Below are 72,089 nucleotides of genomic sequence, written 5' to 3' on the forward strand. Positions count from 1 at the left end.
AGTAAAGGGCATGTTAGATCTGTAGCCTTCTTCCTGTCAAGCTTCAAGCTCTGGCTCCTGCAATCTAAGTTCTTTAAAAAAAGGAAATACGGAAAGTTGTTAAGCTATTTTCTCCAGTATCTGAAAAGCACCTGTACGTTTTTGCTAGGGAGAGTATGTCCAAATCTAAAGGCTTTCACAGCAGGAGACTGGGTGTCTAACAGAACAAGACTAGTAAGCTAAAAAGCTTATGTACGTACCTGGTTTTTTATTTTCCTTTGGATTAATTTTTTTTTTTGTTTACGTTATTGTGAGAATCTGTACCTTTCACATTTCTGATCTCTCCCTTGCTTGGCTTGGATTGCATTCTGATCCACTTCTGTCTTGGCAATCCCTGCTGTTTCAGGGACTTAGAACCTGACGTTCTAAGCAGCACAGTATTTTCTAGAAGTGGTGTTTACAAGGTATTACCACCAACCTGTTCCACGAATGGCAAAAGTCATTGTCAGACAAACAAAATTCACTCACTAATGACTAACAGTAAATAAATAAAAAAATCAATTTCCACACAGTTTGGAGAAGCACAGGTTTCATTTGCTTTATTTACTAGACAAGAAGCAGCAGATTATTTTATTGAACTCAAATTGTATTAAAAAATGAAATGCATACATTCAAAGCACTTGAGCACATTCATCACTTAAAACAAAAACAAAACATCACTTAAACCAGAGTTGTTCAGGTCAATGAAGCAGAAAAAGGCCAGCAGAGTGTTCAGGACACTGGCAGCAAGTACTTTTCTGCACAGTTCTGTAAGTCACAAAAGTACATCTTCAGGCACAAATTTGGCTTAGGCATTACCTAAATTTTTTTAATGAGAACATTCATTTATTACACAACTGCTGCTGTGAAAGAACCACCACAATTATTAAACCATGTTTTCTAGCACACAAACAAAAACACTGCTTTTAAAAAAAAGTCACTGAAATAAAAAATAAGGATAATGTATAAAAATAGTATAATTTTGTTTTGAAATTGCTCAGTTTTTCCACTATGTTTCTGAAGTTAATTGTAACCATTTGCCTTGTCGAAGGAAAAGATGGGAGGCAGAAATAGCAAAGCAAATAGCATATCTGTGAATCTGCTTTCTTAGATCTTATTTTATGAAACTGCAACAAAGCATTACCTAGCCTCTCCTTTCTTCCATCAACTAAAAGGTATCACTGAATAGAGGATGACAACCCACTACTGACTTTTTTCCTAGCCGCTGTCTGATTGAGCTCAACAGTAAAGCTGTTCCAAGTTTAAAACATACTCAAAATCTAACTTCAGTCATCTTATACATTATCATCTGTCAACATTTACTCCATTCTTTTATGCTTGTAACCATTTTTGAAGATATTATAACCTCTGGAAGTTCAAAAGTGATACACTCTTCCTTGTGAGCACCCAACCTTCAAGGTCCATCCAGGTTGTTACTGCTTTGGCAGGATGACCGAACACTGCACTGTTGTCTGAAATACAAAGTCAAAGAGGATGAACACTTCCTCTGCCAATGCAGAGCAGAATTACTTTTCAACGTAAAGGCAGACTACATAGCTGCCATTTGGATTGCAAACATGTGTAGCTCTTTCCGTGTGCATAGTATCTCCAACTCCCTCCAACATCACAAAAGTTAAAAGAATTACAGGGAGGGCATACCCTACAACAGTTCAAGGACTTGTCATTACAACTTTCTAAACCTATGTAACAGGCTTATTGGTATTGAGAACAACAATCATATTGCTGAAACACTAAATTAAGGACTTCAGACTCACAGGCTACAAATGAAAAATTGCGCAGCTTGATTTTCATTTTTAAGGCTAGCATACTGGCTTACATGCTTCACGTTCATAGAAAGCTCTTTACAAATATAATCAGAATGCTTTGAAAATGAAGTTCCTTACAAAAAGTGATTTCTACATGTTTCTTCATCAATTTTAAGTACAGCTATCAAGAACAGAAACCTTTCTCTAAAGATGCACTGATTGAGAGTGAATGAAATACTCATGTTATGCAGGGACAGGCAACTTTGACATCAGAGACATTCAAGGGTAGGACCTAAGAAACACTTCAGTCTCAGCTTTCTTGAGAGGTCCTTAGCCTGCAAGGACCACGGTATGTAGACAAATGTAACTATAGTTGAAGTGAAGCCTTGATGAATTTTCCCCCTCCACCTTATTCACCTGAGCCAACTCACTCTAGTCACGTAAGTATGTTCACTGATTTCATTGAGATATTTTTTGAAGAAGAAAATCACCGAAGAATATTTACAAGATCAGAGCTCTACATACATAAATCATGAATGTCAGTTTCAGTCAGTAAGACTAGAGAAAATGACTGAAAAATGTTACCCTGTATGCCCTTCAACTTGTTAGCTACCAAACATATTAAAGTCAGTCACTTCATCAACCATATATAGATGTCCTTAATTTTTTTACCTTTTGTAACACTTCTTGTAAAACTGAAGCTAGATCTTTGCAATAAAGCTTGTGAGAGTCTTAATGAATTTGTTTGCCTATCTTGAATGGATTTGGTTTGTTGAAGCATTTATTCTAAGAAGTTATGATTTAAGCAGAAACATCTTGGAACACATAACTATATTATGTGTACCTATGCATACAGTGTCCCCAGTACTTATCAGCCTCATTGTGCACTTACTTTCAGGGTGTGCAGAGTGTCAGTCCATTCCATGGAACCTATCTGAGGTATAGCAGTAAGAAGTATGCTAGTAGCCTTATTTGCGTTCCCTTTCAGCGTCTTCAAAACTTTATCCACTGAAACCTAGAAATACAATAAAACTGAGTGGTGTCTCTCAATTTTGATGGCACACATTTTAAATACCCAAATAAATTCATTTAACTCAAACATCTCTAAATGAAAGGGTGAAGCCTTAAAATGCCACAATCCTTTTAGCCAGTAAAAACTTCTTTCCTCTGTGGGTGTATGTCCGACTGTATTTTACACATACAGGAGAACTAAAGCAGATACATCATTTTGCACAGAGTTGCAAAAGAAAAAACACCAGACCAATTACAGGACGACAAGCTCATACACAGAGCTTACGAGCTTCATACACACAGACCCCCTGATTGACTTAAGAGGAGACAAAAGGTTTGCTAGTAGTGAGGCAAGTTTATGAAAATGAATGAGGTAGCAACAATTTATTTGGTTCTTACTTTCACAAGTTCATCCAGAATAACTCAGTGATACTGATGTAAGTAAGACCAGATTTGGTTCAGTATGTGATCTCTTATCAATACCTACGGGTTCTCATCCAGATCTCTCAGGACAAGACCCAGAGGAAAAGAAGTTTCACTCACTGCTTCTTCATGTTCCTTCCAGCAGTCGTAATCTGTTGCCATGGCAATACTAGCATAACTCATTCCAGCTTCTTTCGCAAGAATCACTTCAGGCACTGTGGTCATGTTGATAACATCAGCTCCCCAGCTGCGAAACATCAAGCTTTCTGCTCGAGAACTGAAACGTGGGCCTTCGATTGTGATCATTGTCCCCTTGGAATGACACTGGAGCCCAAGCTTCTTGGCAGTCTCAATGAGAACCTGCAAAACATGCCAATATCAGGAAAAGGAAAGAATTCCCCTGGTGCACTGCTTTTGCATCCTATCAAAAAACTTACATACAAAAGAAATTAGCTTTATACAAAGCAGTCAAGCCTCACATGGCTAACAGCTGTCCAAAACCAAGGATCAGTTTCATTTTCCTCATCCAGCAAGAGAAATTAATAGTCCTACTAACAGGAATGATCTTGAACTCATCTGATTTTGTTAGTATCAGTTGTATTACTGTTTTCAATGCAGACCAAGAAGACTGGAAAACAGAAATTTTTTTAATGATATTTAGGCTATGCTTACATTGAGAACAGAATGGTGAAAGTGCTCCACTGAGCACTACATTACCACATAGTGGAGTTGAGCTGATGATAACAGTAATAGGAAATTTACTTTTGAAAGTAAAACTTGAGAAGCATATACTTCAAAGAGTACCCTGGGAATCCGTAGAGAAATTATTACCACATTTTCCCATGCCAGTGACTAAGCTGTACACTTTACATATACCATGTACTTCACATTAGTCTTCACAGTTCCAACTAGGACCTTGTATATGGCAGAATCATCATGACTTTCTCTCTTGGTAAACGGCCTGGGTAACACCAGCTGATACAGTAGGAATAAGAGTGTACCAGCATGTGTAAATGAGACTAGGACACCTGTAACAGTCCTGAATAGGAAGGGGAAAGTACTATGATGACATCTGTTTAAAATGACCATCAACAGAAAAGAAAAGTTTGGAAAGAAGTATAAAAGCAGCATGAAAAATTGTTACAGGACAGGAGAGACCTTCATAATACAGCAGCAGTGAAGACCTAGTCTGACACCACTTGAAGCTGCCTTGTCAGCATCATGACCTTCACACAGGCCAGGTGGAGCAGCTTCCCCGGAAAATGCTGTGAGAAGCCTGCACTCCAGCTGGTTGGTCCACCTGCCACACACGGGTGCAACGAGCAGCGGTACCTCGAGTGTGCTGTGTGATCTTGTGGGGTGCCTCCTCGCTGGCATGTGGATCCGTGGATTGTGTGGAGCAGCACAAGCACTGCTCCCACTGCAGATGTGTGTGAACAGGTAAACCTGCACTCCCAGAAGAGGGTGGGTGTGCATGTAACTCACACGGGCCGGGAAGGGTATTTGTGCATGCAACTGCGCGAATATGCATGGAGGGGTAAAGCAGAGCTTCTGGGAATTAGCCACAGAAGGACACTAAGAAATTTGTAGGTGTTTATTAAAATGCTGTAAGTTAATCTAATATGAATCACACCTAATATTGTGTTTTATTGCTGATATTCATTCTGAGTATATGATTTCACGCATTGCCAGTTAATTACACGTTGTTAATAAATCAATAGACAACTTCAATTGTGATTTGATTTAAACCACAGTTGAGCAGTATTTCCCCAAAACTCTTTACAAAGTTCCAACTTTACTCCCTGTAAGATGCTGCAGTGAGTCCCAGTTTCTGAAAGCAGTAATAACCAAGGCACCCTACGTTATTAAAAAGTTTGCAGTTGGAGGAAACATAAACACTTCAGATGCTCATTTAATTTACAGTGCATAAACCAAATAAACCAGAGTATTTTCATGTATTTGCACAAATGCAATTTAATATAAAGTTTTCAGATGTTTTCATGTGAAATTCCTTAATTAATCTATTACATTAATAGTTTTGGCTTTATTATTATTGCATTTATCTATGAAATTCCCCTGAATTAGGATAAACTGATGAAATGATCCCAAAAATTTTCAGGGATAATTCCAGGAGAAAAGTTTAAGTCATTTTGATCTGGTATTTTTCAAATGAAGTGAAAGTATCCCTTTTCAGCATCACTAAGAGCTCAAAACCACATGTTCCTTAAAACATCTGTTAGGCTGATTAGAACACATAGGCTAATGAGATAATGATCACATGTGAGACTGGGAAGTACCTAAATGTTTTTTCTCCGTTTGAAAAGGAGCATTTCTCCGCTGGTTTTTCAAAAAAATATAATACCCAAAGATCATTGTCTCTAGCTACTTAATAATCGAATGAAAACTAGCCTTCGTGTATGTTTCCTGCAGCCTCAGGAAACGGCTTATGCATGTCTACTTACCTTTTTTAAAAAATAAGGAAGAAACACAGTGTGAAGAACTGCCAATCACTTCAGTAATAACACTGTTTTTAATCCATTTCAGAAAGTGTACAGTTAGCTCTCAAACTCCTTGTATCTGTTGTGACATGACATCATGCTCAAAGTCAGCAAGAAACTACATGCCAACTAATCTTTGGTAAGAGCATATGGCTAGGCTCTTGTTGCATGAAAAATGCAAAGTATTTTGCAAAATTTGCTGCTCAATGGAAGAAGGGCAAAAGCATGCATATGTATAATATGCAGTGGTTTGTTTCCTCATGAGATGTAAAATGTCTTTAATTCATTGCAAAACACCTTGATTCCCAGTGCACTGAAGCATTGTTCTACTAACAGTACTGTGGACCTGTCGTGGAAATCCCACCGTGTCTAGCCAATTAACAAAAATAGCCTTTAATGACACTGAAGTGAATTGGTGACAAGAGCCGAATAGCTCAGTATACAAACATTTGTACATGCTCTGGGTACAGGTTGGGCCACCTGCTTCACGGCTCTGTCCTGCTCAGTGTAGTAATTGACTGCACAGAGGGAAAGTCTCTTAGACAGATATGACTGATTCTGTAAGCATTCCTGTGCTCCTAGAGAATGTACCTCCTTGCAGCTTCTGATCAGAGCATTACACAACAGCACAAAATGCATAGGTCAGTCATCACCTTCCCTTTTCCTGAGGTCTAATAATATGTTAAGGTGGCATATTTACTCACAGATACACTCCTCCCAGAAGCTTATAAAGGTGTTAAAAAACAGAGCACTGTTTCAGACTACTTAGTCTAAGCGTTTTTGAAGCCTGGAAATCCTGAAGTGACAAAACTAAGAGCAACAGTTAAGAAAAAAAGGCTACTGTAATTTGGCTTGTTTCTATGTTTAACATCCTTCAAACTAAGCCTTGACTCTCCACGATCACCCACTGCTACAATGCACAGAACCACAAATGCAATATTGCAATTTCTGTGAATGCTAAAGTACTATTTATTTAATTCTTTCTATTAAGTATGCAGAGTGCCTCTACCATAGGTGCAGTTTTATTCAGAACAAAAAGGAACTAATTCCTAATTCTATCTTCCTGCTTTGTCCACTTCGTTGCTCTTTTGGCTTGTTACCTGATAAATAAAGATCTTTTGTCCTGTTATTAAAACCCCGGGGAAATCTAGGTTGCCAAATGACATCTTCTGCATACCTCCCTTAGGAAGACAGCTCCTATAGGCACAAGATCTTTTACTTCCCATGCCTTCCAAATGTTGCATTTTTCCTTAATACCATGACATATCTAAGAAACAGGAATAAAGAAGTGCAGATTGCTTCTGTATTCTAACAATGCATAATTCATAGAATCACAGAATACCAGGTTGGAAGGGACCTCAAGGATCACCTGGCCCAATCTTCCTTGGCAAACACACAATCTAGACAGGATGGCCCAGCACCCTCTCCAGCTGCATCTTAAAGGTGTCCAGTGTTGGGGAATTGGACTACTATATCATTAATAAGTGCCATAAAAATAACATTTCTAAATACTATTACAAAACTTACTAACCTCTCTGGTTTTGGTGCAGAATGGCTCTGCCATTGGAATATGACACACTCCTGAAAGAGCGGAATGCTGCCCATCGTATAAAGTACAATGTCTTTTAGTTGTCCTAGAAAAGCAGAAAACACACTCAGAGAGAGGAACAGGGAGAAAACAGAAGAGAAAGCAAGAAATTTACACAAATCCAAAAACATAGCATTCCTGGCAGGGAACAAAAATATCAGTACGATACTAATGACCACCTGTAATCCTGTTTTGCCTCTGTACAAACCTTTCAGAATTGAGCTAAAGAGTATAAAACTGTTACTCCAGTAGCGCATTGTCAATTAATTAGAGAAAATCTATTGTTAGCAAGGCACTGAAATGCTGATTTGTTCCTGGATGACAGCCACATGATGCTGCGATTCCACCCAAAAGAAATCAGCTAAATTTAATAGTCAGGCAAGTAACCTCTGAAAAAAAGAGCACAGTAAGCTTTCAGGAAGGGAAGGAATCAAGTCTGAATTACCACAAAGCCAGTCAAAATAGAGCTTGTTTCATATTATTGCATTCCTACGTTGAAAGGATGGAAATTTATAAGAACACCTTCCTGAACAAAAGAGGTGTGAATTCAACCAGAAAAACCCTGGAACAGGACGTCTTCGCATTCTCAGAAAGATTACACACGTGCATTAGCAGCTTGCGAGTAGAAGGATCCTTTTTCTCTCTTCTTTCAATTGAGAAACTGTTTCCTTGCATGGAAATGGTCAAACATGCTGCAGAAATTACCATACAGCATGCCATTTTGACAACTACTGGAACTGTTACCTGCTATCACGTTTCCTTCAAATGCACTGCCTCAAGCTAATTTAGCAAACTGGATGGCAAAAACCCTCTGGAACAAAATTCTTTGAGACATTCCCTTCTTCCCCCCAGTATGTCACATATTCTACTTTATAGGAGAAAAGTAAGGCAACAGCCAAATTCAATCCACGGTTAAAATACAAAATTTCTGCTGATAATATTGCTCACAACAGTTCCCCACCCAAGTCACCAGCAAATATGTAAAAGAAGGTTTTAAATAGAAATTACATGTTAGAGTAGATTTAAAAAAAAAAAAAAAGAACCAATAGGGTAGCCTTAAGGATGAGATTATAAAATAGGAAAAGAGACCAGCAAATTAAAAACATATGCAAAATGGGATACAGCTGTTAAAATTGGTTGAAACACTAATATTAATTTTTCCTTTATGGGATACTGAAGAGCTGCAAATAGGATGTATCTGATTTTACACACTTTTTTTCAGTGTCTGCTAATGAATTATTTAGAATTGGAGGAAATGGGAAAACTCATAATCCATTTCCTGCATTATAGTATTTCAGATGTTGTTAGTCAGGCCCTTTCACTCAGAAAAGCCCTGAGGAAAGATCACATATGTACAAATATTAATCTCTGACTTTCAGATATCCTATGATCTTTGGAGAGAACGGCCACATCACTGCATGGTCTAATAAAGAAATCCCACTATGTTTAGCACTGTACCTATAAACTGTATGGGAATTACAATGGTAGGGCCACATATGTTTGCACTCAGAGTGCAATAATTTTTCTTTTGCATGGAAGGCTGCAACTCTGCAAAGGCCACAGCTATTCGATATGGGGCCAGCTGATGTGTCTGTATGTTGCTAGGCTTAGGCTGAGAATAAAGGCAGATTTGAACCAATCTCTGATTCTTGCTATCTATGAAGTAATGGCTGGCATAGAGGAATGCTTTTTAGCCTCTCCTCCTTCCTGTAGCCCTGCTACTCAAGTCTGGAGTTGGCCATCCTGATCTGTCCCACTCACCTGTCTGCAAGGTACAGGGCAGCAGCACATAAGTTTCACTGCTGCAATACTGCTCCTTCTGTAACCCTTGCAGAGATAATGAAGGATCCAGAATCACAGACGCTTTCCTTGCCTTACTCTCATAAAGACCAAGAGCCAGAGAGCAAACAATAGTATCTGCCTAAGGCTCCTTTCATTACAGGAGTTTCAAGACCTTCCTCATGTACCCTGAGTGACTCCTTATGGAGCCAGCAGGAAACAAATAAGGAACTCAACAGCCACTCTTCAAAGACAATCTGCTCCTTAGATTGCATATTTTTAAATGTGGAGAAGTCCGCTGCACTCCATCAGAAGGAGAGCCTGCTTAACAACGGAGCACAACTGAACGTTACACAATTGCCTAACTGTCTACATTAAAACAGCAATAAGTCACCAAGTGCCTGCCTAGAAACTAGCCACACTATTTGTAGTAGAAGCGTACAATACAGATGGATCAAAGATAGCATAAAGGGAAAATACAGAGATGTCCCCAGTGCGGGAAATCAGAAGCAGCACCTGAAAGCACTGATAACTACAAGCAAGCAGCTAAGAACCAGGGCTGCATAGCTCCTGCTGGCCATCTGACCTCTGCAGGGCTCTACAGAGAACCCTCACCAGACCCTCATGCTGCCTCCGTGCCAAACAGGGGACGACGGTACAGGAGAAAAGGGAATTCTTTCCTTGGGAAAGAGGCATGTATGTTCTTATGCGTAACCATGCACGTATCATGTGAAGTGGTTCTCATAGTGCAAGCAAACCCTTGCACTGTTGCGTAGTTTTGCCATGTCTGCCTTGCCCTTACTGCTTTTTCAAATTTAAAGCTGCATGTACTGCAATTTTGAAGGTGTTTGTATTCCCCATCCTGTAGCAATAGCCATATTTCTAATCAGACAGTAGGGTGGCTTTCACTCCTTCATTTTGATTTTATCACAGTTACACAAGATTTTCTGGCAATGCTGACTATGGCTGATGCTAGGAAGCAAAATCCAACCCAAATAAGTGAACAAATCAATCATTTCCACTGTGACAAACAGTCCTCTACCACTTGCATCATCACCTTCCCCTTTCTTCCAGTAGTGTTGAATTATCAACAAGCTATCAGTAATTAAAGAACAAAATGAAAATTCACACTGGCATCTGCTGTTTAAAAAGCAGTCTCAGCATACTCTGCCTCTTCAGGGACACGGAAAGAAAATTCTCCCATGAAAAATTTTACAGAGTGTAACAATACTGTAATAACTGTAGTGGTGTATGTGACACAAAGAATTCAAACAATGAAGTTGGCAGCTGTTACAGGATTTCTTTTATGAAGCTATTTTCTGCACCTTCCCAACTGAGCTGAATCACTTAAGTAAGTAGTTACCTTCTTACTAGTTCTTCTCCTAGCAAACATCAGCAGCAAACAAAACAGAAACAATGAAAAAGCCCCTAATCAGTCTGATCCAGCCAGGTGACTAACAGCGCTGTAATAAACTAACAGGAGCCAAAGGCATAAAAAAATTTCTTCTAGATTTTTAGTCACTTGTTTCAAAGAAAAGAACAACTGTTGTACCCTGTAATAGCACCTGTGGTTACTTTTGGACTTGGAAGTAGGGAGAACACCATGTAAATATTTTGGTACTTGTTTAAAAAAAATGTACCTTTTATTGTTTAAACACACACACTAATAGATAAGCATGAAGAAAGCAGAGACTATATACGAAATCAAACACTTACTAGGAGTGTTAATGATCTGCAGAATTAAGCTCTCAAAAGTTTGGAAATGCTATATAGTTCTAATTACACCTATTCAGTGTTCCCCAGTATAAGTCAAACCTATGCCCTAAACTAGGCAGAAGTCCTACACAACTCCATACACTGAGATCCTGTCATTAATGCCACAGTGTGAATGCCCAAGGGGAGCAAATTACAATTGCTGCCTACAGCTTTCTGCTCAATTCTATGTCTTCTCCCACTCCCATTCACTATTCCTTCTTCTTGTTTCATACCTGAAAGGAGAATCATGATGTGCTCCTTATTGAGAACTAGAGCCCAGATACCAAAAGGTACCTGGGCACCTAGAAGGCACTGATTTTAATGGCAGTTTGAGTAAATCCTTCCCATCTAGGGAAGGCCTCTTTCCTATGTAGTGCCTGGCATGGGTTAATCACTATATAGAAACCAGGATACCTTTCAACAAAAATAACCAGCTGTTTTTGCAGGTTTAACCAGTACTTTCTTTCCAAGACTGCTGACATAGTTTGTTTGCAGGACTCTGATCTTTCATTAGAAGGTTTTTCAGAAAAATTGCATCTTTTCAGACTTTGGTGGACAATTAATCTGTTTTGTCCCATGAAAGTATCTTCCCATCAGCAGCATTGTTTTCTAATGATTTATGGTATATAATGCAATCACTCTTACAGATCATACTACCCTGTGAAAGACAAACATGCAGACCCCACCTCCAAAGAACCAGCAGTCTAACAACCACTGGCAAAGACCATCAGGGAAAAAGACTTATCACAGAAATCAAATTGTCAAATGAAACAGACTATTATGACTTGTCAGTTTTCTGAATTAAAGAGCAAGCTAGTAATGATTTTAAAATTAGTATTATATAATTTTCCACACTGAAACATTCTCACGTGCTTTTCTGAGAAGCTTCTTGGTTTCCTGAAGCCATGAAACAAGTCCCCGTAAGTTCTCATTCTTTCATATCAAAATGAAAACTTACTTGCCCAAATGAAACATTGCTCATATATGGGCTATGCCATTACTAGTGACCACATGAATGAACTCTAAATGAAGACACAGATCACAGAATGGTTGAGGTTAGAAGGGACCTCTGGAGGTCATCTGGTCCAATCCCCTGCTCGCACAGGGCCACCTAGAACTGGTTACCCAGGTGGCTTTTGCATATCTCCAAGCAGGGAGACTCCACACCTCTCTGGGCAACCTGTGCCAGTGCTCAGTCACCCTCACACTGAAAAAGTGTTCCCTAATGTTCAGAGGGAACCTCCTATGTTTCAGTTTGTGCCCATTGTCTCTGGTCCTGCCACTGGGCAGCACTGGAAAGAGCCTGGCTCCATGCTCTTTGCACCCTCCCTTCAGGTATTTATATACATTGATGAGATGCCCCCTAAGCCTTCTGTTCTCCAGGCTGAACAGTCCCAGCTCTCTCAGCCTTTCCTCATAGGAGAGATGCTCCATTCCCTTCAGCATCTTTGTGGCCCTTTGCTGGACTCTCTCCGGTATGTCCATGTCCTTCTTTGCATCGGGGAGCCCAAAACCAGACACAGTGCTCCAGGTGTGGCCTCACCAGTGCTGAGTAGAGGGGAAGAAGGATCATCTCCCTCAGCCTGCTGGCAACACCCCTACTAATGCAGCCCAACATACTATTTGCCTTCTTTGCTGCAATGTAAATGATTCCTGTCCTTTCACTCATCTTCACATAGATAAACATACTGATTTGTTTATAACCTTTTTTTTCCTTCTCGAAAGGGACATGTTCTTAAAACCCAAACTTAACCAAGTTGATTATTTCTTTTCCAGCTCAGAAGTTATGATGCAGACTGGCAAGCGCTTGGAAATTTAAAGCCGTGGGAGGAGATTAGCTAACTTCAAAATGAACTGTTAATTCCGATAATGACATTTTGGATGAAGGATGTCTCTGATTTTGTATCTGGATTCATTTCCTGGCTCTGTTAATGTCTTTCTGCTGACCCCTGCAAGAGGTAGTTTCTCCATACTTCCACCCTCATCCATAGCAGGTAATAACTCTGCAATCATTCCAACTGTTTCTTATTTAAAACTGCAGGCTCTCTGGGCCATGGTACTTCTTACCATGCATACAATTCACAGCTTAGCATGGTCAGGCTCCCCTCACATACCTAGGAGTCTGCTAGATGATAATGCTGTCAAAATAACTGGTGCTCTACTTGCAGTCATCCAAAGCATGTACCCAAGTATGTTCAGTATCTTTCCTACATAAATCAGTATCAATACTAAAATTACTTACTACTGGCAGAATAAGGGTGATCATGATGTAATCTGTATTAAAAAAAGCGATCAGCCTAAATACTTTCAGACTTGCAAAAAAGAAAAAAAAAGACCATTGTCAGCAATACAGCTGCTCTCCATCCATAAATCAACTCTAGTATAATAGCAAGTAGTTTGTATGAGACTTGCTCCTGCAGCGTACTTAGTCATTTAGATATACTGTACTTAAAACATACTCCCTTAGAAGAAAAAGCATTTCAGTTACACACAAAAACATGTCAGTAAGTCAAAACTTGAATAGCACTGCGCTGCAGAGAACAAACCTAGGTATACATGTTCAGTTGGCAATGAAATATTGCCAGCAGCCTCACAAAAACACAATGAAGTTGCATAAACCATTCCAAACACTTAAAATTGTGTAGAATACCGGTAGGACTTCCAGATATAGTACACCTATAAGTACTAACAATAAATTTACCTCTTAAAAAGTGCAACTATATTTTTTAAGTATTTGGTGTAGTTGGTGATCTTTAAATGTAGCTTTTCCATCCCTGGCTGTTTGCTTGAATTTTTCTAAACATCAGATAATCAACGAGGGGAAGACTGACTGGAGTACACAGACTTTGGAAAAATTTTACTTCTTACGATTCTTAGCAAATCAAATATGTGGGCATCTCACCTTGTTTTAAAACAACCTCCTCTCTTTTCCCACTGTGTTGCATTTGATGTCTCTTCTGTAGAGCCTCATTATTACTGCATATATTTTCCTACCTGGCTCCTACTATGTTTTCTTGCACCTCTCCATCTCATTTCAGATTCTTCTTAAAACTTACAACAGCCTGTGCTCTTACCCATGTTTGTCCCCCACATCTGAGAATAGGAGGTCTCTTCTCTTCAGAAGACTCTTCCCAAGGAGCTGTATTTCAGTTCATTCGAGGCCATTCTTCAAAGTCTGGTATTTCTTCTACGTCTGTTAGAGCTGGGCTTCTTGTAATTTCATTCCTGTTTCCTGTCACGACTTCTTGTATGAATCTCACTTTTTTGGTATAAGAACTGAGGCTATCACCTCATTCCACAAAAACTTGATTTAACATTAGCATGTTGTTATATGGTTTAACCCCACTTGCCCCTTTTTTCTCCCCCAAAACTAAGAACGCAATTAAAAACAAATGTTACTCACCTGTCAATGAACTGATCAATTATGACAAGATCACCAGGTTGTATTTCCTCTCGTAATGAACCACACGCAGTAGTCACTAATACATGTGAACAATTTTCTTCTTTTAATGCCCAGATATTGGCACGGTAATTGACGTTCGATGGCATAATTGTATGATGCCTTCCATGCCTGCAAACATACATGTAGCAAGAGAGTAAAATAAATCAGACTGAAATTGCCTTTCTTCTCCCAGATAAAGAGAATTCCAGGAAATGTAATTTCCCTAGCAACGCTGGAAGTGGAACTGATCATTTCAGCTACTTCCAGTGTTGTTTGTTTTCCTAACTGTATTAAGATTTTCTCAGTATTTGGTTTAAGAAATAGTGGTGTAGTTTTCTTTTTAAATGAAAAATTTTTAAATTCAAGACTGTAATGAAAAGAATCATGAAAATACAATCCAAATATACTTTAGCTGCTTCAAGAGTACAAAAAGCATTTTTCTCTGAATTTTGTAAGTCAGTTCTGAAAACCCAGGTGTAGCAAATTAAATCTTCCATACACTAAAACAAATTTGTAAGATTTATATACACCTCTACAAATTTTCTGCTTAGAAGTGCTGTTTGTATTCTCCCACCCAGAAAAGAACAGCACATCACAGGAAATTAAAAACAGAAAGAACATGCTTTTTTTTTTAAAATCTGTCACCTTCCCAAAGAAAACAGTAGAATCACCACATTTTTCTCTTTGCTCTTAAAGTGATCTGACAGCTTTCATAAATTAGAAGAATGACTTCACACTGTTGCAGTATGTTTTTTCACCAAGACAGGAAATACTTAATCTTATAAGCACAAGCTTTTGTGTTACCTCTGTCATCACTACAGAGGTACATCACTCCCATAATGATTAAACACATTTGAAATTTTTTTTCAAGCATGTAAGAGGAAAGGAAGAACTTAATTTCCCCATTGATTCTTTCACAGAGACCAAAAGGTCTTAAGAACTTGATCAGTTGGGAACTGGGAGTTGCACACATGACCAAGCATTGTCAGGCAGGATTCCCATGTTGTCATTAGCATTTCTGATAAGCTATAGGCATGTAGATTTATTGTTTAATGTTGCAATTGTTGTCATAATCCTTTTCTAGAATATACATGCCCTTTTTTTTTAATCTGGCAATCATGAGCAACTCTGTCATTTTTCCCAAAACACAAAGTGAAGTTGCAGGTACCTTAGCTCCAAAAGTAAACTCACGGGGGTTATATGTAAATGGTCATAAATCCCAATAAGGATGTAAACCACAGCCAAGTTGTTCAGCCATCTGTAGCCCAAGGCCTACTTTGATATAGCACAACTATGAGACCTTGGCTTAGCATTTCATTTGAGAAAATGAGAAAAGTGTTGTCCAGGTGTAATAAAATACACGAGCAAAGTCCATGCAAGATAAGAAAAGTAAAACCACAGACAGAAGTGTAGCTGCTGAGATGGTAACAGTCAGCAGCTTAACGGAAAAATACTGGCATGAAAAGAATCGGAGCCCTGAGTGCACCACTGGGTCATAATTGCCCTGGCCGGCCTCAGCCTGGACCTCCACCCAAACACCCGGTGCCTGTGGGCCTAGGTGCTCCCGCCTCCAGGCTCAGGCCCCAGCCTTCACTCCTGGCCTGAGCTATGTCACAGGTGTGCCTGTCCCCAGCCCTGTCTCCTAGATGGCCTTCAGACCTATGCCGTAGTTTGTCTCCAGACCTGTTTTCTGACGGACTTTGGACACACGCTGCAGCTTTGTCTCCAACCCTGTCTCTGGCACCATCTCCTACTGCTCCTGTCTGGACTCCCTGGACTTGATTCATCACCTCGACTTGTCTGGGACTGCTGATGGACCCTGTTATCAGCACCTGGCTCTGCCCATGCTGATCAGATGCTGAGAAGTGTTCATAATCTTATGTTTAATCTAGTAGCACATTGGTCCTAGATGTTACATTACTGTGAAATTTCCATGCACTCATCTGTTGTTCCTGCATCCAGAGTCTCTTCTGAGTATGGTAAGAGATGTCTGAATAAAAATGACCCAGGGAGGAGGAACTACATGGGATGCAGCCTGCTAAGCAATAAAGGTAATAGTCAGAGGACTCAATAATCAAAGCGAATTATTTGGAAGAGTCTGCAGTGGTACCAGAGACACAGTTCATCTGGCAATTTCCCAGTATCACAAAGGAAATTTGCAAACACAGGGAGCAGACAGATTACTAAGGTTATCAGGCACCGTCAGAGCAGTCGGTTGCCTTGCAGGTTGCTGTTCTTACTAGGGCAGCACCCCCCACTGGATTTCTCTTTCTAACCTAGATGGTATTTTTAATACTCTCAGTCCCCGCAGCATCGAATTTGTTCAGGGAAAAAACCCAGACTTCTGCTGGACTTTGCTAGCAACAACACAGAGCAAGATGAAGTCGGAGTAAAAATTCAATTCACCTACTGTAAAAAGAAAAAACTTTTGAGAAAACTTTAAGACACATAATATAAAACCCCTTAAAATGCTCATTTACCTTGCCAAGAGCACACAGTCCACATTTTTTATCTTTCCCAATATCAAAGCATCCGATGGCTGCAAAACAAGCAAATAAGAATGAGTTACAGCCTGACAATCACATTAGAAACCTTAACTGCTACTTAAAAATAAGCAGGATAGTTATGAAAGGAAATAGTGGTTACCACTGCAGTCTCACATTTTCTTCAGCTCAGAATAAACCTGTAATTTGATATGGCAAATTAGTAAAACGCTCTGGAACAGGAATATCAAACTTGACACCAGAAGGATTATCACAATTTTTCTGCGTTCATGTAACATTAATATTGCAACTCCTTACTTCAGAGTTTGAAACAGTAATACTTCTAAATACTTTGAAACAGTACTTCAAACAGTGCTACACAAACATGAAAAAGGAAGCATATATAACATGTTGCCTTTAAATTGGTTAGCACCCCTCACTCCCTCCTCTAAACTTTGGTTGCTTTTTGTTAAATAGGTACCATTCCCTACGAAAAGCCCCCTCCCAACAGAAATCACATTTATCTGTCCCTTTCCATAACACTCCTCATTCTCTTCTCTGTTGTTTTTCTACCATGTTCCCCTAGCACACCCTCATGTCCTAGACTCCTCCAACCCATCCTTCACTCCCACCCAGCTTCCCGATAAACTCGTTCTTCCCTGCTGTTGCGAGTCTTGCTTTTGGGAAGTGAACTGTGATATGACAGTGAATTTCTGGTACACTAGCGGCAGTAGTGCTGTATTCGGTCAGCCCAGCAACCAGGAGACAGCACGCGCTCTCCTCTCGAGAGAACAGCTAGACTCCTGACCAACCAGCCAGGAAGCTAGAGCATTTTGTTTTTAGCTGTCCAGCTGGGACTCACGCCCTGCCTTGGAGATGGTCATATTGTCCACATGGGGTAGCCCCCAAGTCATCAACCGCCACTATCACAAATTCACTGCTCTGTGGGCTGTGTTCTGCTCCTGGGCTATATGCATCAGGGATCTGAAATACACAATGCTTCTAGCTTCCCTTTTTGTTAAAAAATGTAAGGCCTCTGTTTAATTAGATGCTAAACTGCATTATGCTGAACAGTGGTGCAGTTGGATGTGTTGCTTCTCCTGCCCAATTCAGAACTGCATGCATTTCACTCTTTTTATTGCAGTGTAGAAGAAACTGTAAATAAGCTGAAAGCCACTCTGTGGCAGTCTCTCCTTCCATGCCTTGGGATTGCCCTGGGATTTAAAGCTGAAATAGCTATTAACAAAATTATGATTTGTTTACTAAACACAAGTTTGCAAGTGTCTGGAAGGACTCACATAATTGCATTTAGAAACGTTCTGTTGCCTGCTACTTGATATAATTTTATTTGTATTTTAATGCTAGCTGCATGAGTTCAATTATCATTTAGTTTTACAGCTGTTAATTCTATTACACATATGAAAATTTGCAGTGATCTAGAATAAAGTGAGTCCCACATAGCTGCAGTTTAGAGATAGTAATTTCTAATAAAAACACACTTTCTACTCCCTATTGCACAGCTTTTTTTCATCATTTTTAATGTGAAATCTCTTCAAAAGCACCATAATTTACTTAATCACCTAAGTTTAAATTCTGCTAGATACAAATTTACCACTTTTTTTAAAATAAAGGGAATATTCCTGAATATTTATTTTTAGAACTGTAGTGTATGCTGCCTTCTTTTTAAAAGTCCCCATTTAATATTAGCCTATTGACATTTAAATGTTTAATTTATCTACCTTACTTCACACATTCTCTTCTGAACCAGACATTGCTTTAAAAGTGATATTTCACACAGGGCAAAAACCTTGCTGTCTAGTTGCCAAGGCATTCTGATGTTGCAACATTCCATAGCAATGACAGGTCACAGTAATTAGCATTTGGGTTTTTTTTGGGGGGGGTTGTTTCGTTTAGACAGCACACATTTGCCCTGTGAAGTAATAAACATGCAACTTAGCTCACAGCAGGATACGAAAATACTCTTAAAAACTAAAGAGGACTTCAGCTGAAATTCCTTCCTCCTATCAAAATGAAAAGTAAAGATCAGTAAGTTGCAGACTGAACCTTTTGCTTTACAAGTGACAGATGCATGTTTATTGCAAGCGATAGATTCAAGTTTATATCAATTTCCAAAAGATTTGGGGTAGAAAGGTGCAATTTAACTGCTATTTGATATTCATCCCCATCACAGAACTCCACTGAATGCTGGCATACGCTGCTGCCACAACAAGAATGCAACAGCTTTGAAATCCAACAGGCTTCAAAATGTAGTTGCAGCAGCCAGGGTTTGCTTCCCTGTCTGCTGCCATCCTAGTCACTTCAAAAGGCTTCAGGGTGGCTGTGTAACAGGACTGGTTGTCATCTTTATATAGATTTCCACAGAATGCATTCAGGGCATCTTTCAGGTGACTGCCTGAATACTTTTCTTGCACAATTGCTAGAAACATGGCAGAGAAAAAGGAGGGTTTGGAACAAAGAACGTGCTGCTAAATGATGAACTGACATTTCAAGAAAAGAATTTGCAGATACTGCATAATGGGTCATTAAAAGAGAGGAAATTAGGATAAATCAGCGTATGTAAAGTTACAAGAAAGTGAAAGATACAGAAATTTCAAACTACGTGTTAACTATGTAACAGAACTAGTGTATGCTTCCGTGCAGCTCTCTTTCTCCCGCAAGTTCTTTCCAGTGCTGTACCGCTCCACTATTATCTCAGTTGTAGTCAAAAGCCTTGAAATGCTGATAAAATAATAAAAATTTCCAATGGAACAATCTGATTTTAAAGCTGTAATACAGTATTTTTAAATCGGGATTTAACAAAAGGCCCAATAAAAAGTTCTCAAACATGAATAATTCAAATACATATTTAACTATTTCCCCCCTTTCACAAAATCCAAGTCAGATGTGTATTACTCAGTGTTGCAAAACAGAAAGGGAAGCAAAGAACCCTGGGCAGTTAACCCTAAATTATGACAGTAACAAACAATTGAAATAAATCCCCTTTGTCTGCATAATAAATATGCATAAAGTATTGTTCATGTGGTGCTTACAGAATTCATTTTTTCCTTGGTCTCACCTCAGAAGCAAGCTGGAACAAAAAACAGAATGAGCAAGCCAAATAAAAATCTAAGGAAAACTTGAGATGGATAAGTATCTTATAGGTTCCCCAGACTTCATTTAACCTGTGATCTTGTTTAGGAACCAAATGATGTACATCGTTTTGGGGAGACAGAAGAGGAGCTTAAGAATTATGTCACATGGTCTAGTTTTCCTGATGCAAGCATACAAAGCTCATTTGCAAGGTGGAAACCCCCGCCCTGCTTTGTTTGCCAGATATACCTATGACCAAAAAAAAGAGGGGGCACCTAAAATAATTTTATAGAACAGGAAGATATTTTGCCAATTTGGGGAAAGGTGATTCAGAACCAAGTTCTGTCATCCAGAAATACAATCTAACTGAAAGTATATTCTGAACAAAGTTTTATCAGTAGCTTCGAAGTCCAATGATGAAGATAAATGCTGTCGCAAGCAATTTTCTTATCCTATAAGAGAACAATATAGAATACCAAATTTTTGATGCAATGAAAATGGTGGAAGCGGGCAAGGGGGAAAAGAAGGCTGGAATATTAACACCTGTAAACATATTTATTTTTAAAAAAACTACTGTGCTGCATTTTCACTAGTATTACTAATGTAACTTGAAAGATCAGGGGAAGACCAATGCCAATGTAGAGAACTGCAAAAATTCTTATACTAGTTTGCTTTAAACGGTTCCAGATTTCATCTGAAAAAAATATTCCCACATTCCCTAATGATGTAAGTTTAGTTATCAAATGATTCTTACAATTCGAGAAGGCCAAAGCAGAAGACAATCAAGGACTCTATATCAACAGAATGTAAGCTATTATTCTGCTTCTAAAAGTAAAGAAACAGCATTAAAGAAACTTCTATTTTGCTGTTGTCAAATGTCAAAGATGCCAAAGAATGTCACCACCAGGAAGGTTTTCAGCTAGAAGTCTTTTGGCTATGTCCTTGCCAAGAAACTTAAGAATTAAAAACCAAAATTTGAGGAAAGCAGAATTGTACACTTTGCATTTTTACAGGATAGAATGAAATGGACATACATTTTTTTAAACTCACCCTTGCATTTTCCTTTTGGCATTCAGTCATTCATTTTCATTCTTTCTAGTTTTGCTTGAACTAAATAGTCTTGATGTTGCATCTCTAATTATCTCAGCAATTAAAAGACCACAAAGTTCTGAGCAGTTTATTTAGATTAAGCCCTTTACCTCTTAAATTTTCAGGCAGATTCTCTCTCCATTGATGTCACAGCTCTACGAAAAAGCATCTTTATGGCAGAAAAATCTCAAATTGGTTTTACTTCAGTAACAATCAAGAACAAGACACACCTTTAGAAAAAAATACTAACATAAACCACAAATTTCTAAACTTTTCCAAGCACGCTTAAAAAAAAGTTCTCATTTGCCCTTTCGCATTTGGCAATAGCTGCTTCTCTCATCTCTGTTGTTCTAAAATGAGAGAGGCAGGCTGTGTAACACTTCCTTCCTGAATGCTAAAAAGTCTCAGGAGCAAAGTAAGCAAACATTGATCCACCTAATAATACCAATTAAATTTGTGAGGTTTGTTTCTGCTTCAGTTGAAGTCCATTAACTTGACCCACTCAATGCACTTCATGCCACTGTAACCTGTGGTCTAAGCCCTGCACATCTTACACTAAGGCTGATCCACCAGTTGTTCCATGAGGATGAAAACTGCATTCAAACACTGAAGTTAATGTGATTCTATGCAGGAGTGAACTTACATGAAACAACCATCAGACCGACGGCCTGAGTTCTTAGGAGTTCAGATCTACAGGCAGAGAGAAGAGAGACAGGCCAGCAGGGGTAAGGACAAAAGCTCAGTTTGGCTGTGCTCCCTTTCACAGATACAGAAACCCCACACAGTTGCAGTTTTCCATCCAGGTCAGCTTAACAGTCCCAGTTCAGCTCGGTATCTAGAATCCACGCTTGGGTTCCTAACATGACATCTCAGTTATACCCTCTCTTCCCCCATACACAGAGACAGAATATTCACAAGCTTTTTCTTTAAGTTGAGCCTATGCTAAAAGCATAATACACAAGCTCAGACACAGCCAATCCATTGATCGAGGTTTCTCACAAACCACAACAGGCAACCAAGATTTATTTTCTCCTATTTATGTTGCATTCTGTGAAGAACACAGAAAAAAGACAGTAGCTAAGCTGGTTCCTAAATGAAATTAAAAAAGCCTTCCGTACTGACCAAATGTGCAGGATTGAGAAAGCTTTTTCCAATCCCTTGTGGAGGAGCCATCCTGCAGGTACTCTTACTCATCTCAGTAATACTAAACGCTGCTGTAGGCCACCTACCGCACTGCAGAATTTGGGCCACCCAAATCCTGTTGCATCCCAGCGCTGTGACAGAACAGCCCTCCAAATCCAAATGCTGTGCTGCCAGTGTGCCCTTACCTCCGATCTGAACAGACCCCTGTAGGGAGAAGAGTGTTTCATCCTTCCCAGATACGAAGGCTTCGGTTAGTATCTGCTACAAGCATAGTGCTATTTTTGCTTTGTAAGCAGTCTCCAGACAGCCATGCTGTGACCATGCATGACTCTCAAAAAATAGGGAATGCAATGGCAACTGGTTTGATTTAGCCAGTGCATTCTACTTCAGACCAACCTGGCTACCGTTTGGAGAGCAGGGTACAGAATATGGAGAAGGCAAGTTCCCTTCAGTCTCTTACAGTTTGTTAATAGATTTTGAAGGATGGTGGAAAAGTCAAATGTATTTTTCTGATTAGGTTTTCTCCTCCCTTAATCTTTATCTCCTTCCCCTTCTTGAATAGTGCGCACACAAACTCCACTTGCTCTTTACACTCTTACTTCCCCCTTAATCCATTTTAAATGGAGGCACGGATTCAGATTTTCAATCACACACTACAGCACTGAGCTTTCTGGCAAGCTTCTACCCATAAAATGGCTCTGGCTGCCACATGCCAGATGTTTTATTGTATGTATACTAGCTTAGACTGGTAGATTTCATAAGATATAATTTCGATGGCAATTATAAAGCACCCCTGGGAGTATTTGAGATCCAGTTCTTCTATGAACTTCCTGTGTCAACTAGAACCTCTCTCCCCCTTGACTTCCTGCCTCTAAAACTCTCTCTCATCCTTTGTCTTGCCTGTTCCTACTATAAATGCTTTGGGGCAGGAATTGTCCTTCACAATACACTTGGCACTGTGTATAGAGCAACACCCCTAGCCTCCACTCCCTTTTGCCGAGGAAAAGGGCTGAAGCAACATGAAGGAGAGTTGGTCAAGAATACCTGTGCCACAAAAAGTTTCAGAGCTTCATTTTCAAATCAGTTTCAAATTATGTGGTTATAAGCATGATTGTAAGGAGAGCATTGGTATGTAAAGCATAATTCAGTGGTTACAGGGAAAATGGTGGCCCATATACCTCAAAGGACAATTTTCTGCAATTCAGAAAGGTCCCTGGAGCGATTTGACATATACTACAGGTCACATAACAGCACAGATTTGTAAGAGAGGGTTTATCCCTCTTGACTGCAAATTGAGGACTGAGTTTGTAAATTCGTCCAATCTACAAACAAGAAGAGGTATAGTCTCCTTTGCACATCACCTTTATAACACCTTGTTTCTACAAACTAAGAATCACACAATACATAGCAACTAAAAGGAAATAGTCTTGTGACAGTACCTCCTTTATGCATTCATTTAACAGTCTGGAAATTCTTAAAGCATACAAACATCTTTAAAAACAGCAAAAAGTCTCAGTAATAGAAAAAATAGGTTATACTGACCTTGCCATAAGGAGTATCAACATATTTTTCTGTTCTTCCTTCTAAGATATCTGGATCATCCAGGCCAGTTCCACCAATAATTCCAATCTTACACAGAAAAGTACATATTAGTCTTCTTAAGATTACACTCCATTTAACAGCATGTCTGAAAAACTACCTCGACAGCTACAAAATGTATTTTCTGCTTGAGATGGGGCTAGACTACAGATCAACAAAACATAATATGCCCAACACAGTTTCCCAGAAAGGAAATTTCAAATTACCGATTTTAAACAACTGTATTTAACTTGCCAATTTCTTACACTATGATTCTGCTCTTTAAAGATACCAAATTTAAAAAGCTATGGAAAATGCACAAAGATGTGCCAATTCATCATTTATTCCTAATACAAAAATGAAGGGTGTTATTTGAGAATGCCTCTAACGAATGAGAAATACCTGTATAATGCATATTATAACAAAGGCTTCTTAGCTGGGGAAAAACAGTCCTATACATACACACTGGCATACTGAATACCTAGCATTACTATATAGTAGTATACATACAAAATAATCAAAACCTTTTTTCAAAAATTAGAAGGTTTTTTTGTTGGCTTGCAAAGATCTAAGAACCTCTCCATTTCTGTAAGTAGTCTCTGTAGAGCTTCTGAAAAGGGGGACAGCTCAACAGCATCTTCACAAGTGAAATAAAAAGAATCTGCTGACAATTTCACCTCCTGTGAGCGCTGCTGGGTTTCTTCACATATTTACAATTAAGTCTTCTGGTACCTAAGAAGGTGTAAGTGCTCATTTAAACTTTGCCTGCAGCTGGGTCACTAACTGTCTCCTGTGTAGACACACTGGTGTCAGGTTTTATTCAACTCACAACCTTTCCCTAAGAAGACTCTTGCTCCTCCTACTTTTTTACGAAGTCTTTTCAAGTACTTTTTTTCCCAAATTTTTATGAAATTGACTAACAGTTTCAAAGCATAATGGAAAGGGAAAAGAGAGGGCAAAGCAAAGGGCCACTTAAATAAAATATATTTTATTTCCTTAGGAAATCAGGTTAGAAGTCCTATGTTGTGTTTTGATACAACTTGTAGTGATGAAGCATGAAGTGACTTATAATTACCACCTGTCTGTCATGCTTTAGTAATCACCAATTTCTTGTTCTTGCTCACTGCTCATCTGTTCTAGTTCTTTTGTAAAAAAGGGGAAAGAAAAAAAAGGTAATTTGAAACATATATTCTTACTGAGACTAAACTCACCTGTGAGTTCATACTCCAGCTAAAGAAAAACACATCTGAATTTTCTTGTTTCTAGTTCATCATTGGAAAGTATCTTGGTTTTGTCTTTCTAGGGATAATTCCATTTTCAATCAAGTTTTCTCTTGAGTTCAGAACACTTCTAGCTCTTTGGATGGAACGGGTACTGTCAGGCCATTCACAACCTCAAGCTTAGTAACGTTTTTTAAAAATAATGTCACCATTTATCACACACAGATAAAATGCTACTGCTTTTTTTTTTTTATCCAATGCGCCCAGTTGTTGCCGAGTTTGTCTCACTTTAAGTTGAAGAATTCGTATCATGGCTGAATTGCTCATCATGGAAAAAAAAATTTGGAACCATTCTGGCATGACTTATTACTGCATGGTTCCACCATTTTTTATTATTTTTAAAGACAGAAAATTTCTCAAGTAAAACCTCCAGACTTCAATATACAACACTCCCCTTCCACAACACACACCCAACAGTCTCTTACTCTAGCTTTCTCTTAACTTTCACATTCATAGAGGCCTCATTTGTTCATCCACTATATCAGTTGGCTCATCAAGCATTTCGTTTCAACAAGCAGGGGCTCTGTGGTGTTCGTTACACATCAAATACTTCTCTGAGAAAGCTTTCCACACCAGGCGGTGTAAATGCTGATAGTTTTAACAGATCTCCTATTTCCTTTTGCTACCCCCCTGTGGAGCACGAAGAGTACTGCAGAAGAAAATACCAGTAAAAATCCACCAACTCCAACCCTGAACATACTCAAGCATTAGGGAAGACCTAGATCATTGTTTGCAGTAGTATTGATGGATCCGTTCCCATGTTACTCATGTTGCTTATTTATCACAAACGTTCAGATTGTTAGATTGCTCATGAAAATCCTGAAAACTATATAAATTTTAGGATGAACATTTTTTTGCCTTAAGAATCATGCAATAAGTGTGCAACAGGAACAATCATAAAACTCAAAACCAACAAAAGATCACCTTTAACATTGTTCATGCATACAATCAGTAAACACGGAAGATTACTACATTAACAGAAGCCAGGATCAAAATGGTGACTTTTTTTTTTTTAAAATCTAGAAAAAAAAAACAGTTCCTTCAGTAACTTAACCAGTTTTAGTTTGGTATAATGCTTGTTTTATTAGTGCCCTATGACTTAAAATTAAGAATATTCAAAAGGGAACGCTTATCTGCCTGAATTTTTATGTCTGGCGAAGTGAAAGTTGTTGGGACTGAGGAAAACAGTGCAATGCTGGAGATATCAGCTACATGACGTAAAAGATATTTTGGAACTGCAATGCTTTAAGGTCCTTATGAACACACAGCTCCAGCAGTGTAACAGACTGTTCCTACCAGAAAGCAGCACACCTGATCTGTGGCAGCACAGAGCTGGCTCTGTTCATGGCAGCACAGGCCTGGTGCGGTTGCTTTCAGATTTGTTCTTGAGCTCGCTACTCCTGCTGCTGCCGTGGCATCAATACATGCTTGTGCTGCATGGTTCAGTTCCAGAGCAGGCTTTTACACCAACAGCCATGCTGTCGGAAACGGCAGCAGTGCAACAAGCTGGCAAAATATGCACAGCTCCCAGGGTGGAGAACCCACAGCACTGAAGAAGAGCTAGACTACCTTGAATTTGCTTTTGCCTTCTTCCTCCCTGCAAAACACCTTAGCAGCAGTTTGGTCAACCTTCGCCACCTTAGGCAACACTGGCTAGAGAAACGCTGGGCTCACTATAGTTCACAGGAGAGCTACTACAGTGGAAGGAAAATTAGGCCAGCAGAGATTTGTAGAGGCAGCTGCTTCTCCAACCACATAATGCCAACTTCGAGCTCCAACCCTAAAATTAATTTTACCTCTCTGCAAGAGAATTCTTTTTCCTCCAGTTTACATAATGTCCAGGAATATCAGCTGCATCTGGGGGCTAGAGACCCAGAAATCTGATTCTATATTAAATTCTGCTTTACAGACCTTCTAGTGAATTATCAAAAGGAATGCAACTGCTCTAGGCTCAGTGGGGAGATGCCCTGCCAAAGGAGTTGAGGTCTATTTCTACCTAGCAGCCCAAGCATTGAAGGGAAGGAATGGCAGAGGGGAGACTCAGGGAGAAAAGTCACCTTTCCTCAAAAGGCAGAGACAGTCACATCTAGGAGTAACCTCAAGAATGGAAAGATGCAAGACTGTATGCTCCATTCCAGACTTTGCATCCTACAAAGGGACTCAAAGGACATAACCTGTAAAAATTAACGGAGGCTGTAGCTAAGGTTATCTGGAATTAAATCTGAAGTAAAATGGCATTGCAGTGGAATGAAACATGAAATATTTTACTATGGTATAGTCCATCTCAAACATTGGGATGAAGAGCAACAAAAGTGAAACTTAACAAAAAGTTATCACACCAGTAACTACAAACTCAAAAGCATTTATCTGCTTTTGAGTCCAAATAATGATCACACTTAAGCGTATGCCTTTCTTCACCTGCTGTTTGGTGAAATTCCTCGAATAGGTTCAAGCACAAGACACAAAAGTATCAGTGCAGTAACAGTCTACACTTCTCCATCTGAGAGTCTTAAACACTAACACATGTTAAGCGTTGTCGCAATCAGCTATGAGCCTTTGTGACAACTAACAACATGGTGGTTTTGAATGAATACATCTCTATTCCTCTCTTCTATTTTGGGGATAATGCGAAGAGGATGGCTTTCTTTTAAAAAGATTTTCACTTATAGAATAGAATCATAGAATCATTAAGGTTGGAAAAGACCTCTAAGATCATCGAGTCCAACCATCAACCCAATACCACCATGCCCACTAAACTATGTCCCTAAGCGCCACATCTACACGTCTTTTAAATACTTCCAGGGATGGTGACTCAACCACTTCCCTGGGCAGCCTGTTCCAATGCTTCACCACTCTTTCAGTAAAGAAATTTTTCCTAATATCCAATCTAAACCTCCCCTGGTGCAACTTGAGGCCATTTCCTCTTGTCCTATTGCTAGTTGGAGAAGAGACCAACACCCACCTCGCTACAACCTCCTTTCAGGTAGTTATAGAGACCGTTAAGGTCTCCTCTGAGCCTCCTCTTCTCCAGACTAAACAACCCCTGTTTCCTCAGCCGCTCCTCATAAGACTTCTTTTCCAGACCCTTCACCAGCTTCGTTGCCCTTCTCTGGACACGCTCCAGCACCTCCATGTCCTTCTTGTAGTGAGGGGCCCAAAACTGAACACAGTATTCCAGGTGCGGCCTCAGCAGTGCCGGGTACAGGGGCACGATCACCTCCCTACTCCTGCTGGCCACATTATTTCTGATACAGGCCAGGATGCCATTGGCCTTCTTGGCCACCTGGGCACACTGCCGGCTCATGTTCAGCTGGCTGTCAACCAGCACCCCCAGGTCCTTTTCCTCCGGGCAGCTTTCCAGCCCCTCTTCCCCAAGCCTGTAGCGTTGCCTGGGGTTGTTGTGGCTGAAGTGCAGGACCCGGCACTTGGCCTTGTTGAACCTCATACAGTTGGCCTCAGCCCACCGATCCATCCTGTCCAGGTCCCTCTGCAGAGCCTTCCCATCCTCGAGCAGATCAACACTCCTGCCCAACTTGGTGTCATCTGCAAACTTACTGAGGGAGCACTCGATCCCCTCATCCAGATCATTGATAAAGATATTGAACAGGACCGGCCCCAGTACTGAGCCCTGGGGAACACTGCTCGTGACCGGCCGCCAACTGGATTTAACTCCGTTCACCACAACTCTCTGGGCTCGGCCGTCCAGCCAGTTCTTTACCCAGCGAAGAGTGCACCTGTCTAGGCCGTGAGCCGCCAGCTTCTCTAGGAGAATGCTGTGGGAGACAGTGTCAAGGGCTTTACTGAAGTCCAGGTAGCCCACATCCACAGCCTGGCCCTCATCCACGAGGCGGGTCACCTGGTCACAGGTGACTTTACAGTTCAGAGAATAAACCTGCTGTCTCTGTAAAATAAAAACAGCTTATAACCAATTTCTACACACTGAAACGACTGGGAGAGTTACTTTACCTCAGAGACCTAAATCATATTTGGGTCAAAACACAAACCCAGAGTTTCAGCCTAACCGGCCTGCTCATCCCTGTCGCAGGCCATCGCCTTTTGGAGCCATTTTTTAAACACATGGGACAGACAAGCCTTAGGCGAAACTTTTGTACCGGCCCACTTCTGCCGCAGCTCCAGGATTCGTGCACCCTGCGACAGTTACAAACCCGCCCCGGGCCCTCTCACTGACAAATCCGACACACCGCAGCGGGTTCGGAAATCCTGAGAAGCAGAGGTCTCCAGCTTTCATTTAAAGAAAGAAAAAAAAATTTAAAAAATCTGTCTCTTGCAGGACGGGCGAGGCCGCCTGCCGGGGCTCGGCCGGGAGACGCGGGCAGGGCAGCACCAAGGCGCGGGGAGCGCCGTGCGGGGGCTGCCCGCCCCGCGGCGGAGCGGCCCCAAAGGCAGTCGCCCCGGCACCGCCCGCCATGCCGGCCCCTCTCCCGCCTGGCACCGCTGAGCGCGGCCATGCTCCCGGGCCGGCTCCCGGCGGGCGGGCGGGGCGGACGGGAGGCGGGAAGGGAGCAGGAAGCGGGGAAGGACACGGCGGGCGAGAGGCAGCGCCAGCAGGGCAGCGGCGTGGCCCGCGCCCTCCCGCTCCCGCTCCGCACGCTCGCGGCCGGCCCGGACGCGGGGGAGGCGACAGGCGGGGAAGGGTTGAGGACGGCAGCGGGCGCCGCCTCCCACCACCACCGCCGCCGCCTCCTTCCCAGCCCATGGCGGCGCGGATCCACGCTTACCTTCACGGCCGCGCCGGCTGCAGCCATGTTGGCGGGAAGGGAGGAGGGGGGCCGGGGGGGGGGGGGGCGGAACTGCTGGCAGCCGGCCAGCCCGCCGGGCCGCGCGCCGCGTGTGGCCCGGCCCCGCCCCGCCCCGCCCCCGCCGGGCCGCCCCCGCTCCCCGGCGCCGCAGACCGGGGGCCGGCGGGCCTTCCGCCGGCGGGAGCGCCGCCGCCGCACCCTTTTCGCTAGGTGGCAGCGGCCGCCCGCGCTAAGGCGAGGCCGCGCCGGCCGGCGCCGCCGGGAACCTCTCCCCTGACACCTCCGGCCCGAGGAGAGCCAGGGGAGGCCCGGCGGCCCCGCGGCGCGGCAGGTCTGCGCATGCGTCCCGAGAGGGAGAGGCCGAGGGCGTCGGAGGACTCCGGTCCCGGGGCCTGAGGGACCGGTCTGCGGGTGTGAGCCCGATACTTAGCGGTTTTGCCCTATGCTAGTCACACAGCTGGAATTCTTCAGGAAACGATTAGGAACATACGCTGCAGAACAGCTCCTTGGAGTGAAATCCAGTTTATCGTGATTTTGTGTCACAGCATACGACGTAACTGTTTTTTCCCTTTTTTCCCAGGATATCTCCTCTCCAGAAGTGGATATTGCCATCCCATTATTTGTGAGTATTTCTATTAATATGCTGTTCCTACACTTCACCAGTGCGTCCTACACTTCTTCAGAATGTCTGCAGCACGCTTTGGAAATATCGCTGTCACCTGATCTGTAAGCCTTGAAATGTTATTACATCCTTGAAATGTGTCCTCAGTGAAGGTTTTAATACTTTTCTAAAAGCTTTCATCTTGGAGGTACTTAAGAGAATACTGCTGTGTTTAAATACCTCTTGAAATCGCAGCCAGGGTACCTGTCCTGCTTTCTTTTAAATAATTCTGATCTGCATGTTTACATGCGATTCTCCGGGAGTCCTCACTGACTGCATGTAAATGGAGCGATGCTGCAGCTGGTGGTATGTAAATACTTCTCTAAGTTACGCTGCAGTTCCAGAAAACAGTATTCCACAAATGTTGTGGTATAATAGAAATAATTTATCTACTTAAATGTGTAAGCATGTGCTAAAAATGTTAAGCATTGTCTCGGTCTCTCTGAAAACTAACTTTCAGATGGGCCATATTTCAGACAGACCACCTACTGTATTCCTGGAGACACTGTGGTTTATTTGACTCCCCCCCTCCCCCCATTCCTCTATTTGTCAACGGAAGGTGGAACTAAACAGCACCACAAAATCCCTGGAGCACCCTATAAAACAGTGACATGAAGCAAAAAGTGCTGATTAGTCCAGGGTTGCCAGAAGTGGCAAAATGAGACCAAAATTCCAGCTCTAACCTGTGTGAAAATTCCTAATTTATAGTCTTTGAAACTAAGTGGAACAGGTTTGTTTTCCATTAAAAACCAATTAATTTAGAGGTTTAATGTGGTTTAAATTAAGGGTGGTCATATCGAAAAATGATTCTGAGAACAAACCGGAGCATGTTTTGGAAAAAAAAAAGGAGTTTACTTTCTGAAGTACACATATATAAAAGGTACATATCTTTAGCTCTCCAAGCTAAATACAGCTTTAAGTGATATGAAAAGGTAAGCACTGTATCATTATATATTAATAATTACAATTTTCCTGTTTGTGGTATTTTTCTTGTTGCCACAAGTCCATACATTTAAGCAGATCATTCATTTTACCATAACATAATCTTACATTTTGAGAAACATCAATAGTTTTGATATATTTATATATTTTATTACTATGGATAGATATAAATATAAAATGTAGAGCTTTGAAAAATAGCCAGCATCTTGTTAAATGGAAGTACTTATTTTTAAAGTATTTGTTGTAGATTTTCTTTAAAGCAGCTTTATCAGAGAGACCTCAGCCATCCAGACATGCCATTCTCACATGCCACTGAGAGCTACCTGTCTGTTAAGAAATCTGCTAGTAAATGCAGACTCAGATTCATCACTGAACATATGTCCTACATTTTATCGCAGCTGAGAAATCTGCTGAGGTCTGTGAGGCAGTTCATTGTATACCAGAAAAAGGATATTCCTGATAACTTAAGGTAGTAGCAGTTAGTGCTGCTGAACTTGTGTTTCAGCTGGAATTTGCTCTCTGTGAAGCTTTAAACACTTCATCCTCTTGTCTTCAGTGTATGTTAGAGATCTTCATACACAGCTGGGATGTTTGTCACAGAGGCTGAAGACTTCTTACTGCAGTTCAAAATGTGAGACTACATTGATGAGAAATGGACTTTGGAAAATCATAGTTAATAAAGGGAGAAAGAAGGACATAGGTGAAGTTACATTAACTTCTTCAGTGCAGTGCAATATAGCCATAATAACGTATTAAGACTGAAATTTAGCCCAGTTTTCTCATTCTAGGTTGGCCTTTCTATTGAAGGTATACATTCTACTTTCAGTGCACAGACTCTTCTAGTAAATAATTTTTGGCAATTCCTTCTGTTTAATTCTACTACAATTTTCCTCTGTTGAATTGTTTATAAAAAGCTGTGTCAGTTGTGTTGCAGTATTCATCTTTTACCAGAACTACGTGCAATCCATTTGCTTTTCTGCTTCTGTTTTTCACTTCTTTTTGAATATGAGAGCTTACTTGGTTTAAATAGTGTGAAAATATTCACTATTTGAACATTCAGGGACCATAAGTTAAAAGAGTCCTTTCTTACTCCCATTTAAATCTTGTGCTAGCTGTTCCGGCACAGGCTGTTCCCGTGGGAGTTCGATACTGTAGCTGTCCAGAGAGGTACCAGCTTTCTGACTTCATGCTTATGGATTCTCTGTTCTATATGTATTTTGTAGGAGTATTACTCTATATAAAGCTCTCTATATATCCAGGGTAAATCTGAACACAGAACAGCACGCAGAAAAGCCTGCTCATCGTAAATTGTTAATGACATAGATACTTCAAGAAATGCTGAGCTGGAAGCTCAAAGGAAGCTTCATTAGATGGGGTTTCCGAAGATGTCTAGTCTGAGCCATTCCAGACAGTGGGTGGACAGCTTATACTCAGAATCAGAAAAAGGAGCTGAAAAACTGTATTCTTGCAGACAAACTAGGTACCTTTTCAAATTTAATACCATGCTAATTTAAATTTAGCAGTTAACTAGTAAGGAAAACCTGTATCAATGTGAAATTTTACATTTCAAGTGAGCTCACTGTATATCGACAGCTACTGAATTCCCATTACTTACACCAGCTTATAATCTCGGTCGAGCCATACATGCATTTAAGCCCTCAAAATGATTTAACTGTTCAATAACAGGTAAGAAGTAGTGCTTTGTGAAATAAACATTTTTAAATGCTTTCATTTCTGTAGACAATGTGCTTTTGGTAACTCAGTTTTGAATAGCTTAAAATTAAAATCCTATTATAAGACTGAGAGATGGAATCCAGTTCAGTGACTGTTCATCAGTAAACTGTAATATAGAAATTCTTAACACAGCATTTATCATTGTGAGTAGTCAGCTTTCTACAGCAGCCATTTGAAATTGGAAGCAGGTAATCAAACACCACCCTACCAAAAAGACCACCATAATATTCAGAAAAACATTGTGAACATGGATGTTCAGGATGAACATACACTATTAAAAAGACACCGGTTACAGGGTTACTAGAGAGGCTGCAATTTCAGCTCACAATTCCATTCATGACATTACAGAAAACCTTGAAATAAAATGATAGCTTTGTATTTTCCCAGAGAGTGCACTTTGTACTTCATATTCTAAATGATGGAATATAAATCCGTTTATCTGAATAAAAATGAGTCATTTAGTGGAGTTTCAATTCACTTTTTCAAAAATAAAATAAATGCACAATGACTTGGAGTCTCTCTGCTTTGATTTCTCAGTATTTCAGGGGGCTGTGTCTCATGTGTTTCCTTGGCTTAAGTTAAAATAATGCATAAGAATCATTTACACCTTACACCACTCAAAAAATACAAAAGACCTTCAGATGAAAATAAGTAATTGACGCACCAGATTAAGGCACTTCAAGTTTAAATGTAAAGTGTCATTTTTTCTGCCTCGAGACTACATGTGGTGGAAGTCCACATGTAGTCAATACCTGAAAACGCTGTCTTTCTTAGAAGTACAGGTGGAAAGGTCTGACAATTTAAGGTCCCCACAACTATTTAACAGTTTTGGCCGTATGCCTGACAGAGTTGTGAAATCTTGGCCAAATGAACTGAAACATTCTTATTTGTGTACGAAGCACTTTAATTACACAAATAGTATATTATTTAGTTAAATACAGAAAACAGTCTATGTATAAGATAATTCTTCACAGTGCAAACGAAAGTTGGGTGAAGAGGGTCTAACGTTGTGGGTAGATAATTAGGACATAGTGACCCTTGAGTTTTAATCCCTCTTCTGACATCAAACACTTGTGCATTTAAGTAATTTAAACTCTGTCCCTCCTGCAAATCATGATAATCATGATGATAATCAACCTTAACTATGTTAAAGGGGTGTTCAGATTAGCTAGAATGTATTGTGAAAATGCTTTGAAGATGAAAAGGTAAAAGGTCTTACTATTTTTTTATTACAACAAAAGTTGCTGTAAAGAAGTAACAGTGCTGTGTACACATAGCTGAGCTTTGAATTACTCTTGCTCATGTTACTTCAAAGAAACAACATTCGCATTGAAGAGAGGGGAAAATAAAGGCTCAGTCAAGTCAAGCTTACCTTCTACATTCATTCATGCAGATCTCAGTGTCAAGAGTTCCTGTTATGCTGTAGACTTTGTTGTTTCTGTCCTACAAATTCACAAAATTTATTTCAATAGTGGTGGAATATTGCACACATATTAAAAGAAGAGCATCCTCTGTGTCTTTCTGTATCAGCCGAGACTTGACCCAAAGAGGAAGCTCGTATTTACCATATGCTCTTACTATGAAACTGCCTTTCTTTTGCACATTCTATGTAAATTTTATGTTTTCTCCTGTATACTGGAAACAATTTATTGGAACCTGTCCCCAAAGTAATAAGTTAAGATTTCAACCGACTTCAAAGAAAAATCATTGTCTCTGTTTGGTGTTAGGACAATTTTTAAGCATAAATAAACTTCAAGGCTACTGTATGGAAGCATCCAAGCATCACGTTCAGGAATATTTGAAAACCTAAGTTTCCAGCTGTTTATTACAATCCACTACAGCTCTCTTGTGGAGCAGAAAGGTGAACTCTCAAAAGCATGGCAGCAAAAGGCTAACCGAGGAACTTCAAACTTTATCAATAGCTGAAGTGAAGATGGCTGTCTTTACATTGACTCTGCTATGGGACTGTAACATTGGTCCATCCATTATGCAAAATGAACGGTTGGCTTTTCCCTAATTTGCAACAAGTAGAAGTATCTTCAAGGGGCTATTTTAGCAACACAGAAACACCAGAAAATCCCTTCCCTAGCATGATCTTTTCTCAAGGAGGAACCATCAAGAAGCTGACCTCATCAGCTTCAAAGCTGTGATGTGCTCCTTGAGCATTAAACAACCTTAATGAGGTGAAGATCGCACAGTCCACAGAGCAACTCTGCCGACTGCAGTGAAAGGAGGAGAATTTTTCAGCTTGCATGTAATTTACTGATGTAGTATTTTGGAAAGCTTCCATGCAAAGAAACGCACATTGTATGAGATCAGGTCTATAAAATCTACTATAAGATAAGATAGTCAGGTCCAGAACCTTGACATTTGACGTTACTGACACAAGTTACTTCAGAAAATAAAATCCATACTCCAATTAAGCAGTCATACTTCTCTTCCCGATTGTAGTGTACTGCCTCAAAGTCCCCTTTATCTTCAATGATGCCACAGAGAAAAGGGAACCCCAGATCATGTAGGAGATGATTACAGAAGATGAGCATTATTTCAATTAATAGCTGCATTAGTCTGCTAGAATTAGAGGTGTGTGCTTCTCCCTAATTAGTGCGTGAAGTACATAAGTGCATCCATATCACCTGTGCATAGAAGTGCTTATAAAATTAATCTGGGTAGTTATAGTATGAGCTGCCTCCCCATGTGGCTCTGCTGGAACTTGCTCATTTACCACATGCTTCTACTTCCAGCGTTTTTTTTAACATTCACATCAGCTTAGCTCTACATCCATCACACAAATATTAAAAGGGTAAGAATGAAAAAGACTGGCATGAATTTTCCATTGGTTTATGTTGAGGTGTAGTTATTCGAACACCAGCTGGATTTTGTTTGCTCATAACTCCACTTTGACTGCGTCTTGACTTCAGGTGCCTTCCTTGGCTCTGGTTAGAGCAGAGTATGACTTTGATGACTAAGTTGGTGCCGGTGGTTGCAAACTGCACCCCAGGGGACTGGCCCAGGAGGCATGGTGACTCAGGGGCGTCTGACGCAGAATGCCTCCCCGCTTCCTCCCGGCCGCGGGCGTGCAGGTACTCACTGCCGGCCTAATGCATCCTTAAGTTATTACACGCCCATCCCACACAGCCTTGCGATCTACAGTGAATAGCGGGAGTGGGGCCAGATCTTCACCTCGTTCGTGCCTCTGCCTGCTCCCATTAAGTGGGCTTGCTGTCCTGCTTCTCTACGGTTAGACCCCTGGTCTGGCAGGTCCTCTGTGGAGGTCAATAGGTACATGGGCATTTAATGCTTCGTTCTGAGGTGTGCTGGTGCTTCCAGCCAACATCTGGCTATGCTGTGCCAAATAAAACCCACTTTGCTCTTTCATGTGAGTCCGTTGCAGGTACAGCTTATGTCCTTCAGCAGTGTGATTTAAGTCTAGCAGAGGAATAGTTCCTTTTCCTTGTATGAGCGGCTTCTTTGCTAATGTAGCTGTGTGGCAACACTGGTTAAGCCTTGATGTATATGTCATCTTCTGTCTCATCATCCAGCTTTAAATAACAATTAAAATTAGGTCCATGCATGTTACCTGAAAAAGAGGAGTTTTATGTCTTCTTTATATTGCCATCTTCCAGAATAATGAAAGAGGCTTGAGCTAAGAAAGTGACAGCTTAAAAAAGAGTTTAATTCAGTAACCATTGTAAAGTATTTGGAGTGAAGCTGAAGAGGTATTTAGAAGTTTATACCTAATATTTTAGTTGGTCTCATTATAGGGTGATACAATGTAGTAAGAGGAGTAAAACAAAACCCCTAAATCTAAGGACATATTACTTTCCAGATTTCCAGATTAGTAAGGGGACAAAGAGTTCATGTCTGCTGGAATCCATTATGTGTATGGCATTCATCTTATTGTAGTTGAGAAACATACAATATTTTAAAAGTATTTCTTCTAACAACACCCAAATGAGATGGAAAAACTACTTGCAGATGATAGGCTAAAGGCTCGATAAAGAAAGAGGTCAGAGTATTGAAATGCTGAAGACCTCAGCTGGTGCTCAGGCCTCTTTGTAAGGTGGTCAGTTAACGGGGAGAGCTGCACACCTTGTAATGAGATCAAAGTATCCCAAATGCCAAGAAAGACATCACCCAGAACTTGTGGAGTAACTTCTGTGTTGTCCCTGCGACAAGTTGAGTCTTTTGGCAAACCTGAGCAGGAGGGCAATGCAATCACAGTGAGTAGTTCTACCATGGTCATGCCTGCAAAGAGAAGGGAAAGAATTTCCCAGAAAGCCTTTTCCAGGAGAATTCTCTGGGTCTCAAGCAAACACAGAGGTGCATCCTGAGATATCACTGCCCAGGCATCTGAGTCTCACCCATAATCAGGCACAAGAAAACTCCTTGATTGTGACAGGGAATCTCCATCAGATGTTCATGTGACAGGAGTTTTTAGAAGCTGAAATTTTTTCTATGAGGAAAAGTCTATCTAATTTCCACTATTTGCCTCTGAGCACTATTTAAGAGATAGCTATAAGGTAAAAATCGCAATTCTTGGGATCAACATCCTTTGCTGCTGTTTTTTAGCTGCTCTAATAAGTTTATGATTAACATAATTAATAACCATTAACATGATTAACAAGCGTATTATTGTGGAAGGTGTCTCTCTTCTGAAACTGTGCCTTACTCTAGCCACCAGTGTAACTTTGCAAGGAAAAATCTTTAGTGTAGACAAGCAAAAGTGCTATGAATTGTGAGGGCAGTGCTTTGCAACTGCACAGCATGCATTGAGACGGTCTCTTCTTCACAGAGCTTACTGTTTACACAGGTCCAAACAGGCAGAGAGGACATGAGACAGAAACAGAAGCAACTGAAGCTACTTGAGCAATAAAAATACAGAAACAGAATCCAGGTCTCCTTACTCCCAATCCCACACTTCTTCCACTGAGCCGGACTAAGTTACAGCCACCGAGCTTTCTCAAGCAATGACAAGTTGTAGTGGTCCAAATCCTAGTTTTGAGCTCATTTACATTAAGAATTCATCCTGATGTTGCTGTGCACTCATTGTCCCTCCACTCTCCTAACAGCTCAACTATCTGTACTACTCCCCACTTAAGAAAAGGACTTTGCCAAAGCTTCCCCAATTTTCCTTGGGACAATGCATAAGAACAGATTTAAATTTTAATAACTTCAGAGAATTCTCAAACAATTGTGGAAAGCAGAAGAAAAGCAGCAGAAGACTATGATTGTCTCTAGAGATAATCAGCCTGAATTAAGTGGAATGGGAATAGTTTTAGGAGCCTAAAAAAACCACATGGATAGAATGAACTGTTTAACAGGTTTGTGAGCCCTGTGGAATCACCACCGTGTTTCTAAAAATGCCTTTTTTCCTGTCTTCTGATTTAATAAGAGTAGATTTATTTAACAAGATCACCTTCTTTTTCTAAGAAATTAATATAAATCTTTGGATGAAGAAAGGGGAAGGGTTATGCTGGCGTAACTGATTTGTCTTGTTATTATAGCGCATTATCAAAATCATTTGAGTTTAACAAGCTTTAGCAAACTGTTAAAAGCTGTTAGCAGTGTAAAACCCTGCAGCCATAAAGAAGCTTCATGTGTTGATAGTTCTGCCATGAAGAAAAAGCAGGGGGCCAGAAGAAACAATGCACTGCATAGACATACTGCGGACCCCTGTAGGGTGTTCACAGCAGGCCTGCGATTGGGATTTGTGCAAAATTAAGAGCTGTACAGTCCAAGGTACTACCACCTAGTTGAAGAGCATTTCTTGGCAGTCCTGAAACAGTATATACCACATTTTATGGATTTAGGTAGGAGCAAAAAGACAAAAATGTTGGAGGATGCATTATGGAGCTGGGGTACTTCAGCTGCTAAATGAAGAGACATCTAAAGAAGTAATTCTCCATACCCTATTTAAAAAGTACTTAAAGTTACTGCCTTTGCTTCCTCTACAGTAACTATTTTCAACAAGTACAAAGGAAAACTGCTTACACTACAACAGATTGCATGATCCCATGACTCATTTGAATTGCGGAAAGGAAGGTTGACTAGGAGGATAAAGAAAGATTGGCAGAATAACAAAATAATTATAAATTGATGTGTGAGCAGGCAGGACACAGTGCTATCCTGTGTGGGTGTGCATACTGATGGTCTGAATGTGCTGCTTACTACTGTTGTGAAAAAGGTGTTAGTTTAAAAAAATGGCAGGAGAGAAGTGGGGGATTTCAAAAGTTCTTGGCAAAGAGCTACTGACTCAGTGGGAACAGAGTATCTTCAAACTCATCTGAAAGCCAGCAATAAGTGCTCCTCTATCTTCGGTATTATTAATAGCTCTGTCATAGACTTTTGAGTGAAGTTAGCCTCATGATAATAGCTTTTTATGTAAGACACAGAAAATAATGACTATGGAAAGGAAAAAAACAAGCAACAAACTAGAATACACAGCTAATATGTCTAGCTATTTTGGCCTGATTATCTAAGCTATTTTTCAACCGATATTCTTGTTAAGGGAAATTTCTATTTAGTTATCTCTCTAAGTCAGTAAAGAACTGTATAGAAAGCAAACAAAATATTCTTGCCATGAGTTGATGCTCTGCATTCTATGTGCTCTGATGTCCTGGACCACAACAGAAGGTGACAAGGCCTATGGAAAGAGAGTGCATGCTGGTTCCCTGTGAAAGGACCTTTGCACCATGCACAGAGGGAGAAAAGAAAGAAGCTTGCGATCCTTATAGACAAATACAGCCATTTAATAGCTTTCGGCCTTTACATTCCTCTACAAAGAAGAGAAAGGAGGGAGATGAGGACAGAAAAATTTTAAGCAATGCTTAAGCTTCACATAGTTATTTTAAAGGATTTTCCTTGGACATATTCGACCATTCTGCCTCTGTGTGTGTCTGCACCCTCTTTTCTCATCCCCTCCCATTATCTTTTGACATTACTGTCCAATGTCAATCCCATCCAAGAGGGAGAGAAGTCTCAAGGGTACTGGTGCCTTTAAGATATGTGAAAACGTGTGGCTGGGCGGAAGAGGGAGAGCAGTTAATAATCCCCTCTTTCCCACCGCTTCTTCCAAAGGAAAAGGCTAAAAACCTGTCCTTTTATTGTCAAAGGGAAAATCCTTCTGAAATGTACTGGAAACCAGGCTTCAGTGTTTTTGCTACTTAGATGGCTACTTTTTTTTTTAGTTAGTTACATTCTGGCCAAAGAAGCAACTGGGTACCAAGACATATTTTTAAAATTCACCTAAAAGTGTGCAACTGAGTTAAAACCCATTAAGCTGAAGTCAGCAGCAGTACATGCACGCTCATCATTAAACTGCTTTGAGAGAATGGACCTGTTGGGTCACGTTCAGTTTCAGAGAGATACTTCCAATCTGAATTCTCTTTACCCTTTCTCAACGGTGGTAATCTTTTTCATCTCTGCAGGATGTAATGACTGGACAACATGAAAGGAAGTGGAAAGTCTGGAAATCTCATTTCTTATTGATTTAAACCACAAGCTAAGAGGCACTTGGAGAAAAAATGTATCCTTGGGCACAAGGAGTGCAGATTTATCACATTACTTTTTTTTAATAGCATGTTTATTCCTTTTTGTACTTTTTTTCCTTCTCTTCCATTGTAAAGCTTAGATCACATATTCATATATTCTTCTCAATCTCCTTTGTTTCTAGGTTTCTATTTTGCCCATCTCATTCTGTCTTCCCAATTTGCCTGATGAATTCTTCCACCTTTATTTTGAGGTTTCTGGAAAAAAAAAGAAAAAAAAGAAAGTAAAAGCCGAAGAAACTCAGAAAAAAACAAGTCTTCTTATAGCTACTTGATGTCACTGTGCCTTATTCTACTTCCAGTACAGTGGCAAATACATATGTGCAGCAAGCTTTCTCCAAGAAATTATGTACTGGAATAAGTTTTAGTTTGGATTGTTCACTGGAACAATTTCCTTAACTTCATCATGCTGTGTTAATTCTGTGTTGATATTTGGTTGTATTGAGTCTAAATAAACAACTTACTGCCTGACAAGCTTTCAGCAAACTTACTTGGCATCATTTGACTGGCCCTTCCAGCTTGGGAAACGCTTCTTGTTACTACACAACAACTTTTCTGACTAGGCTGAAGAAATGGAGTTGACATCCCTTGTAAATATGCTGTCTGTCTCTCCAATCAGCTGTCAGCTGTACCACAACATCACGTTATCATGCTAAACAGAATGTGTAGCTGCGGTTTGGCTGATTAATTCATACTTCATAAATTCATAAAAGTTTGTAAAATGTAAGAAATTATTATTATTCATAAATGTCCATAGCAACATATTACTCTGTGCATGAGCAGAAAAACTCTTCTTAAGGAAAACTTTTTAAGGAAAAATCTTTTAAGGAAAAGTGTTCCTTAAAAGGAAATTGACTTATATACTGCATTTTGTTATTTCAGTGGTTTTTTTTCTTTCACCCAAGATGCAGGAAGACACTCATCAGACTTAAAAAAAAAACCAAACACAACAACAGTGATAAGGTCTTTGCTTAACAGTTAAAAATGAGGCTTTCTCTAGTCAAGATATTTGTTATTGGGGTAGTTAAAAAAAGTGTCAAATGCCTCTTTTATTATTATATGACCAAAAAACTCAATCATTTTTATTTTGCTATGCTAAAACAACTCTTCTAGAGAAGGGCTCATGTTAAACATGGAAGATGCCAAAATTCCAGGCAAATTTGAAGGCAACTGGTGAGCAAAATGGCTGGTTATAACATAGAATAATATTAACCCAAGCAGTTAATTGGCTCACAACTTACCTGTTGGCTAAATCTAAGATTTTTAAAGGTAAGTGGGTGCCTAACACTCATATCTAGCTGGTGGATAGTTGTAGGGAAGTTAGACATGTTTGGGATTTTTCAAAATAAAACATACAACCATCCAGTATTAGCAGACCCTAAATTAATTTCACAGTTAACTTATATACTGCTTACTAATGCCAATGTGACTGTATTCCTTATGCTAGAATGATAGTTTATTAGACACAAAACCCAAATCCTCCCAATAAATATAAATAATTTCTCATCTATTCATACAAATATGGCACATAACTGCCATTCATTTATGAAGCATGATTAGACTATTACCATCTGCAGCTCAATTCACATACGCAAAGAATCAAATGATGCATTAAGGGAAATAGGTGGTGTAAAGAACTTAAAGCAGGTTTCTGTCCACATAAATACAGTATAAATGCCATGGTAAAGACTTGTGGTAAAGACGCTTCAGACTATTTTCTTAGTACATAATTTAGTCTCATGCATGTATAATGGAGATAGAGAGACCATTCTTAATAGACTAGAATGATGTGGGCAAAGAGTAACAATATTATGTGAAGCTTTTTGAACTCTTGTAGAAGGGAAAACTGCTGTAAAGAAGAGCCATGCTCTTTCGCCTTTTAACTGAAGATATCTAACACTCAAGAAAAACTTATTACAAAAAAAATAAAAAGCAAAATGACTCAGGCTCTGCTTCTCCAAATCTTAATAATTTCTGTAAGTACTTTGGTCCAAAGAATCTGCCATGTTCAAAGTAGAAAACAAAGACAGAGTTATCTTAAATTTTATTGCTCAAAGAGAGAAAAATCCCAAAATATTTCACCTTCCCAATCTTTTGGCACTGAGCTCAACCCACCACATTTGCTAAACATCCATTAGTAGTATTAATTTTGTAATGCTATATTACTGAAAGCAATCAGCACTATTTGTGAGTTCTTTTGATTTGATATCACAAGTAGCAGATGAGAATGTTATTACTTCAAATTAGAAGCTGAATAATTTCTTCACTGACCTCTTGTGCAGCTTAAATTGCACACATATACCTTACATTACTTTTCTTCAAGCCTAGTCACTGTAAAAATCATACTTTTTATGAAGTCTCTGAAATCATGAACACCTACAAGATTCAGATTAGATGTGTTAGTTTTTTTCTGAAATATTTGGCACTTGTCAAGGATTTTGAAATAAAACTGGGAACAAGCATGGGAATCAAATTATTTTTTGCTTGCTTGCTTGTTTTATATGACTGAGTCAGCATGACTATTAAATCCACATTGATCTTTAAGCATGGAAGTAGTCATGTTAGCTTCAGCACTTGAAGTTATGTGCTGAATCAAACAGACCCTGTTCAAGCAATATAGGTTCATGCGAAACTGGAGAAAAAACCCTGTATAACCACCACCATCACCTCTCCAAACAGTACAAAATGCTTGAACTTAAAATAAACCCCGGTCTCTTTGATGAATACCATTCACAGCTATTTGAGAACCAAGCATTCAATGCCCAGCTGTCAAGTAGATTAAGGATTTGGTGTCCACACTGAAGTGTGACAGTCAGCAAACAAAATGAATGGGGGGAAGGCACCACAGGTGGCCACCCACGGCCAAACTTCAACTATGTCTGCCTCAGGAAATGGGGAGGTTCTTACTGCTGTTCATTTAGCTGCTTTGCCAAGAAACCAGTTTCTTTTTATATTGGGCTGATCCCCATGGCAGCAGAAGTGGGCCAAGGATGAAGGCATTTGAAAAATTCTCTCTCACTTTACAAAAGTAATGGTGTTCCTTACTGAAATACAGTACTCGAGACAGTGGCAGAAAGACCCTTTCACCTCTTTATGTTGGTGGTTTGAGTCCCACTGGGTTAGTGGAAAAATATGGTGATGCATGTGTGAAATGATTTGGCAGCTGGCAGTTCGTTGTCAAGCAGACAGGGACTCCACTACAAAGTCGCCTCTCCTTTGTCAGCTGCTACTTCTAGCAATGAGGCCAGTAATTTCTCATCCCAGCATAAGATCTCGCAAAACAGGATCATGATATATTGCCATTGCAGTAGGCTGCTGACTCTGTTAGGCTGGCGTGTGTATTAATAGGACTTTAAAAGTCTTAGGCCCATTGATATGCTGCCATTTAGGGGTGAAAATAGTCTCTAAAATAAAACCTGTTAAATGAGTTAGTTATAACTGTTCTTGTGCTTTGAAATGTTTAAATTATCTTCCTAAACACCTTGAAAACACTATTCTGAATAGGGAGTGATAAAGCTTGGTAGTACTCACGTATTACATGATGTTCTATTGCTCTGAGCATTTGCTTTGATTACCAAAGCACACGGTGAAAAACAACAACTGCTCCGGTCTAACAGTATGTGCTTGTTTCCTGTCCTGTCAGGCTGGTTACAAAAAATTACTATCGATTGCATAATTTCACAGATTCTTTCTTTGGATTTCACTGGGCAACTCCTAATGAAATGGGTTTGGCTGATGCAGAGCAGGAAGTTTGACAAGTGCTGCACATGTACTTAGTAGCTTTGTAAACTGGCGGGGAATTGGTAAGTGGCAGCATGCTTTACAATCAAAAAATACGTCTTTAAGGAACTAGTACAATGCCGGTGGTACCATATGGCCTCATTTGCTGCCCTACCCTGACTTTTCCTCAAAGTAGTCTGACCCATACCTTTTTGATTTTTTACAGAATATACTTACATTCTTTTAAAAGCCCTAAAGAACTGGTATTGTATTGTATAATAGGAACCTGCAGAAAAAAGCCGCAGTGTGTTATGCAGGATCACCTGTTCAAATCCTGCTTACATACAGGAAGGACATAATCATTTTACGGGCATAAAGAACATGCCATGCTACTTTTAAATATGAATTATTACCCATGGATAAACTACCCACCATGAGAAAGAACTATTATTTAACACTGCACATCAGTTAATGTATGATCTTATGTATCTGAAAAACATTACTTCAAACATTCACCTAATAATTAACAACTGATACTCTGATCACTTTCGTGTTCAAATCTGGAAGGCCTTTTCCAGGCAGCAAATATTTAATTGCATCGTTGGAGCTTGAGATCTGTGAAGGAAAAATATCCTTCCAAATTGGAAGTCTTCATACATGACAGAGCTATATGGTTGTTACTACTGAGATTTGTTAGCAGGACTTACAGAGGATTGAAGTGTTGAAATTATTGGTGGAGACCTATTTACAAATTGGTAAAAGGGGGACAGTGGTGGTATATTGTTGATTTTATCCAATTCATTGACAGCTTGGAGGTCAGGTTATGGAGGCTGGTAAATGACTGGATAAAGCACTAGTAGAAAACCTTTTAAAAAACCCCATCCAATTCAGATTTAAGAGCCATCACATTAAAATGCTCATCTCTTCTCTAAGGCACTGAAAGAAAAAGGTTGCTATCCAGGAGAAGTGCAGTTATAAAGATGCATTTTGGAGAATTTGAGCTGCCACCACCACTAATATGGCTTTGGATTTTCTATAGTTCCCAGAATTTCCACTTCCTTTACCACCAAAGTAATGCAAAAAAGTGACCAATGCTGTGTGACAGCTCATTCTGGTAATGCTGATTTAAATTTATCACTAAATAAATTTAATCACTAAATTAGCAGTAAGTGCCTGCAAACGATTAATGACCTACTAACGTCTTCTGTGCAAATTGGACACATACATACCCATCTATTAATTTATGTATTTAACACTATGGAATTGCCAGTGTTCCCAAGAAGAAATTATTATTGCAGGGAGACATTTCTACAAAAGTGTAAATAAAACATAGTTGTGTTATGATACTGTATAACTGAAAAGAAAAAAAAGAAGCTCAAATTCCATATTTTTGAAAAAATCGGCTACTTCCATCAAATGCACCTTATTAAACCAAGAAACGTTTGCAGTTCAAAATCTAATCAAGAAAATATTTCAGGATAAGATTAACTTTCTACTTTTCTGTATGTTAAGATAGCTCACCTTTTTCTACTGATTTTATTTTTCATTTGATGATTCTCTTTAACCAAATTTTTTTAAAGAGTCAACTTCCCAGAGGAAAAAAAGTTTTTGTGATAAGCGGTAGGAGAGATAATCTTACTCAAAAAACAGCTAGGCAACAGAGGGAGGCAATCACGCAAGCTGTAGTGCCCCCTGGGAACATGGCTCAGAAGTGATGGGAGCTATGGGGCAGCTAAATTACAGCTTCTGCATGGACCAAACATGCAACTTCCAGTTTCTGGAGATATGGCGGTGGGGGGAAAAGCAGTTAGTTTTGAGTTCTTTATCTTACAGTTTCATTAGAAATACTAGTGATTAAAAAAACCCCAAACATCTTTATATGAATACATCTAGGAAATTATGTATTAGATACAATATATGCCATATATTTTAGTAGATACCAAATATGCAGCTAGTCTCCTAGGAATTGTATTTAGCTTCACACAGGGATCGTTACTAACTACAGCTTGGAAATATATTCATTGCCAGAGATTGGGAAGAAAAAAAAAAAAAAAAAAAAGGGAATGCTGGAATCTAATTGCTCAAGTGTTGTCTCCAAGTAACACCATCTGGGAGGCATTTTCCATTCAGATTAGTTTATTATTTTTGTTGTTAGGGAACATCAATAAGTGCATAAAAAGCACCACCTAAAAGTAGGTGAAATCAGGCTTGAAGTCCCATGGGCCTCGCTGGGTTCAGGTGGGGTGAGGTGGAAGATAAACACAAGTGAATTCAATCAGCTGTGTTCTGAGGGGGTGATGGGGATGGAGGTCTTGAAAACCCAAGCCCTCCTTCCCACAACCTTCAATAATAACCGTCTCCTGTCATAAGGAAACCAAGCTGATGAGTCATGACTGTTGTAGATGTTTTGTCCTGCTTAGCCACAACTCAGCAAATCCCAACCGATGGCAATTTATAGCAAATACGCTGTTAGCCTGCATAAGAACAACAAGAACAAATGAGTGGCTTGGACATGTGCCCAACTCTGTATAGTGCATACATTAGGGCAGAGGCAACCTACTTAGTCATGTCTTCACGCTTCCAACCTTGGCTGGTGAATTTGCACATGCAAATATTATGGCTGATTTGAAAACCTCCCAAAGCTTTGTTCTGAGTGTTTTATAAATCAGATCACTGGGATAACACTCTGTAACAAAATTCATTCAAAGTATATTTTCCTGAAAAGTCACAAGACAAGCCACCTTCTTCCTTCACACCTCAAAAATAATTCTCAGCATTTGATGGGAGATGTAATGGGACAAAAACACATGTGATGAAGAAACTAGTACAGACTGCAAAATTCTGCTGCTACCACTTAGGGAGGATCAGATCTGTGTCTGATTCATTATCAATGTTTACTCAGGAAAGACGAAACTCAGCCATTTTAAATGGTCCATGCTATGTCACATAGCACATAAGGCAACACATACTTTGTAAATTGCAAATGATACAGACAAAGAACCAAAGCAAAGGAACAATCCTTGTATGAATTTGTAAGAGGGAACCCAATGGCTGTAGAGGTCTCAGTCCAAAGCAGGGGAGAGAGGATCACTGAGCCACGAGAAGGCCTTAATGTAACTTTGCTCTTATTACATAACAAACATAACAAATAGGTTTAGCATTGTCTGTGGTGAAAGATTAATATACTAATGTACCATTGGCCCAGCCTAACTGTAAAGCCTCAGTATATTTGTAAGACCTCAATGAAATTGCTGACATGCAATTGACATGCTGTCATGAAGAGATTTAGCATCCTGCTCATTTAATGTGATTTGCAGAACTTAAGACAAAAAGTGCAATAATGGCATGGTTAGGATGCCTAGGGCAATGATGAAAGCAGTGGTCACTTCTGAGCCAGTTTCAGGGAATGGACCCTCCTGGGGAAGAGCTGCAGGATGAAGACACGGTAACAGGAGAATGCTGTGACTGGTCACTTTTGGATTGGCTCAGCAAGTGACTCAGTAATGACGACTCTGTCCAGAAAATGGAGGAAATGAAGCCCAGAGGGCATAGGTCATGGTGTCCTAAGTAACTAAACAGATAATCCAAGGATGACAAGGGTGGGGTCAACAGAAGAGAGCCGGCATTGATGACACCGGGTCATGAGCATCAGCTGCTATGGTGGCCGTCCTCTTTTCCAGATCACCTTGATCACATACAACACTATAGTCAGGCCCTGTGACATCAATGTGGGTGCTCAGGCACAAAAGCAGGGTCTTGCAGACCTTGTAGTACCTGCAGAATCCAGGGATTTGGGAGCAGCCATCATAACTGTAGCAGTGTACTGCTAACTCTTCCATGACTGCATGCTGCTAAGCTGCTTGTAGCTATCCACTGCCATCATCATGGTTATCTCATAGTTATCTTACAGTTGAATACTGCTAAACCATAACTGTAACCACTATTGTCATGCTTGCATTATTATATTTATATATTACAGTTGTATAAACTACCACACTGCACATGCTATTAAACATCATTATATAGACCTGACATAGTCACAGTCTCTTTTCTTGCTGGGTAATACCTCTGAATGCTCCAGCCTCCCTGCCACCAGAGCTCCTTTTGCTACCCCTATAACATAGTTAATTTCCAGGACAACCTGTGTAAAAATCTCTGCCTGTGCCTCCTCCACCCACCCCTAGAGGCACCTATAAATTATATCCCCTTTACTGTGTCAGCATGCACAGTGACACTTCAGCATGCCAGAGTGGGAAGATGGTTTGTAAACAAGGTCTGCCTTTCCAAAATGCCCCAGGTGGTCTAAAAAAAGAGATGTAAACCCATCAAACTAAGAAAAAAAAATAATGAAACAAACAGACTAATAGAAGAAGGTGTGCTGAGAATAGCAGGGATGGACCTACTGTTTTGTTTCATGGCATGTTAAATTTACCAATTAATTCTAAGTAACTAAAGAAGCCTGTTTTGATGGAGGAGTTGCAAATACTGACATGAACATGAGACTCAAATGCCTCTTCTCTGGACAGGTGTGTTATTTGCTCTAATCTATGAAGAGAGCCGCTTGATGCATAAAGATAACTTAAAAATTTGCAATAATATGGAAAATTTTCTATGTGACAGGTAGAAATGTTCACAGTCCCAGTGGCTTGACTAAATGACTCTTAACCCAACTATTTTCTGAGATAGCTATTTGGGGATAATACACTGGCCTTGTAGCATAGCAGACTGAGACTTTTTTACGCCAATGTACAGTTCTGACTCCAGCAACAAAACTGTCTTTGCTGAGTTTTCCACTTGCCTAGGAGGCATTAAAACCCAAGGACATCTGGATGAAACCATTTCCATTCCAGAACTGACACAGATCAGAAGGGAAAGGATGAGTAAAGCTAACCACAGACTGTTTCATAGAATAATGACAACATCTGAGTTGTTCCACAACCAAATCTCTGGCACTTGGCATGAAATTTTGACTCCACCTTCAACATGATAATGGAGTAGTGAGGTGAAAACACGAGTAACCCCTCATTCTCTGCCTTTCATAGAGAAGAGACAATCTGACATTTAGGGATGCTCTCTTCTCCTCTTAACTGATAAAAGAAGGGACAGTTTTGAGTGCTTGAGAAAAGTCTATCTCATGGCAAACATGGAAAACCCTTGACTTAGTAAGTATTCCTTTGCAATTCTCCTGGATACATAAGATGTCCTATTAACAGTTAAGTAGTCTCTCCAGTTCCTCAGAGAACACTGAAGGGGTCAGTTAAGCTTCACTGAGGATTCCCTGCATGCTTATGGGTTTTACTCTTTTTGTAAACAATACAAAAATTAAGACAAAATTAATCATGCACCAGATGCTGCAACTGTAGAAATTCGTGCCTGAAGAATTCTCACCCAGAGATAAAGGAAGCCGAAAACGAATACAAAGGAATTTAGAAAATATAAAACAGAACAGTACTCTGCCTACAGAAGAAAAAAAAGGAAAAAAAAAAAAAGAGAAAGATTCTGAGCCATCTGGAGCTGGATATTATGTCTATTCCTGCCAGACAGATTAAAAAAGTGAATCAAACCACAGACATTTTAGATATAATTACTGTTTCATCTTGCAAATATGTTTGCATGCTCAGAACTCATTTAGTCTTTGTCATGAACCCCAGCACCCTTAAGAAAAGGCCCGGCTCCTCACCTGTATCCCAACTGTGTCTGCTACAACGAGGGAAGGGAGGCTTGGCATTATGATCAGCAGCTGCAAAACAGAGGGTGGATTCACCCCTCTGTGTCTGTTTTTCCCAGGGACATCCCGGTTGCCCAGCCAAGCACTGCCACGGCACAGCAATACCATGGCCATATCTGCTTCCTCCCAGCAAACCATCAACTTCAGGGGTGCTTGGCACTGCCAGAGTAGCAAAAATGGCTAGAGCATACCATAAAGAGAAGGTAAGCCCAAGTATTTTACAAATTTGATTCGTAAAAAGGTTATTTTCAAATTGAAATGGCTCAGGGTCTATGAATTGGTGATATCGGGTTACTCTCTTGAATATTGAAAGTATTAGACAGTCTCCTCTTACATTACAAAACATACATCACATAATACCCAATACGTGACTGCACATTTGCCAAGTGTCTTGTTCCGTGTATGTCTAAATTTCTGTGACCTTTATTTATGCAGCAATTCACCACTATTGTATATCATAAATTAAAAGCATCAGTAATTGTATTTATCAGCTGGATTAGATTTAGTAACTGCAATCAACTTAAATTCTGTATCCTGCTTATCCTGGCAATATATGTATTTCCAATTCCGAGAAAGTGTTAGGGCTGCTTTGGAGTGAATGATACCAATAGCATGATGACTACAGGTAAATAGAGCAGATGACAGGAGCAGGGCCCAAAATATACACCTTCACTTGTTTAGGAAGTTTGCTCCATAGTCCTCAGAGTACCTGATGGCCACGTGTATACACATCAACATATATGTGTGTGTGTGTCAGTGCATACAGACCAAAACAATCATCGGTAAGTGGGGGGTTATCTTTGTATGCATGGGTTCAAAAATCATGTCGTGATCAGTTGGTTTGCAGTATCATACATGGTGCATCCACAGCTATTTTCTTCCTCTAAACCACTCATTCCCCAGTAACTGTGTCTCTCAGACACTGGCATAGCCTGGGGCATGAGCCAGGAATTGAAGTGTATTTCTTTCCTTTTCTTGTTCTCCAGTAGTGGACCTTCTTGACATTAGCTTAACAGAGAGAAGGGGCTAGAAACACTTCTGGGAGCTGTACACACTACAGGGATGCAGCTCGTGCTATGATTTGCTGTCTGTTGAAAGCTCCACAGCCACAAATGTCCTCTGGCTTCTTCAGCCCGTGATGTATTCCCTCCCCGTCTTGCTGCCTGCTAGTATTTACTGGCTCTGTTGGGAGAAAGTCCTCCAGGGAGAAGGAAGATGAGTATTAAATTTTCTGTTCTGAAGAACAATTACAGCACTTCACCTTCACAACAAGTTCATGCACGTGCTCAGGTTGCTCCTGCCTCTGTTTGCTTACCTGGCGCCCTCATCACCAGGTGTATATCCATAGTGTATAATGCTCCTGTGTGGCTCCTGGAAAACAGGTACAAAATGCAGTTTGGTGAGTGCGCAAAGGTGCATGGCTTTGAAGAGGGAGACTGGAGGTAGTCCTGACCTCTCACGTCTGCATGAATTTGATCCATAATGATGTTCAAAATGAAAAAGTGTTATTTGTTTTTCCATGGCTTTATGTCTGAGGAAGGGTGCTGAATTCTCCAAATGGAGGGTAGAGGGAAGAGCAGGAGCCGGAGGCAAACACCGCCTCCTGAACCAGGCGGGTGACGGGTATCATGGAGCTTGGCTCAGCCCTCTGAGGCAGTCACTCCAGTGCTTCTGATGTCAATAATCTAGCTACATTGGACCTTCCAAAGCCACAAGGGTCTGTGATGTCAGCACAGCTGCTGCATACAGCAAAAATGTGAGGCACTAACTGGGCTGAAAAATTCCTCTTTTCAAGCCTGTGTTTATAAGCCATCTGGATGCGTGTCTGGCTGTAAAATGTATTTTGAATGAAACTTTCTTTGTACATTTTACTAGGTGCCTCCGAGAGTGTGATTTCAATAGCATGATGATTGCAGGTAAGCGAAGCTGATGACAAGAGTTAAGTCTGGGACAGAGATGTGGATCTGTTTAAAGAGGGAATACTTGGCAGTACCTGAGTGGGTGGAGAAGGAGAGGGCAAAAGACGGAAAGACTTACAACTATAAGAAAACCATTCCTCTTCTTCCAGAAGCCCTTGGACACCATACCGTATGGGCTATTTATTTCTCCTGATGGCTAATTGAAGACCCCACATATGGCCACTGCACCATTCATATCAGCCCTGAAGCAGAGCCCAAGCCCCCTGGGAATCCTCACTGTTGCTGTAAAACTGCTGCTTTGGAGTAGTTGCCCTGTGAGCAGCACAGCTAACCAAGGCCGGTTTTGTATGGTGTGGGGTGCTATGTCCTCTTTGCCCCCTCCCCTCACATCCTCTCCCAGGAGGGGAGACCCCTGGTTCTGATGGGAGCCCCGCTCCCTCCCTGCGCAGAGGACAGTGCATGGCCAGGAGGCCTCTAGTGCATTACTTGCACCACGGCAAGTGATGGCTGTTGTCTGCAATCCCCTCTGCAGCGTCGCTGTGAGCCTCCCTCCGCTGCCTGTGTGAAACATATCTCTGAACCTTGCTGCATCAGTTCAGATTTGGTCAACAGGTTATTAAGGAATGGGGAAAGAGAGAATTAATAGAGTTACTATTAAGTAGGGTGTCTTCAGCTCTGTTTCCTGTGGAAATCCAAGCTCTATACACAGAAGCAGTGCCTGCATAGCTAAAACAAGTGAGGCTGGGGAGGGAAAGAGGTCAGAGAGCTGCAGTGTCCCTGCAAGCCTCTCCAATGCTATGCGTGCATGGCCTCCTGTGAACAAGGACAGGGTACAATTCTCTGTCCCCACGACTGCTTTGACCATGCCTTGTGTTAAGCAGTTTTGCTTCCAGTAGCACTCAGGTTAATCTTTCCTTGGTTAAAACATCACTGAGCACCTTCTACTTGTCATCCCTGGCTTCCTGTATTGGGTTACTTCACACATATGTCCGCAAATGAGTAAAAAGATGCTATGTCTGATTAGGAACACTTGAGCTTATAGTAGTCTGTAGATTTTTTTTTTTTTAAATGTTATAAGAGATACTCCTATTTAACCCTCAAGGTTACACAAACACAAGGCTACATGAGAGAGACAAGGCAACCACAGATTACTCCAGTTTCATTCTCAAAAATGAAGTCTTGTCCTGTCTCTCTCACATCTCTTTCTGTATGACTGGCTATTGGCTCAAGTTCAACAAGGTTTTGAGCCATCCCTCTGTCTTGGCAGGCTTTCCCTACTGTCCTTTCTTTGTGCTTACCTGCCACACAGACTCTCAGTCTGTAATATTGAATTGACAGTCTCAGTGTCTGCTCTTATAAATCTTGGGCACTTGTGCTGTGCAATGTTTTCTCTTTCTCAAGGATACAGCCATTCCAAATGACACATTTCATATCTTCCACTCTCCAAATCCCACACCTTCATTACAACATTATCACCTCTGACTGTGGCAAGCAGGGTTCCATTCCTTTTTGCTGCTGCAAAAGATCACTTAGATAGCAGCTTAGACAACCTCACTATTTGTACCATGACACTGCTTCCCTCTTCTTCTTTCTCATCAAATACAGGTGACTCCTTGTCACTGTCAAGGTTCTTCATGTTCCAGTACCTACCTTTCTCTCTCTTTTTGTACCGCTAAGGTGATTGATACTGCAGAGTAATTCACAGGGCCAGAGTTTGCTACGTTTCCTTTTCGGGAGAACATCTTCAGACTTTTTGTCTCATTGCCCTTTACATTCAGAGGAGATCAGCAAACCATATCAGTGACATGTACTATCATCTGTCTCACGCTAGTAGCATGATAGCTGCTTCTGTGTAATTGCCTTGCTGTGCTTTATCAGCTCTTAAGAAGGCTGTTATTTCATTCCATGTTTGCACAGAGTACAGTGCAACTAAGCTCTCTTAGGCTCCCAGACAATAAAAATATAGCTAAGAACAGAAGGAACTCAGATCTCTTGAAGTTTTAGCCACTGGTGCTCACAACCACTGGTGCTCCTGTGGTTACTGCAGGAAGAACAAAACTGAGCATTTTCACTTCTGGGTATGAATTACTATCTTATGAATTCAGGTCTGCGCTGAGATGACACATTAACCTTAAGTCCTAAGGCACTTTTCACAAGCTTAAAGCTAAGCGTGTTTTTAAAAGGCTTCAGGAATGTGCCTGTAATCTTTAAAATTGCCACTGTACTTTAGTTTTCATGAAACTTGTTCACATGGAAAAAATTCACATTTCCTAGACTTAATTCCAACAATAGATGATTTCTTTTAAAACATCACTACAAAGGTTTTATTTAAAGGGGACTTTAGGACTGGTACAAATTGAACCAAAAGAATATGTAAAAAGGAAGCAAGTTACTTTTGCCAACAAGAGGAAAAAAGTTTTTTTCTTCTGGCTGAGTTTTTACGTAGATTTGTTTTAATAAAAGCCTTTGTATGCATATGTTGTATCTTCATTGTGAAAAAAAGGCATGGGGGCTCTGTGTGATATAAGGCAGGAGGGAGCTGTGAATAAGACGACTGGATCTGTCCTACATGAATTTGGGCAAGTCATTTTACTTCTCTAGGTCTCAGGACCTAAGGAACACTGCAGGAACAGCAGTTAGTGTTACTGTTAGTAGGCTTCTGACAAGCCAGAACCTCTAACAAGACAGAGAAAAATGGTGAATGTACCGTTACATCCATAACAAGGCTATGACTTCATTGCACAGTCATGTGGGAAGAAAGAGAGACTATCAGATAACTGGTAAAGGAGTAAATAAAATAAGTAAAAACAAAGCATGTGAACTTTTGCATGCGCTGCTGTTGAGACACTCAGGAACAAACTCCAACCTTTCAGATGTTTCAAAAACATTATGTCAACATTTCCGTCTCCCCCCCCACAATGCCTCGCACTCTATGTGGTCTCTGTCTTCCTCCATAGTGCATCAGAAATATCTAATCACCATTGTTATCATCCTTTGTCAACGATGATATTAGATCAGTTCAATCAGATGCAGACAGTGAGGTCAGCATAAAGCATTTGAATGATGACAGAGGCAGTTTGCTATGCACAGAGGAGTTGGTTATTATATCACGTTTAAATTTATAGGTTCGGTTCATCTTTAGCTAAATATCTAGTTATTTAACAGCTGTTATGAGTCAGCCAGAGAGAGGATTAGTCAAAAAAATGCGGTGGTAAGAAATGCTTTAATCTTGAGCTACAATAGAAGAACAAGTCTGGTCAGGCCATGTCTAATAAAGGTGGTTCTCCAGTAGTACTTAGGAGTTTATCACGGTTCATACAAAACAGGAGATGGCTTGATACAGTTAATCCTGCTATCTTCATATTAACCCTAGCAATTTCAGAGACAGTTGGGAGAGATTTTTTTTCAGGGCATGGTACCATGCTTAAACATTTTCAGATAAGATAATTTCGCAAATCGGTACTAAAGAAGTTTGTCTTATGCAGAGCCTTGTATACTCATCATTCTGTCATGACTCAAGGTTCTTGGGATTTTCCGAGATGGGGAATGGGATGGCGATATCTTAATGACTTCTCGCTAGTTTATCTTCACATCACCTCTCTTGTAAAAGTAATGGAGACATTGAGACATGAAGTCAGTGTTCCAGTTTTTGTCCATGTCCTTTACTTTTAGCTAAGAAGAATAAAGGGAATGCAAAGCTGTAAAGCTGTCAGAATGGCTATTGGAAGATATCCCAGTTCTGTGGGTTTCCAGTCTAATGTCTCCACACAGTGTTTAAGTCAGCTTGGCAACCACAGGTTTAGACTGCCAGGAGAACAGGCATGGAGGAGAGGCATATCCAGGCACTGCTAACCCATTACTCCTGAGCTTCAGGTGGTCACCGATGCCACCAAGACATGTTAGAGCAGCCAGATAAGAGCAACCCCAATATAGGACAGAAACACAGGTATGAAAATGCTGAGTTTAACTTTTCTCCAGACTAGAGAAATAGGGTTAATAACCCTGGCCTAACATAGTTGTGATGGGTATGTCTCTGAGTTGTGGGGCAGGGTGTGAAAATCAACACAGCATCCAAACATCTGCAAGGCTGAGGATCTGTCAGCCTTGAACCCCTGCAGCCCATACCAGTATTGCCTCTGAAAATCTTTTCTGAAAACTGGAAAATCTGCAGAAACCCCCTCACATAGAATTGAAATCCCACTGCTAGGAAAAGGTTGACTCACTGAAGTCCCCATGGAAAAGGTAGGCTCTTAAGCATTTCAAGCACTTACTCTAGACCCTGGGTTTTTTTTGGTTTTAAATTCAGATTACATAATACCCCATAAAAAAGAAGCCAATGTTTCTTCACAAGTATTTATAAAAATAAAGACTGCTTAGCCAAAGTTCAGGGACTCATCGAGGAACATGCTACCAACTGGAAGCTAAATAAGTACAACTGAATTGTTAGTCGCATTTCTAAGGATGTGTTAAACTCAAACTGTGGCTACCTAGGCAATTTCTGAAAACCCAGAGTGTACAAGGAGTAAATCACAAATCAAACAAAGGAACTACGAAGACAAAGCACTAAAGCAAAGAGAAAGTTTCTGGGAAAGTACAGAAACTGTATACTCTCTGTGCCACTTGTTCTTAGCTTTTCCATTTGCTAACTGAATTCAACTTTAGTTCAAATGTGAACACCACTGATTTTTTGTTTTCTCTTCTCATTAATACCCCAGTGGTGTCATAAAAGATATGTCACAAAATATCTGTCAGAATTATTTATTTTCTGTAATGATAATAATTCTAGAAACCTGCAAAAAATTGCAACAGTCAAACCAAAAAACAGTGAATTAAACCCAGGAAACCTATACTTTTTAAGTAAGAAATCCAGCTCTGTTCTTAAGTAAACTAGAAAGCCTGAGGGAGACTCCTTAAAAACTGTTCTAAAAATAGGATTATGGTTTTTTTACAAGAATGTATGTTTCCAGTGTATAATTTTTCTTATTATTAGGAATTATGTGCTGCACTCAGCCTGGTTTGCAGCCTTGAATACTTTAGAAGGAGTTTTGGTATTGGTTCTTATCATGCAGTTATCCCCCACATGGAAATCAGTGTACTACTTGGAAATTCAGGACAGTGCTGGAAGCTGATTTAAAATCTAGCATTTTCCAAAGGCAAATTCTATATTTGTAACTGAAAAGATATTTAATATATTCAGCATTTTTTAACCTATCAAGTTATCATCTAACCTTTTGATGATGGAGCTTCTCATGGAGATAGACAGTAGCCACCTCCATTCAAACCAGCACCCAATATGAAATCATATTTCATTCTTGACATGGTTGTAGAAATTATCTACATTAGGAAGGAACAAGAAAAAAGTCTACACTGAGTTTTCACTAATTTTTAAGGCATTAATTTTGCACCTAGAAACAAGGATGGAAGGAGAGGAAAACAAAGAAAAAATTAGTTGTGCAAAATTACAGAAATACATCCTTCAAGTAGAATATGGGCTTCTGTCCTTTGATGAACACAGACAGGAATAAGGGTGTGCTTAAGTGCTTTGCCATACTTTACCTAAAGACCAGCTTGCTCCTGAGAAATGCTCACAAATACAGAACTTCAAGCACACTCAATTTCAATATATTCCAAATTCAAAGTCTTTCCTGGTTTTAGTCCATTTCTTTTCAAGACTGTAAAGAAAAAGAGGTTATCAACATCTTAACTGAAAATATAGTTTTAAAAAGTAATAAAAAGAAGGTACATAGTCAATTGTCATGGAAATTTCCATGATTTCTTAGAGAAGAGCACAACACTGAGCAATTAAGTGCCTGAAACATTGATTCGGATCTCATGATTTAATTAGCAAATTACACCTTTGTAGAACTTCTCACAGAATGATAGAGGAAAAGAAAGTAGGTCTTTAATTAGTCATTCTAAATTATCTCTGTATTGGAATTGTTATTTAATGAACACCTCTGATTAAGTTTGTTTCATTAAATTATGAGATCTGAATCATACTATGAGACCTGTATAGACTTATGAATTTTAAGGGGGAAGGAAGTTAGTCAAATATGTGTCAGCTTGGCATCTAAATTATTCTTTTTGCTAATGTGCTTATGAGTTGTTGATTTTTTATTTTAATAATAAACATACCATTTTATGGCTGCACTCCTGTTGTCTTCGTGTTAAGCCTGGCTTTATGAAATAACAGTTAATACATAGGACCCTGATTTTTAATCCCTTAGATGTACTAACAACCCTTAAGACTGAGTGATTTTCACAAAAAAGGGTTTGAAATATTTACTTTGTTTTGGTCCACATGGTGTTTTTTTTCTTATTGTATCTGTTTTGATTAAAGCTGCAAGTTATAGAAAAACAGAAAAATAAATTAAAACAGTTACGTGGTAAGAACCTTTACTGCGGTTTTGCCTTTCATTAGCAGAGTAGCTGTGGCAATCTAAGCACTTTTATCTCAGTGGAATTCTGATCACAGTCATATTGCTTTATCTTTCCCATTAAGTGTTTAGACACCTTAAAAGTTTTTAAAATATCAACATTAGGCAATTTATGTCCTAGGAATTAATAAGAAATGTTGTCGCACAGAAAATTTGGGATATATTGCATAGCACTGTAAAGCTAAAGATTAGAGTCCTAAAGCTGAAGCATTCATAATAAATACGGGTCTTGAAAAGCAATTAAAAAAGGCCCTTGATTCATTATCATCCTAATCGGTTTTCCTTTATTCATGCTGAGTAATAGTTTATCAAACTGCTTTCAATTCAGGTACTTCTATAGCAACGCAACTTACAAAATAAGTAAGGGTAAAGGAAGGAGTTCTTACTGATGAAGTTATTCAGAGAAATAAACAGGTTTTGCTTTTTCTTTCTTGGAAAGATTTAAAATTTAGCTTCCATATTGTTCTTTTACAGCAATAAACATTTCTTAGAATTACTAGAATTTACACCATTATGTCATTAGAGTTACTAGAATAACTACGATTTACTAGAATTCCTAGAATTTACAGCATTGTCACCAGAATATGCTCCAATGAGAGGACAAGGAACCTCTTCACTTACAAAATAAAATGCCTACAGTATTCCGAATTTGTTTCAAGAAATGCAAGCTTGGAAAAATCTATGAACATTAGAAAAAACTTCCTGAATATCACTTCTTCAATTTAAAAATAATTTTCCTACCCAAATGAAAATATATCCCTAAACACAAGCAAATCAGATGATTCTCCATTCATAACAATACACTGAATGGGTTTGTTCATAAGGTGCGTTTATTGTCAGTGTCGTCACTGTCAGCTACTGCCAGAACAATATCCCAAATTTTCTGTCAAGTTTGGTCCTGTATGGGTAATTAAAGTTGTGTTTTTCTAAATGCCTTTGAGTCACTCTCATGCAACATTTAATAGGGCCAGCTTTAAGGATAGACAAAGAAGTTACAGTGACAAAGAATTTCTTAAACACAAGTTAGCAGAGAAAACTGCTTCCTGTTGAAATGATTAGCTTAATTCATCTAGATTTTTACAGAGAAATTTTAATGGGCAGAAAGGTGAAATATCTCCTATCCTCCTTGAAAATAGGCTGGTTCTGGTCTAAATTGTATTCACAAAAGGTTTCCTGACATATTGTGTATTGTATAAGCCATTTGGATTTGCTATTCACCATTCATAGCAGTTGCATGTTTTTGCCTCTTCCTGAATATTTTGGTTTAAAAGAAAAAAAAAGAAGTTTATGTCTAGTTCAAGACAGAATTAATAATAAAATAAATAGGAAATTATTTAAGTTTAATATCTATTCTATTAAAGATTAATCCATAAGGAGATTACAATTTTATAACAGAAAAACTGCAACTAAAAATTTCTTCAGCATTATATTGCCCCATGCGAATGGTTTACCAGAGTTCACTGTATCCCCCGATACACAAAATCCACAGTTTGCAGCAGTGACCTGCTACACTAAACACTCAGCACTGGTTTTATCCCTCAATTAAGCAGCAGTGTAAGAGGAACTAGGTGCAGTGCTGCAGCACCTCAACACCTCAGTGGCAATCAAACTCCCCACTTCCAGGCACAGTCCTGGTACGCTGGAGAGGGCACCATGCCAGCCTCTGCAGGTCAGGCTCACATAACTCACTGCAAGCTGGAGTGGCAAAAAAGCAGTTTCGTTATCCTGGTTTGCATATAAGAAACCAAAGATCCAGGAAAATAAGGAAAGTTATATGAAGGGTCTTTGGCAGAGAGAGGATCTGAACTGGGATCACTCAAATTTGGTTAACATTGGCATAACTGCCCCCACCTGCCTTTTATTACTGAACAAAAGCAGCTACCGTTTTATGACAGTGAACAACTGTCATCTGTACTGGACTGTAGGACAGCCCCCGGTCCAAACACGAGCTGCCGCAATCCAACATGCCGTCAAAGTTTTCCTTCCACTAATCGGAAATTTAAAACTTCTGGGTAATGCCTCCCAAACTACTCAGAACAGGGTTATAATGGAAATTTCCCCCACTTTTCACTATGGAGTTATTATTGTAGCTCCACAATATGGAGCTAAATGACCCAAAAGCATGTTAATGCTGCCGTAGGACACATTAAAGTCATACAACAGCATTTTCCCTGAGTGGGTGTATTCGGCTCATTTAATAAAGATTGTGAGTGACTGCACCCTTTTTTTGGCTATGACACAACTCAAGGATAGAGAAGTTTAATAGCTTATTAGTCATCTGCCCAGAGGTGAAGTATTTCATAATGAACTGAAAAGCCAGAGAATTGTATATGTGTGTGTTTTAATATTACTCTGTTCCTACTAATGAAATTTATGCAAAACACCACAAAAACTGATGAGTATATATCCATAATGTGACTGAAAGACATTGCAGGTTGCGTTAGGGTGAGGTGTTAAATTATTTATTACATGTCAAGTTTATTTTTTTTCTTTTAATTGCTTTCCTGGTATTTTGAAATTATTCCTGCTGGTTAATATGAAGCTATCAGCATAAAGGTCAAGAAAAACGTCACACGTTTTTGTTTCTGCTGTACTGTGTGCCTTGCCTAATGAAGAAGGCAAAGGCAGGGTTATGCAAGAAATATCCCAAAACATCTGTAAGCAGCAAACTATGATTTTTTTTCATCTTTTAGAAAACATCATGCAAGCTAGGTGTGCATACAGGTGAGGGGGAAGCAGGGAAGGACATGGTGATTCAGAGGACTGGCAGTGGAATAAAGAATACATGGAAAATGAGTTTTGCTTGCAGGCGTTACGGATGAGTGATGGCATGGCTGAACTGCCTGCTCACCTTTTGAGCCCTGCTTGATGCACCCGCAGCCCTGCGGTTTGCGCCACATACCTCTCAGGTGTTGGGCTTGGCTGCAGGTGATGCGGGGGCACCATGACCGGTGCTGACCCTGCCCTTGGCTGTCCACCTTGCCCAAGGACCGCCAAGGTGACATTGCTGGCGAGCACCAGGAAGCTGGTTTTCCCGCTGTCTTGGACTTAGCATAGCTGTCTACATTTCTGTGTTGTTGACCTGATGCTGAGGAGAAAGGGGAGCATGCCTTTTACACCCATCTGGGACTTGACATCAGCTCAGGGTCCAGCAAGCCAAGAGGGGCTAGCAGATCCACAGCCCTGGTTCCTTCACCCAAGAGGAATTCCTCCCATACTACCTATGCACGTGTGGACCACTGCTCCTCAAAAACATCCAGAAGAACCACTCTCAAGAGCCCCACATGCCTGGTGAGCCCTAATTCTTCCTGTGGAGACAGTTGCTCATTTTGGGCGTTGCTTGGGGCCCAAGGGACAACAGACGTCTCCCTTCATCTGGAATGCGTCCCCCACCGGAGGATTACTCACAGCGCCGGGGTGCCAGCCAGGAGCCGGATGGCAGAGTGCTGCCTCGCAGATCTAGCGCTCCTCCTGCAAGTACGGATCTGCGAAAGCTGGCATGTTCCCTGCTGCTACGAACAGCAATCCCCAAGTTGGGTTGCCAAGCATGCTGGAGACCAAAAACCTCCACCACTTCACCTGGCCTTCAGCTGAAGGCATCAGATACACGGCCAGGGACAGGCTCACAGGATGTCTTTTGTGGCTGTTAGTTCCCTGTGACCAGGGAGAGAGAAAAAGGGGGAAAAGAAAAACAGAGCCTTCCATTTTTGACTAAAAGTTTTTTAAACCTCATTGTTAGCACCTTGGGCACGAGAAACTAAGTTGACGTCTTTAGATTTCATTTGTCTGGATTTCTATCAAATAGTTTTTAATAGGATTTTTACCAGTAGGTGTATTGTTGCCTGAGAACCTAGTGACTATTGAGCATTTTAAAACCTACGGTGTTTATCAAGTTTTCCTCCAACCATCCTCATGGCAAACTTTGTTCTTGTTGGCAGTGTGCAAATAAGAAGAGGGTAAGACAGCCTGGAGTAGCCTCTTGTCCGTATTGGTGCACAATGCTTTGTGATGAGCAGCTGCAAATTGTTTTAAGGAAAGAACATTAAAAGCTACAGATCCAAATGAACGTGCAAGTATGTACTGCATGCAGGTCTGCACATGCTAAGAGCAGGGATGTGCTTAGATGCATTACTGGACTGAGATATGATGGTACAAATTATCTCCCTACTACCAAATTTGAGATTCTTAAATCAGCCTAAGTCATATGTTTGATGTCTTAAGCACAATATTATCGTAATTTATTAAAATGGGTCATATGCAAACAAAAACCACCCTTGCTCTCAATCACCTCCAGAGTATACCTACCTATTTTTCAATTGTCCAGAATGCACATTTTGGCAGAACCAGGCTTGGTAAGCCCATACAAATTCTTTTAATTGATTCTGAAATTTTTCAAAACCAGCTCTCCCCATCTTTGTGTGCTTTTGAGTCATGCTTAACAGTAATGATCTTGTAAGGTTGAATGCAAACTTTTTGCTTTTTTCAGGTTTTGAGGTTTACATAAAACCTCTTTGCAAAGGTGATAGTCTTGGTCCTGGAAATGTCTCATGTATGAAATTTCAGAGCTCTTAATGTTTTGCTGTCCCTAGTGAGTGCAAAGCAAATTCACTCACAAAGGAGGAAAGATAATTCTTTGGCTTGTGGAAAATCACCTTTCCGAATGCATGCCTGGGCAGAGGTATGCTATAAATTGCTCTTTCCAGAAACCAGTGGAAAAATCTGAAACTGTATAAGAAGAAATTATTTCCTTTTCATGTTAGCATGATACTTACGGAATTCTAACCCACCTGTTGCTGTTTTAGAACAGGAATATATAGTACATTTTAACTAACTGCAGGGAAGTTTGCTGTTCTGATTTTTAATTATTGTTATGTAGAAACAGTCTCAAAGACAAATCTGTGCAGCATCAAAGCACCATGCTACAAAGGGCCTGATCCTGTTATGTATTGACTAACATCAGAGATAAACCTTACTAACTTCAAGCAGGCTTGATATTAGCCAGTGCTTCTCTAACTACTGCTTCCTAATAAAGCATTGTTTATAAATTATGCACTCTTACTTACATAAACCACTTTCTCTTCATGTTATTGATTCTTTCACCAATCTCTCAGTTGAAGCCAACAGGGAAGTTGGCTGGCAAGATACTAGTAGGAAGCTCAGAGATAAAGTACAAGCCTCTAAATATTTTTCTTCAGAAATTAAAGAGTTATTTTCCTTACATTCCCCGAAACAAAAGTGTGGTTCCTGGGGCTTACAGTTTGCATGTCAAAACTCAGCTTTCTGTAATATTCCTCCTGATTTATGGTTTTAGGACTGATTCAAATAAACCCTATTTTTTTTTTCAAGCAGACATACAAGTATGTGGTTCACAATTTTGTCAATCTTGTATTTTTTAATTGGTATCGTGTTGTTTTTGTTCTGTCCCAAAATAGGTCATAATCACAAGGCAGTCAAAATACCCTCTTTCTTTTTTTAAAATATTATTTCAATGCCTAAGAAACAATGTAGTCATTGAGAAAGAAGAACTAATACATTGGCATAGAAGTCTTCAAAAGCCACACAAGATAACAACCATACATGATAAAAATAATTTATTAAAGAAAGCATATTTCAATTTCAAGATTCCATAGAATTTCACTGAAAAATGAAATAAGATGGTGATGTCACAGTGGGCTATGCAAACACTGTTATGTGTATAGGTCACATTATATTCACACACACAGAGTAATGAGAAAGTGTGAACAAGCTCCCCAAGAAAGGCTGAAGATTTTGCACGAACTTTTGCATCTTAGCCCATCAGCAATTTATAAACAGGAGGGAAGAAAAAAACCTAAGCAAGTTGTGTAACCCAGATCTAAGACAGTCCCAGACATTACATACCATGACTTCTTTTATAAAGGATCCCACAGTAACTTCTGAAATTTCTGTTAATATCACTTAAAATTTAGGTTAAATTTAATGTCCAGTTTTTAAAGCATTAGTAAGCTCTCATGTGTCATTCTTACTCATCCAAGCAACTGTTTTTAGTATAAAGGGGTGGTAGATTCATGCACTGCAATTGTACCTCTTTTGATTTCTTTTTAAAATAAAATGACTAACTCGCTTACCATGTACCTACTTGTTAGGTGAGAGGGAATATGCCTTAAAATGTTATAAATCAGAGCGGGAATATGAAGCTCAATCACAGTATTGCGTAGCCTTATGGACAATTATGGGACATTTGTCAAACCAAACAATATCCAGTGATTGCTCAGCAGACTACCTTTGCTCCTACACAGGAACACTCTCTTTCATTACAACAAAGGATGTAAAATAACAAATGCTGTACTTCCTATGATATCGGAAAACGGGGAAATACGGGAAACCTACTGTGCAAATGAAAAAATATGCTAAGTATGTCAGGAAAGTAAAGGATGCAATTATTTTTGCAAAGCCTTTGACCTCCCCTATAAGTGCATTCACACGTCTGCATTGCTGTGCGTAAGTCTGAATAACCTACACAGACAAACAAAGCAATAAAGAATAAAAATCCAACAAAAATACCATCTAAACAAAGTTCTTCCAGAATGCAGGGTCCTGAATTTGATATAAGAAGGGGGAAGGACAGAATCATCTGCTTCAAATATATCAAATTTATAAGGACACTGGTATACATGGAAGAAGCAAAAGAGGATCAGCTGTGGCATGTCAGAGAAAACACAGCCAACAAATTCACACCACAACCTATCATTGGGCAAACAACACAGGCTCCATCCTACAACTCTTTGGGACACAAAATGTGGGCCAGAATCAGGAAAGAGTCTGGGAGCCAAACTAGACTTCCAAAGATAGGCAGGAACAATTTAATCTTGGATACCACTCCTCCAAACCCGACAGCCTGCCATGGCTCTGAGGCATGCCGAGCTGCAATTTTACACACACAACTGCAGGCAATGTGTACAAGCTGGGAACGGTCATTTCTGTACCAGACACCGGTGAGGAGGGTCTGACAGAGCCACAGCCTGCTCCTGAAGAGCAGCCTACACCACTCTGCTCACACTGCAGTTCCCTTTGCCCCTCCAACTCCATCTATCCGTTAGAAGCTTTATATGCTGCATGTTTCTTTGCAAAGCGCCTCTGAGCACTGTGTAAGACCAGAGAAGCCATGGGAAGGAAAAGAAGTGAAACGAATCTTTCAAAGTTTCAGACACTACTACAGGAAGGACTCCAAAATGACAAAAAGTGGTTTTGCAGCCCACAAAGTCCGTAAGTCTGTTTCATTTCAAGGAAAAGACACACTTGTTTTTCGTAGTCATCAATATTTTATTGAGCTTTATATGCCAGCCTTCATTTTTGCTATTCGATGTATGCTTATATATAAATACATATGTTTGCATGTGCATATTTCTGTGTTTGGTACGTACACAGAAGCACAGAAATATATAGGCTCCCCCTCTTTCCCTCTTCACAACAAATGCTGATATAATAACTTACAAAGAAGCCTCTTATCATAAATCTATTTTTAGTGCTTTTATTTAAATTGGTGTCTAGAAATAAGGTGGACACCCAGTACCATATATGCATTCTGAGAAACCTCTGCAGGGACCTCTGACCTAAAATCAATTCAGTTCCCTCTAAAATGGCCAAATACAGAGGAGCAGAGACTGCAGTGACAAATACACTGAAAGCAAGATATTTTGTATGAAATTTTTATCAGTGTGAAATAGGCTCTCAGCATTACTTCAGCATTGAATTAGCACGCTAGTTTCTTAGTTTTTAAGTGCTCATTAAGCATGCCCAGGGAATGTGTGAGACTTTTCATGTTAGGGAAATCTTCAAGCCTGGTTTTTGTACATTTATACGCGAGGGGCTGTGTTCATCAGGTAAAACCCTATATAATGTTAAGTAGGCAATTCTAGAGTTCAAACTGTGGCTGCACGAATGTTTCTCTTCCAGCTTTACGGCGTCTCCCTGCCACATCTGAATTTTGCATAACACCAATATATAATTTACACATATATATACATACAAATGCATGCATGCGTGTACGTGCTTATATAAAGGAGGGGGAACATTCTCATCCTTGTGATCCCCAGCTCAAGAAGAAATTTGACCTAGGAGCAATGGTTAGCACACCTGCTATCATTAATATCAGTTTTGATGACTTACATGAGTCTTAGAGGATCACATATTTTACTTCACTTTTGTCCACCATAACCAACAAGCAAAGTGAAAATCCTGTGCATTACTGTGACACTGCAAATGGGCAAGACCTAGTTTTCAGCACTGGGTACCTCTGCCAGTTCACATTCTCCCAATTTCCTTCTCAATGTAGACAGGATGTGCAATGATGCCCGGTTTCAAAATGACCTTTTCAGACCAATCCCATTCTTTTAAAAGCAACAGGAGTTTTGCCTTTGACAATGTAACATGCTTCAACTTTATCTCTGACATTAAAAAGAACATAAAAAGTGCAGCTGAGCAATTAATATAATCAAATGGATTGTTTCAAGTCATACCAAAAAAATAATGATTCTATTGCTCTTCAACTGATTTCTTGCCTGCCAGTATTTAGGGAAAAGCTTTAATTTTCTACAACATAGCTCATCAAAAACCAAATAAACGTTCTGTTATAATTCCAAAATTAAGCCATGAATAGAACAACTGTGTACATTTTGTCTACTCTGGCATATTTTATAAGCACTGTAAATGCAAGTATTGCAGCTGTATACAGCATTTGCACATGCTAATATTTACAGTTGGAATTTGTCATATTTATCTTATTATAGTTTTTCTGAATTATGAGTACAGAATCAGATTGGTAAAAGTGGAAAAGGAAGAAAAGTGTAGGCAACAAGAATCAGCAGTTAATTTATATCAGGTCTAAACAACTAAACTGTGATAGTATTGCAATAGTTGACTTTTGTCTCCTTCATAGTCTTTTTTGCTGTTAACACTTGAATTGTCCCTACTCTTTTGGAAGTATCGAGTTCTGCAGGCTGAAATTCTCAAACAACATGTCCTTTCCAGGCAACAAAATAAAACACTTTTCACCAGCATGCCAAGTGCACAGGTAACCTTGGAGTTAAAGGGGATCATTGTAACGGTAGTGAGAATATCGTCAGTCCCTCTCCCTGCTTGGTTTGTTCCACTCCTCAGGGCAACAGGAGTCTCGGCAGACTGACCTAATCTGTTCATATTGCAGAAGAGTTTTCATACAGTAAACATGGCTTTTGGGGTGAGTAAGGAATGGTGTATGTTAAATATTTTGGTACAAACTTTGTAAAAGCACAGTCAAAGTAAATTCAAGCTGCTGAAAGGATGTCCCGATGTCCTCCAGGAATAAGTACGGTGAAGTGAGGCTATAGGAAGACAATTTTTTGCAACATTTTTCTTTTCTGTCTTATAGTGTACAGTAATTAACGCTTCCCAGCAAGTGCATCTAAATGCTGCATTTCAGTAACTCATGTAATCCTCCCAAACTTTTTTTTTTTGAGAGTATGTTCTTTGAAGTGCAAATTGCACTTAGGAACAGGACATAAAACACCAGGTAGTCCGGTGGTATAATTGAAGGAAATCATATAGGTATTACAGTGGATGACAATCTGAAAATTAGCCAGCAGGCCAAAGCTTTTGACAACAAACAAAAAAACCAAACAAACCAACCCACGAGCAAAACAAATCAAAACAAATAAAAATCCCCTCCAAATTGCTGTCAATGGTGGAGCTAATGAGATGTGAAATTGCATTTATTCTCTTCCAAACCAACAGTTGCAGCTACTCCCTCCCGAGTTTCATCTTCTCCAAAAAATACTTGCAGCACACTCCCATGTTTTTCAAATCCCCCTCTTTATTCTCCCTTTTCTGCCTCACATGCCTAGGCAAGAGGAAGCCAGATGTGAATTGTAATGACAGAGTGGACAGGACGTACACTGCAATGCCCCAACCAGTCAGGTATCTCTAGGAGGGTAGCCGAGCTCTTTGTTACCTGCCCAGCCATTGGTTTTCACAAAGCTCGTAAGAACTATGGATCCTCATGCATTCTTCTGTCAAATTTGGTTGAAATAGACCAATATATTTGTTCAGGAAAACTGGCAGATAGAGAATGAGATAGGGCACAGTGTAAGTTCCTTAGAAAGAATCAGGAAAAGGAACTTATCCTGGGATGTTACTCAGAGGAGTGGTGTATAGCAGACTTGGGAATGAATCATTCTAACATTCATTACAGTTTAAGTACTGTATCCTTTCTTGGATCTGACTTTTTAAGGCAGATTAATTGCAAAGCACTCAGAAAACAAGAATCATAACAGACTGGGGAAACATGATCTATAGAGTAAAAAGTGAGATGAGTGGATATGTTTAACTTGGATATAAAAAGACAGAGATGGGAGGTTATGTAAAAAAGATTTTAATGAAGTGATCAATTGCTCTCCATGCCCAGGAAAGAAGAGATTGACTTAATAGCAGCAAAAAAAATCTGGATGAAACATTAGGAAAAAAAATGTGCCAGTGGAAATAGTCAAACAAGCTTTCCAAGACAGTGCACAATCACCTACCATAGAAGTTTTTAACAGCAATTTACACAAGCACAGTCTCTTGTAGGGACTTTCAGCTTTATGTTTCTGTCACTGCATCTTAAACCTTTTTCTTTGGGGAGATTCTGGGGACGCACTGAGGACCACTACAGTTACAGCAGCACAACTTGGACTCCATTTGCATAATTTGTTAGATTTCTAAAATGCAAATCTGTGCTTCAGTGATAAATCTGAGAAAAATCCAGTCCGAAAATATGAATCTTGCCATAGGCTTCAGTTAATTTAGGCTCAGGATCTGAATGCATAAAGACAGTATACTTGTGTATTTTAGCATCTAACAGGGAGAAATTCTCTTTGTTCATGCTCTTTGTTTTACCAAACCAGTAAAACAAAATCAATTCAAACAAAGTAAAAAGGAAATATTTATAAAGCTTTCCCCTTCTCAGGATTCGAGTCTAAGGATTAAAGCAATGAAAATTAAGCTCTGGGTCCAAAGTCATGTAATCATTTCCCAATAAAGATTAATAATAAGCTTTGTTTTGTGGTTATTTCCCTCTTCACCCTCTCCCAAAATATTTTTCTCAAAACTAGTTAATGACTGTAGAGACAGCTGTTCATTTGTGGAGAAGTGATTTTAGCCAGTCCTCCTATATAGGGCAAACTATTCTCAAAGAGTTTTGTGTTGTTTTTCAACTGGGACACAATAAAGTTTCAGTCCTACAAATCTGTACGTCTGTGGACAATCCTCAGTCACCTAAGGGCTTACTAATTTCAAGTGGGACTTTTGTATGATCAAAAACCCATGAGCAAACATTTTCAAAGGTCAGGACACCTAGAACTGCATTCTGAATATAAGAATTGAAAGGCAGATTCTTTCTTGCTTATTCTAGCACAAAGGGGATTTTACTACAAAGTACTTTATAAAATTTAAAAAATGCAGAACCTGGAATAGAGCTGACATTATTTTAAAGAAATTGGATTGCAATAAGTCGTGTATAATTAGTTTATAAATACTGTATTTCATTCATGCTAATTCATCCATTCATTTTAGTACATAAATGTGTATGAAATTTTTTTTTTAGATTTTGGAAAAAAGAAAATACCAGAATTATGCCCCCTCTTACATATACACTTCGTATCTAAATAACACATCATTTTTTTGTCCTTACTGTATTAAGTCTGTAATTTATGACTGCAGTCCTGCAAACCAAGCTACTAAATGAGCAATCATTCCAAACTCTGATACAGGAGGAACTGAAATTGCTGGATGTATGGGAGAAAAACAAACAGCAAAGGAATAGATAGGAGATCTCACATATTTGTACTTAGTATAGATTTTATTTAACATGGCAATTGAAAGGTGGATCAGAGGATCAACCAGAATGCATAATATCCCAATTGTCTAGGGAAGTCTGCCCACATTATTCTCTTAATACTCTGTTTAATTTGCAGGGAAGAAATCTCTCTAAATTCAGTGCTTTGAAAATCACAACTAACGGTACATCAATCACATTGCTTGGCAGTTTTCTAGTTGTTCTGATTAACAATGTAATGTAGCTACCTTAGTATGAGGATTTCAGGTCCCTGGGACTCAAAGCCCTTACCACATGCATTTCTCTAAGCATGTGAGTAGTTCAATGGAAGCAAATATGATAACTCCCATGCAAAATGTGTGGCTGGATCTGAGGCCAAGAATTACATGGATAAGAGAGGAAAAAAAGGAAATTCCACAATAATGACTGGAGCACAGTCAGAAGAAGGGTAGAGGTGCCAAGGCAGCAGCCGCTTCCTGAACCACAGCCCTGAGCTGCACCATTTAAAGTTATCATGTTTGGTCCCAAGTCCATTATACATAGGATCAAGGGCTGAAGAAAAACACCTCCAAGAAGACAGTGCCCAATTTGCATGATCACAGAAAGCCAAGGCTATGTTTGCGCCTCCCCAAAATTAATGCATTTCTTGCACGTTCAAAAGATTTCAAAATCAGCAAATGTCTCTCCTTGCTAAAAATTCCAGTGCCAGGAGCCAGATGATTGACTCAAAGCGAAAAGCATTTCAAGTGAATCATACATCCAGGCAAGCCCAGACAGGACACTGTTAAGTATCAATTGGCCATCATAATGGTTATCTCTCTTTAGGAACTTCAGTGTCAACAAAACCTCTGGCAAACACAGACCAATCTCACATGCCGGGCCCAGACCTGTACTCTTTCCCGTGGTAAAATTCCCACAGGTAGCAGTGGAAATTTTACCTTAAGATCTGCGCAGCTTTGCTGTTCATGTGAAGGTCAGAGCTGAGTCTTCTTTAGAGAACAAATACACACATCTTCATACCGCTCTATGTTGTGTCCTAGCTAGAGAGCCTCCAAAGGAGTATCTGGAGAACAGGGGGCGAAGGAAGAGGAAAAATGTGGTTTCCCTCCCCTAATGCAGTTTATGCATCAGCTTATCAACCCTCCTTCTTAACCACCCCTCTTCACTCAACAGTTTTGTCCAATGCTCAACATTTATTTTCTGCCATTCCTAAATGCCAAGTGGGTAATTTACAAAAATGCATCAGGAAAAATGCACTGCTCAGGTCTTAGTGTTGGAGGTGATGGTTCTACGGCCAACATGATGGGGATGAGTCTCTGATCTACAATAAGCCAAAACTGACAGACAGCTTGGGCCAGTGTTCCTATAGCTAAGCATCAGCAATTCAGGCTTATGGGAACATATCTGATGGTCGCCCCTCTCCAGTCATTAACTAAAACTCTATCCAATTCTCCAGTGAGTCAGAATCTTCCACTAAATTCAGCCATAGGGTCCCTTAAAATGGAAGTCAGCTGATGATGAGGTGATTTCAGGGGCACTAGTAGAAAAACGTAACTGGTAACCATGGTGTGGAAAACATGTAAAGGTAGCTGAAGCTGTGGAGGAGGAATTTTATCTGTTTGCTTGTTTTTCTGTAGTTCCCGCCACTGGATTTCTAATACCATATTCAATCCAGAAAGTTAGGTAGCCTCCACCTGCAGGATTATCATACTAATTCAACCAGAACTGAGATATTTCCCTTCTAGCTCTGTTTAACTGCCCACTTGGAAGCAGTTGTCCTCACTGAAGGCAGGTGTATATGGGGACATATGGTGGGACAATACTTTACACATTTGCTATAAACTGTGTAGCATGAGTTATGAGACTTA

The 72,089-nt window shown here is 39.9% G+C and overlaps 1 protein-coding gene across 2 annotated transcripts; it reads right to left on the reverse strand.

Annotated features, from left to right (window-relative positions):
* Nucleotides 1-551: 551 nt before the first annotated feature.
* On the reverse strand, nucleotides 552-29,729 carry MTAP (methylthioadenosine phosphorylase). 2 transcript variants are annotated; one of them, XM_075137981.1, is made up of 8 exons: nucleotides 29,683-29,729; nucleotides 23,628-23,714; nucleotides 16,761-16,819; nucleotides 14,242-14,409; nucleotides 7,248-7,350; nucleotides 3,339-3,578; nucleotides 2,677-2,799; nucleotides 552-1,490 (listed from the first exon to the last, which is right to left on the reverse strand). In XM_075137981.1, exons 1-8 carry the CDS (start codon nucleotides 29,707-29,709, stop codon nucleotides 1,452-1,454), a joined length of 846 nt encoding a protein of 281 aa, XP_074994082.1. In that variant the 5' UTR covers nucleotides 29,710-29,729; the 3' UTR covers nucleotides 552-1,451. The 2 variants fall into 2 exon arrangements, with proteins under 2 accessions (XP_074994082.1, XP_074994083.1); XM_075137982.1 differs by lacking the exon at nucleotides 29,683-29,729 and adding an exon at nucleotides 24,875-25,075.
* Between the last annotated feature and the right edge of the window lie 42,360 nt (nucleotides 29,730-72,089).

Source organism: Calonectris borealis, chromosome Z, assembly GCF_964195595.1.
Source record: "Calonectris borealis chromosome Z, bCalBor7.hap1.2, whole genome shotgun sequence".
Taxonomy (NCBI): Eukaryota; Metazoa; Chordata; class Aves; order Procellariiformes; family Procellariidae; genus Calonectris; species Calonectris borealis.

What these genes read in the sequence shown, in the direction of transcription:
- MTAP (XM_075137981.1), bottom strand. Translation starts at nt 29,709, where the DNA reads ATGGCTGCAGCCGGCGCGGCCGTGAAG. An exon ending in TTGATACTCCTTATGGCAAG is followed by an intron (nt 16,820 to 23,627) that starts GTCAGTATAACC and finishes CTTGTTTTGCAG; the next exon opens with CCATCGGATGCTTTGATATT. An exon ending in ACACTCTGCACACCCTGAAA is followed by an intron (nt 1,491 to 2,676) that starts GTAAGTGCACAA and finishes TTTGTATTTCAG; the next exon opens with ACAACAGTGCAGTGTTCGGT.